General features: G+C 44.1%; 3 protein-coding genes across 3 annotated transcripts; 2 read left to right on the forward strand and 1 right to left on the reverse strand.

Moving 5' to 3' along the window:
- The first annotated feature begins 3,985 nt into the window (after positions 1-3,985).
- On the forward strand, positions 3,986-32,566 carry RMND5A (required for meiotic nuclear division 5 homolog A). Its single transcript, XM_069856527.1, has 9 exons — positions 3,986-4,206; positions 8,831-8,973; positions 17,438-17,572; positions 17,743-17,843; positions 23,191-23,357; positions 24,075-24,240; positions 27,050-27,152; positions 29,354-29,508; positions 30,847-32,566. The coding sequence occupies exons 1-9, from the start codon at positions 4,065-4,067 to the stop codon at positions 30,908-30,910; spliced, it is 1,176 nt and encodes a 391-aa protein (XP_069712628.1). The 5' UTR covers positions 3,986-4,064; the 3' UTR covers positions 30,911-32,566.
- A 7,768-nt stretch (positions 32,567-40,334) lies between these two features.
- Positions 40,335-47,507, reverse strand: CD8A (CD8 subunit alpha). The gene is made up of 6 exons (XM_069856545.1): positions 47,401-47,507; positions 46,460-46,828; positions 45,815-45,889; positions 45,155-45,271; positions 43,566-43,596; positions 40,335-41,161 (listed from the first exon to the last, which is right to left on the reverse strand). Exons 1-6 carry the CDS (start codon positions 47,444-47,446, stop codon positions 41,107-41,109), a joined length of 693 nt encoding a protein of 230 aa, XP_069712646.1. The 5' UTR covers positions 47,447-47,507; the 3' UTR covers positions 40,335-41,106.
- Positions 47,508-47,949: 442 nt separating this feature from the next.
- On the forward strand, positions 47,950-51,186 carry LOC138720402 (T-cell surface glycoprotein CD8 alpha chain-like). The gene is made up of 5 exons (XM_069856583.1): positions 47,950-48,006; positions 48,685-48,814; positions 49,357-49,722; positions 50,318-50,392; positions 51,017-51,186. Exons 1-5 carry the CDS (start codon positions 47,950-47,952, stop codon positions 51,184-51,186), a joined length of 798 nt encoding a protein of 265 aa, XP_069712684.1.
- The last annotated feature ends 7,156 nt before the right edge of the window (positions 51,187-58,342 follow it).

Consider the following 58,342-nt stretch of genomic DNA (forward strand, 5'->3'; position numbering starts at 1 on the left):
GTGCTGGGGTTGTGGCACAGGTTGTCCAGAAAAGTCATAGATGCCCCATCCTTAGAGGTGTTCAAGGCCAGGTTGGATGAGGCTTTCAGCCACCTGATCCCGTGGGAGATGTTCCTGTCTATGTTAGTGGGGTTGGAACTGGACGATCTTTAAGGTCCCTTCCAACCCAAACCATTCCATGATTCCATGATACTAACTGACCCTACTAGAAAATATTGTATTTTCTAGATGCAGATGTCATTTCTCAGTCGCAACTCAGGCATCTTTGACATCTCACCTGCAAACAATTTTCCAGGGAGTCTTAATTATCTGGAATATCCAAATAACTCAACAGTGAATTAGAATTAATTTGGGCTGAAGACAAAGATGACACATGCTGACACTTCTAAAGGCCACAGGGTTAACTCTACCTAATTAACACCACTAAACAGTCATTAGTCAGTCCCGTGCTCACAGAGCAAACATTACAAAGATGAATTTCACCTTTGAACAAAAACTGGAAGCAGGGATCTGCTTTTCAACAATTTAGGCAGAAAAAATATTTTACTGTGTTTTACAAGGAAATGAGACCAAATCCCATGAATGGGGACACCCATATTTCCTTGTCAGCCAAACCTGAAGCCTCTGCTGAACAGTGGTAGATGGCCAGGACTCTTTCTCCTCCCTCATCCTCTCTCAAAAGCAGTTGCTGATGGCACAGCCTGGGAAAACGGATGATAATCTGCTTCTATGGGGAACGCTAAGGTATTGTCCTTTTGAAGTCAGTAAAACCAAAGATTGAAAATCTTAATTCAATCCCTTACCATGTTAAAATATTATCATACCCTTTAAAAATATTTATTTTATAACATTGTGTATTTATAGTTTTAATATTGCCATACAGCAAAATAAATTTCAGCAAATATTTAAACTACCTGGAACTTCAATTTCCCAAGTTAGCCGCCTCTGTAAATGCAGTTGCTGGGACCTCACTGACAGTGTCTCCTCAGGCACTTTTTAAGCAACGTGGGTGCTTCTCAGCACATTCTTAAGCATTATATAAAACCATGAGGACTCGTCATTATCTTATATTTTTTAAATAAACCAACAAGCCCCTATGAGAGTCTCAAAGCAAGGGGACAGCAGCCCAGACACTACTTTGTTGTATGTGGAGGAATTTTAAATCAGATGTTTCCTACTGCCTAGAAATGGCCAAACAGAAGTAGATTTAACATTTAGGTGTTATTCTGCAACACTACGTGCAGCGTTTGACACCTCAGCCAAAGCCCCTTTGGGTGCGGCAGATGGGATCCAGTAGTGATTCACACAGTAACTCAGGTTGGACTGGATTTCAGGATGTTAGGAAGCCCGACCTCCTGCTCCAAGCAGGGTCAGCTGTGGCACCAGAGCAGATTTACAGGGCTTTATGCAGTCTACAGGTTTATCTGATTGTTGCTCCTTCCTTTCCTGTGGCAGTTTTCCTTGGCTACAAACGTCTAACAGTTGTGTAGATGTGGTTCTTTGGGACATGGTTTAGTAGGCACAGTGGTTTTGTGCTGATGGTTGGACTGCATGATCTTAGAGGTCTTTTCCAACCTTAATGATGCTACGATTCTGTGAAATGTGTACCCATCAAAGCCAAACCAGCTTACAAGAGCAAAATATGTTAGTTAAAGCTTGAAACACAAGACACTATTTTTCCTAGGCAGTTGGTGGTTTGGGTTTTTTTAGGTTTTTTTTTTTTTGTAGCACTGAAAAAAAAATTTGTTGCCCCTTGGAGAATATGGAATTTCTTTAATGACCATAAAGAAAAACATTTAAAAAAAATCAGGAGATCCTGCTTGAATATGTGAAGAGATAGCAGAGGAGACCATAGTGGTAAAGAACATAAATTAAACCAGTGTGCTAACAACCTAAGAAATGAAATTAAACCAGTGTGCTAATGACGTAAGAAATGAGGAGATATTTTCATGTTTTTAAATATCATCTGCAATCTGATAAAGAGCAGGAACACAAACAAAACCAGCAGTTTCGGCCTAAGTTTGACAGAATGACAGTGACTTGAGAGCACCTACACGTTGTGAGAACAGTGATTTCTGGATTTTCTTGTCCCATTCCAGCCGTGCAGGCACGAAGGAAGCAAAACCGTCCCAGACTCAGACCAAATGCTGGTTTGGCAGTCAACTTTGTCCAAGTTTATTAGGCACTTAAGTCGTTCTGTGCTACAGAAAACAGAGTCATATCTGGTTTGTGCGGCTCCTTCCAAATATTGGAGTTGGAATGGGTGTGTTAAGCAAAGGATATTCAAGCAGAGACATTTATTTCAAGCAGGCTTTTAGAAGACATTTGCCAGTCAGATGCAAGTGGCTTTTTAGTACTTTGAGGGCTTATAAAAAGATGGGGGAAAAACTTTTTAGCAGGGCTTGTAGCGATCGGGCAAGGGGTAATGATTTTAAACTAATTGAAGTTTAGACTAGATATTAGGAAGAAATTTTTCACGCTGAGGGTGGTGAAACCCTGGAACAGGTTGCACAGAGAGGTGGTAGACGCCTCATCCCTACAAACATTCAAGGTCAGGTTGGATGGGGCTCTGAGCAACCTGATCTGGTTGAAGATGTCCCTGCTCACTGCAGGTGGTCTGGACTAGAGGACCTGTAAAGGTCACTTCCAACCCAAACCATTCTATGATTCTATGCATGGCTTCAGCCTGTAAGTGAACGTAAAACTCTGGAGGAAGTTTAATGACAAGTTAACACCCTGATGACAGGCTACATGCTCTGCTCCCAGCATGCCAGGCTTCTTAGTGCAGCCCTGACTCAGTTTAAAGCTGTTCTTTGGTAAAATTTCTTCTCTAAAAGGGTTATCGGGCACTGCCTGGGGAGGTGGTTAAGCCACCATCCCCGGAGGTGTTTAAAGGACAGGCAGATGAAGTGCTTAGAGATATGGTGATTCTGCCCCTCTATTCAGAGCTCATCTGGAGTACCGTGTCCAGTTCTGGAATCCTTGACATCAGAAGGAGATGGAGCTGTTGGAATGGGTCCAGAGGAGGCTACAAGGATGATCAGAGGGCTGGAGCACTTCCCATAGGAGGACAGGCTGAGAGAGTTGGGGTTGTTCAGCCTGGAGAAGGCTCTGAGAACTTATAGCGACCTTCCAGTACCTGAAGGGGCTACAAGAAAGCTAAGGAGGGACTTTATAAAAGGGAATATAGCGATAAGGCGAGGGGGAATGGCTTTAAATTATAAGGAGGAACATTTAGATTAGATATTAGGAAGAAATTCTTCATGATGAGGGTGGTGAGGCACTGGCAGAGGTTGCCCGGTTAAGTCCTGACTGCCCCATCCCTGGAGGTGCTCAAGGCCAGGTTGGATGGGGCTCTGAGCCCCTGGTCCAGGGGGAGGTGTCCCTGCCCACGGAAGGAGGTGGAACCGGATGATCTTTAAGGTCCCTTCCAACCCAAACTATTCTGTGATTCTGTGTTGTGGGGGACCGCGTCAAAGGCTTTACAGACAGATGACATCCATTGCTTTCCCCGTGTCCCCTTTCTACCCTCTCATGGAAACCCGCTGGGCTGCTCAGGCTCCTGCCCAACCTCCTGCCCTGACCAATCATGGCCGCCCCGCCCTCTATTAAATACGGGGAAGGTCCCGGGCCAAGGTGCTCGCGGCACTGCCTAAACCCAGCGCCGCCGAGGTCCCCGCCTGCCCTCGGCGCCGCCTGACCAATAATGGCCGCCCCGCCCTTCATCTCCTACAGGGAGGTCCCCGGCTCAGGTCCCCGCCTGTCCGCAGCGCTGCCTGCCCAATCATGGCTGCCCCGCCCTCCACGGGGAGGCCCCCGGCTAAGGTGTCCGCGGCGCTGCCTGCTCCAATAGCCGCCGAGGCCCCCGGCTGCCCTCGGCGCTGCCTGCGTAGAACTGCGGCAACCGGAGGGGCCGGGGAAGTTGGGAGGCGGCGGCGGCGCCGGGCCGGGCCGGGCTGGCGGAGGGCGGCGAGGGGGGCCCGGCGGGTGAGGAGGGCCCGGTGGCTGCGGCGGAGGACGGGGGGGAAGAAGAGGAGGAGGAGCGCGGCCCGGTGCCGGCCGTTATGGACCAGTGCGTGACGGTGGAGCGGGAGCTGGAGAAGGTGCTGCAGAAGTTCTCGGGCTACGGGCAGCTCTGCGAGCGCAGCCTGGAAGAGCTCATCCAGTACGCGGGCGGGCTGCGGCGGGAGATCCTCCAGACCGAGAGTAGGTGGAGACCCCCCCGTCCCTTCCTCTGGGGTCTCCTTTCTCCCCCACTTGATTTCCTTTCCCTCCCCTCTCCTGGGGGTTCTCCTTTCCCCCCCCCCTCCTCGGGGCGGTCTCCCTCTTCCCCCTCTCTTAGGAGGCGTCTGCTTTTCTCCCCTCTCCTGGGGTTTGTGTGTGTGTGTCTTTTCTTCGTGAAGAATTTCTTCCTAATGTCTAATCTAAGGCTTCCCCCTTCTAGTTTCAAACCATTCCAGGCCCCCTCCCAGGGGTCTCTTCCCTTTTCCCCTTCCCCCTCCCGGGATCTTTGCCCCCGCCCCTTCCCGGATCTCTTTTCTCCCCTCCCCCTCGGGGGGCTCCTTGCCCCGAGGTTTAAACGCCCCGAAGTTTGGGCCTTTGCAGGCTGGGGGCTCCTCCTGGCAGACCCCCCCCGGCCCCTAGGGGCTGCTGCCCCGAGGGAGGCGGCTCTGCTACGAGGACTGAGCTGAAGCAGCCCGGCGCTCGGACCTTTATCCGAGTCTCTGGTAGGGAATAGTTGGTGGGAGGAAGGGGTGTTGCTTCTCTTGGGGCTCTCCTGCCTTCTGTGCGTGTCTGGGGAGCGGTTGTTTGCTCCCGGGCAGCAGGCACAGCCTGACCCTGGCCACCCCTCTGTGCCATCTCTGCCTTTGTGTTGTGTTACAGTGAGGTTTGTCACCCCCAGGAGAAATAAACAGCAGAGTGGCTCTGCTTTCTGCCCCCTCCTCCTACTCATTTTCTTTTTCCTTTTTTTTTTTATCCTCCTAACTCACTAATTTGTTTTCTCTTGTTGTGGCTCGCTTTGGAAGTGTTTAGGGTAAAGCCACGCTTTAGCAGAGCGTCAACGTGAAGTCTTGGCTGTGTTTTACAGCAGATGTGGAGCCCTTGCGCAGGCAGGTGCAGTGGCCAAAACGCCCTGTAAACAGGAGGCATTTAAACCTTGCGAAATCCCCGAGATGAAGGTGATGCAGTGTTTATAGATGGAGTGGGAGGGGATGGTGAGACAGCTGAAGTGGTTTACCCAAGGCCAGCGGGAAGTGAGAGATGGCTCGGGGATTAAAAATGGGAACTTGGAGGCTCCCGAGCCCAAACTTGAGAACAAACTGTGCTGTTTCACTGTTCTGCGGAATCTACTTTTGTTTGGTTCAGAGAAAAATGTTTGCTGTATTCCTGGACAAATAACAGGTGCAAAGCTCACTTGGGAGTGTGCGCAATTCCAGGAACATAAACACGGGTGTGTTAGAGCTGCTGTGTGTACACAGCAATTTCCATAGAAAGTAAATATGGAATTCTGTTTCCAAGGTATTTATTTGTCGTGAAATAATGTTAGGTCTTTTCAGCGTTATTTGAGCTGTGTTTCAATAAATGTTTTGTGCTGTTCAAAACAGTTTAGGCTTGTGCATTCAGGACAGGTGATGAAACGTGCAAACTGAGGTGCTTCATGGTGTGACCCTTGTGCTCATATTGATCTTCGTAGGACTCTGGGGGGCTGTGAAGATTTGTCTGTGAGGATCCTGTTGCAGGTCCAGACCTTTTATTCTCTTTGTAATAAAATTAAAGTGTTCCAGCACACGTTTCCTTTGGGGTCCTCGTTGGGTTTTCCACCCAGAGTTAGAATAAGAATTTTGGAACTGCCCTGTGAAGGGCCTGGGCATGTTCTCCGCACTTACCAAATAAGAGGTGATGCCATCCCAGCAGAGCGCATCCCAAATTGAGTTTTGTTTCAGTGAGTACTCTAGAATGAAGCCAGTGCATTATTAGTGCACTCTCAAACATCTGTGTTCAATTTTGGCATCCAAGGGTCGACTGGCTTAGTAAGTGGCAAAACTAATTTTTTTTTCTTAAGCTTTTTATTTACAACTTTCTAATAAGAACAGATTTTTGCAGCTTTTATGTACTGTATCCTGAGTGTTTTTGAAAATTGGTGGAAGTGGAAGCAGCCCGACTTCCTGGTGTGGAGCTTTATAATTCAGGGATCTGAACTGCAGAAATATTCTTATATGTATAAATGGAAAAGGAAAAAAAGGAAAAGAGAAGTAAGCTGTAACTGATGAAAGTGAAATCAATGCTGTAGGACGAGATTTGAGAGCAAAGATGTATGAAAAGATCTTAAATAGGCAGTGGATATAAAAAGGAAGTGGGTGGAGGAGAAGAAACTGTTAGAAGCTGCTTTGACCTCGAAACTGGTTTTCTTTTCCCCACTCATACAGTTTCTTAACATTTCTTGAGCTTTTTTCCTGTTAAAGCCCAAGTACGGAACAGTCCCGTGCTGAGACCTGTGAACAGGAAGACAAAGTTTGGTTTTCTTCTCTCTTCCCTTAAAATCTCTCTCCTTCTGGAGGAACCAGGGCAGGGCTATGTGTTCTGTGATGCTGTAAATGTATCTGGATGAGAATGCTTGGCTTGGGACTCCCCTCTGTGCCTGGTGCCTGCTCACTAACACATTTTGTTAAAGCTGTGGCTGTACATAGGCAGTACAGAGAGAAGCCGTCGGTCTGTAGAGTTCTGTGAACGCTGAGTTACTGCTACGGTTCTGCTGATTTATCAGTAGTTTTTTGTTTAATTAAAGGTGAAAGAGATGGGCACAGGAGGGAATTCTTTCCTCTATGGCTCTGATGACTTTTCCTGTGTAGGTATTTTCATGGCTTTGCTGTAGTTCATTTCTGCTGCAGTAAGTGTTGGGGGACAGTAATTCACTTATTTGCTTGGGGTGAAACCAGCTACCCATGTAAGTTGTTTGGGTTTTAGCTTAGTGGCTTTTCTTGCAAAAAATGGCTATTTAGAGAGTGTGTTTTAACTTCCATTTATTTGGGAGTGAGTATTTCCATTTTGCTTGTTGCTTGTAGTCTCTCACTGATCATTTTATCTTGGCAGGATTTGTGGGCAAGTTATTTAAGAGCCTTCATGTGATTTCATGTCTATCATAAAAATGAAATAGCAACCAAGAAATAATGATTATTCTTGAAATAACTTTGGGAAGTGAAATTTATGTAAGAGTTGAGTGAAATTTTTGCTTTTGATTTAGAGTCAGGTTAGTGAATGGGCACTGAAGTGACTGTTTCAATCCTGTTACTCCTCACACATTCACTAGGAAATTCACAGAGCCCTAAAAGCCGTTTGCCCAGCAAGTGAGCGTTGGCTGTGTGGGGCTGCAGGGAGAGGAGAGTTTAAGCTATTTTGTTTCCTTAAAAGCTGTGGCAGAAATGCTGTTGAAGCTTCCTGAGCTGAGGCTGATGAGGATGAGCAGGAGTTGTTCACTTTTCTAGAGAGGAGCTAGTTTTGGTGTGTAACAACAAAAGATTGGTTTTGCTGTTAAGATGCATAAAGGAGGTGTCTGGAATGAGTGGTTGGTCAATTATTACCTACCCGCTATGGTCAGTGCTGTTTTCTGGATTCCCTTCGCTCTCCCTGAGAAGTATTGTTAAGGGAACACACTAAGATTTCCAGTCTCTTTCTATTGTTCTTGCAGGAGCTGTTCAATGTGCCTGCATTTTGCTTTCCATGGAATATCAGAAACTGAACTCTGATGTGCTGCTGAAACCAAAGACGTGTTGGAATACGAAATGAGAAAAGGAACAGACTTGATGGAAAACACAACTGCTTTTAAAATCTTTCTTCTAAAGAGGTGTTTTTAGGGTTTTAGTTTTTCACAGGAAGGGTTTGGGTCTGGAATGTTAGGGAAGCATTTCTGGGCTATGTTCCCACTTAAATTAGCCTTCCCATGCAGTGGAAGGCTGCTGGGTCTATGTCCCTAAGGGGAATATTCTTCATGTAGAATGAACTTTAAGGAAGGAGAGAGCTTCAGAGGTAAGACTGGAAAAGAGATTCTCCTTGTATTTTGAAATCAAATATTGGAAGAAAGGACTGGAGTAAAGCCCCCCTCAAGTTGTTTTATTCTGACTAAAGCTGCTGAGTGGTGTTTGAGTGGAGGCATGAAGGGTGTGAACTCTTAAGTGCCAGCTTGTAAACCTTTCGTATTTAATATTTTGTCCACAAAATGGGTTGTACAGCATTGTACCGGTTGATTGGACATCAGTGTAAAATATCACAGTTTCTAGAGAATAAATCTTACGACAAAAAGGAGTGGATCTGATGTTTGCAGTCTGGTCCTCTCATAGCTGCTGAGGAGGAGACTGATTGGCCGGACCATTAAAGCTATTTCCACAAGTCAGGAAGCTAAAGTTCCATGCAGCTCAAAGGCAAATAGAACCTGATATAACTGGATACCTGGTGCGATGGGTGAATATCTTCAGGAAGCTGTCTGAAGAAAACTGGTCCTGCAGTGGATTCAGGAACTTCCTATTACAACCTGTGAGAGATGTGGATTGGGGTGCTGCTTTGAGATGTGTTTATTAATCTGCTGTGAGTGAGACATATGAGAACTGTACATTAATTTTTTAAACTGTTGCACTTGCTCGATGTCATTGTACCTGACTGGGCTTCTAATTCCACAGGTGAACTGTGGCCTGTCCATCTTCCTTCATTTAAACTGATCTTGCTTTGCAAATACTCTCTAGATTGCATTTCGTGTCTTTGTATGGTATTGCATATTAAGAGATTTAATGTTATCATTTCTTTATAACAAAGATAGTAATTTTCCTCTCTTATCTAGATCAAGATGGAGACTTGTCGGGAACGATTTCACTTGTTATGACACAGTGCTGCAAAAGAATAAAAGACACAGTTCAAAAGCTGGCCTCAGATCATAAAGACATTCACAGCAGTGTATCGCGAGTTGGAAAAGCCATTGATAAGGTATTTACATTGTGGTTGGGTTGTATTATCACGTATATCCTGTGATGTGTACTCTGCTTTGTAAAATTTGGATTTATACTACAGTTAATCTTAATTAAATCTTCCTGTCAAGTATGGATGCAGAGGCTTAGGGCAGAGGGAACACTTTGGGGTGTGTAGTAATTGCTTTCAGAACTTGTTATGTATGGTATTCCTTCTGGGGCAGCTCAGATCTCTTGATTTACAACAGAATGTGTCTTGTAGATATTTCTAGACTTAGAAATATTATATCAGTTTAGCAAAATGTTTGCTTCAATATCTGTGTCAATAAGAAATACTGTTTGTTTGTTTTTTAATTATTTTATATATATATCAGCCTAGAGAAGAGAAGGCTTGTGGGAGACCTTATAGCAGCCCTCCAGTACTTAAATGGCGCCTACAGGAAAGCTGAGGAGGGATTTGTTTATCAGGGAGTGCAGGGATGGGACCAGGGGTAACGGTTTTATGGTGAAAGAGGGGATATTTAGGTGATATATTAGGAAGATTTTTTTTCCTGTGACGGTGATGAGGGACTGGCATAGGTTACCCAGAGAAGTCATGGATGCTCCATCCCTTGAGGTGTTCACGGCCAGGTTGGATGAGGCTTTGGGCATCCTGTTCCAGTGGGAGGTGTTCCTGTCTATGTTAGGGGGCTTGGAACTGGAGTATCTTTAAGGTCCCTTCCAACCCAAACCATTCCATGATTCTATGATATTGCATTTCTAGTTAATTGTCAGTAGTAAATAGTCAGTAGTAAATAACTCAAAGGTGGCAGCCTGTTCTGGAATACAGCTTAAAAACAGAGAGAATTTTTTAAGACAGACATTTTCTTCGTGTTTCAGGTGTGTTGTTGGTTCTTAGGGCTTAATTTTATAACACACAGTTGTTAATGTGGGTAGAGTAGATTCAACTTCTTTTAAGATCTGTGTATATGCCATAGTGAATAGTAAGGCTGCTCAGCTTGTTTTTGAAGCTTTGCATGAGACGTTCTTATATGAATTCCATGTTCAAGAAAAACTGCGATCTGAATATGTTTTTGTGGGTAGTTATTAACCATTCTTTGAAATGATACTGAAACACTTTTGAGTGTTTAGTGGCACTATTTATGTACTTTCAGGTCATGCTTCTCTCTGACTGCGTTCTTTCATATAAAGTAGTTCTGTATGTGAGGAGTCCTGTACTTGGGTTTTTTTGACATTCTTATGTTGATAGACTAAACGTTTGGTTTGAGGTGCACCTTATTGTCTTACTAAGGAAGACACCAGTAAATGACTCCTTTGTCCTTTGGGAATCTCATTTAATCTTTGTTCATAACAATAATCTATCAGAGCGTAATTTAACAGTGGTGTGTTGAAGAGACAAAAATAATTGTGCATTATGAGGCAGAATGTTTGTGAAACTGTTTGATTTTTGCTTATGTCTGTGGTTGACCATCATGGAGAGCCCAAACTTTGTACTGACGCGTTAATCCAAGCGTCACTGTTACCCAAAGCTTAAGGACACATCTGTCTCTAATCCTTATTGCTGTATCTAAACCAATTAACTAGAGTAAAACTCCATTCTTATTACTGGCTTGAAGCCTGAAATAAATCTACGTAATCTTGTCCTAAGTCTGAAACTTTCCTGTTCCACATTAGCAAGCAAAGTTTGTACAAACAAGCTTTCAGGTTTGGATGTACAAATTTTATTTAAATGCTCTGAGATAGAGCAGCCCTAGTCATTTATGCAAGGTATGAGTATTAAATGTAAATTGGTGTTAGTGTTTCTTATAAGCCAGAGAACACAACAGTGGCAAGCTTAATAAAGTTTAGACTTGAGTCAAATCTCCACTCTGCTGTTTCAGTTGTTGTGTGCGTAGTTGTCCAGTGTTGGTTTTGTCCCGGAGTTTTAAGTTTATCTGCTATTTTCATTTTTGAAAGGATAGCTGTAAATAAAAGCATTTTTAAAATATCAGAACTGTGCGGTTTTATGAAGTAGTAGAAAGGAGTGTGTCCAGAGGAGGGCCACAAATCTGGTGAATGGTCTGGAGCTCATGTGTTACGAGGAGCAGCTGAGGGAACTGGGGTTGTTTAGCCTGGAGAAGAGGAGGCTGGGGGGAGATGTTATTGCTCTCTACAACTACCTGAAAGGAAGTTGTATCAAAGTGGGTATTGGTTTCTTCTCCCCAGTAACAAGCGATAGGATGAGAGGAAATGGCCTCAAGTTGCATTAGGGGAGGATTGGATTGGACATTAGGAAAAATTTACTTACTGAAAGAGTGATCGAGCACTGGCAGAGGCTGCCCAGGGCAGTGGTGGAGTTGCCGTCCCTGGACGCTTTAAAAAAGCATGTAGACATGGCACCTTGGGACATAGTTTAGTTGGCGCGGTGGTGTTAGGCTGATGGTTGGACTTGATGATCTTAGAGGTCCTTCCCAACCTTAGTGATTCTTTGATCTATGAAAGTATATTGATAATCTGCTCTGTGCCTGTTGAGTGTCAGAAGGGCTGTTTCAGTGGGACATTCAAAGGTGAGCTCAGCTGGCTGTGTCCAATGTGCTCATTCCTCTGGATTTTCAATCCTGCTTAGCAGTAGAAGCAGTGGGAACTGCAGGAGTTCCCCAGTCCTGCTTGTAATGATGGATCTGTTTTTGTGAAGTTCAGAACATCAGTTAGGATTGTGGTCTTAAATAAGAACTTTCTGTTAGGCTTTTTTTTTAAAGCAAGTAGTTTGGATTTTATTAGTTTTCCCTGACTGTAGTCTCCTACGGGAACTACTTTAAAATGCACCCTGAAGTATTGGCCTGGGTGTTAGGTGAGTATGTGTAATGTTTAAATCCAGGTGGAATTTAATGCTTCCCTGGACAGTGACATCTGAAGGAAATCTTCCATATGTACTTAATGTGATCTCCCTGTGCTGCTGGAAAATGTGCCTGAAACCTGCCAGCAAAGTCTTTGTTGGCATCGCATCCTGTAACCTATTGAAATTGCCCTCCCCCCATTCCTTCCCCATGATCTACTTCAGCTTAAGCCGACGGAAGTGATTAAGTGCAATTGATGTAGGGAACTGATTCTAGACACATTCTGGGCAAAATACTTCTTCCTTAATAAAATGCTTGTTAGAATTTAAAGCAGCACAACCCTTGCCTTGATTCATGGGGTTTGAGTTTTGTTTCTTTCATGTGTAAATCTCCCTCTCCAGCATTTTTCCTCATTTATTTTATAGCTGGATTAATGTCTCTGGAACACGGCTTATGGCCTTCCTAGCCGCGTAGCTATTTATCTCAGGCACAGATAAATATAACTCATTATTTTATTGCCTTATTTGAGATTAGGAAACATGTTAATATCAGTGCCAGCCTTCTGTGATGCATCCAAACGATGGCTGTTGTTACATGTGGAACCAACAGACTTTCTACTTAACAAGCTTGGATTTTGAAAGAACTTGTTGAATTATCTGCTCGTGGCAAATTTCAGGCTGAACTCCTTTTTTCGGTGTTGAGGCAGGGCTATACCTATATGTAAAGTTCGGGCTGGTTGGTTTTTAAGTTAGTGTAAGCGTGTTCACTCAGAACGGAAGCTCCTAAGGATTTCAAAAATGAAGTTCAAATTCTGCATCAAATATGAATCACATTGAAGTCTGAAATGCTGAGACTTTGTGTGTTGCTTTTAGTTAGAAGCTCCTGGAAAGCTTATCTAATAAGCTAGACCTCTTTTTGTAGTAGTTCTGCATGGATAATGGGCTGCTGATCCATGAAGTGTTACCTTTTCTTCCAAAGAGCATTTTCTCCTTTGAAAGGAAATGTTTGCATCCCGCTTTTTCCATATTATACTGGCATTTGCTCTGTTTCCAGAACTCATCGTTGTTGTTCAGCAGCTCACTCATCAGTCTCCCTGTAAATCAATCACTCTTCTGGAATGATTTGAATTCATCTCAGAGCATGTTTGATGGGCCTAGTAAATGTTTTCCCTCTAGCAGCAATCTGTCTGAGTAGTGGTTAAACGTTTTCATTCAGGAGAGCAAGTGGAGTGAGTAAATACTAATTCCTCCCATTTTTCCCCTGAATTTTAAGCTTGTTTTTAAAGGGCAAATATTTTATTCCAGTATTTGTTTTGGGAAAGCAGACTTTTGTTCAAACTAGTATTTGTTTCATAAAAAACTTGTATTCAAACAAACTAAAAGCCTTCACTGAACATCTTTTAATTATGTTCCTGTGAAGAAAATGGCTGGATAAAGAGAGTCTTTGCATGTCAAGCTTGAGCTTAGGAACCAACAAACTGAACAAGCAGTGTAAGCAAATGTATTTTACTTGTATTTTGGGTTAGAAGAAGTGAGGAACGCACAAAGTAATCTCAACTGAAGAATGAAACTGTCTTTAGACATCATCATCTTAATATCATGTCATCACTAATAACGAGGAAGGGCGTATGTTGGTTAAAATGGTCCATCTTTTGCATTTGCATCTTGCAGTCCTTCTTGCCTTTCAGCAATTGGCAGCAACGTACTTTACACTGTATCGTTGGTAAATTCATTATATAATAGTCTGAATTGTAATCCAGGGCTCACTGGTTAGACTTGTAATGAAGAGCTTGTTCTCATGAACATTGACTGCCACTCTTCTAAGCTTAAAACTTGAAAAGCGCAAAATAACCTTTCTGGAGTTTGTAATTTACGGAATTGATTTCAACTTTTGAAATCTAATTAAACCCCATATGCTATCAGTTAGCATGCTGTTAGCATTTAGAAAACAACGCTGAGATGTATAGTCACCAACTTGTCATGCGTGCCTGATGGTTATGAAATATGTAAACTAAAAGCAAGCAGTCGTTTGTTCTGACACCTAACAATCACGTGCTGTAGTATGTGCTGTCAGTTCTTGAAGCTTCTCAGGACCCAGAGGAGGCAAAGCTTTAGAATCCCACATATAATAAAGACCTCGGAAACTGTGTTTTTTTTTTTTTTTTTTTAAAGTTATTTAAATGAGAACCTGGTCAGGACTGGGTTGGTTGAAGACTGAGTGGGGAGCAGAAGAAAATTGAGGTCCTCAGGTTGTATGATGTGACTTGGACCTACAGCACATCTGGGTTGATGTGACTAATTGTTACCACCTTGAATTAAGTTCAGCAAGGCCAAGTGCAAGGTCCTGCACCTGCATCAGGGCAATCCCAAGCACTATTACAGGCTGAATGGAGAATAGATTGAGAGCAGACCTGAAGAGAAGGACTCGGATGTACTGGTGGATGAGAAGCTAAACATGAGCCGGCAATGTGCTTTTGGAGCCCAGAAGGCCAGCTGTATCCTGGGCTGCATCAGAAGTGTGACCAGCAGGTCGAGTGGGGGGATTCTGCTCTGCTAGTGAGACCTCCCCTGGAGTTCTATGTTTGGTTCTGGAGTCCTCAGCACAGGAAGGACGTGGATCTGTTAGAGCAAGTCCAGAGATGATGATCAGAAGGCTGCAGCACCTCCCATACGAGGACAGGCTAAGAGAGTTGGGGTTGTTCAGCCTGGAGAAGGCTCTGGGGAGACCTTTCAGTGATCTTCCAGTACCTGAAGGGGGCTACAGGAGAGATGGGGCTCTTTATCAGAGCGTAGGGATGGGACCAAGGATGATGGTTTTAAGATGAAAGAGGGGAGACTGAGATTAGAGATTAGGAAGAAATTCTGTGGTGTGATGGTGGTGAGGCCCTGGCACAGGTTGCCCAGGGAAGTTGTGACTGCCCCATCCCTTGAGGTGTTGAAAGCTAGGTTGAATGGGCCTTGAGCAGCCTGATGTAGTGGGAGGTGTCCCTGCCCATGGTAGGGGTGTTAGAACTGGATTATCTTTAAGATGCTTTCCAACCCAAACCATTCTCTGATCTATTATGGGGTTTAAAACATCTAATTTACGACAGGGTTTTGAAAAGATTCTCAAGGCTTATCCACAGGTTTGTTGTTTTAGAAGGAAATATGGATTTTGTGAAGGGACTGAGGTTGGTGGCTCTGCCACCTCTGCCTCCAGGCAATGAGAAGGATGTGATGATCTTTAAGGCATAGTAGGTTCATCTCCAGTGGTTGGTAGCTACCCAGAAGAATGCAGTTTCCTCTTATGGGAATATACATTCACTTGAAATTACATGAAAAATAATTTAGCAGATTATTTTTAGGTTGCTGATGATTCCCTCCCACCCCTGAAACCTGAGTAACAAAAGCTTATGTGTTCTTGCTACTGCCTCTGGTATTTCTCTAATGCATTGTTGATGGATTTATGTTACCTGCTAGTGGTTGGACAGTGATACCAGAATCTGCCGTGGTGGTGAACCTTAAAGGCTTCAAAGGTTGGCACTTTAATAATACCATAAGAATGGTATTATTTAATCTTCAAGATGCTTAAGTTTTTTCAGGATACAGCTTAAAGATGAGCAGCACAACAAGGAGTTTAGAGGTTAAGACACCGAAGTGAAAATGTTAAATGTGAGACTTGAACCCATGGCAATAATTTAAACGCTCATCTTGCTCCACTATCTCTGGAAGTGGGAGAGGTGATTTGCTAGCCCAGGGTTAATTGTTCGCTGATGATTTGCTAAGAGACCTGCAGGGAGTGGTGGTTTTGAAGACAGGGATGAGTAGGCTGGCCATGCTCACCATTGGTTAGGCTGCTTCTGAAGTGCTGGTCCCCTCTGTAAGGGAGATGCAGCCACGCATCTATCTTTACTGGAGCTGATCACCGCATGCCTCTCTGGTCCTCCCTAGCCAGCCTAGGAGGCGACAGTTTAAGTCCTTGTGGCAGAGGAGTGGCCTGTGGTCAGGTATTTGACACCTCGTAAGGAAAAATGAATGAGACATAATCTCTGCAATAGACTGAAAAGTGTGTGCGCAAGTGACCCCTCGGTCTGAAAGTTTGAAGCTGCCCTTCTCTATTTTTATTTATTTATTTATTTATTTTAATATAAGAATCTGCTTCCACCTTGATTTTACTTAGTAGCTGGGTGCTGAATGCTTTTGGTGCCATCGCTCTGCAAACCTCTGCCTGGTGTGTGTTTTGACAAAACAGCATATGGCCCTCTGGGCTCCTTCCGCAGGTCGGCAATGTCATGTTTCTGGGGTACAAAGCCCCAATCTAATGGAAATCAGCATCACCTACTTGGATTTGTTCCGGAGCTGGTTATACAGCTTGTGCTGGCAGACCTTCTAGCAGTCTGGGTATAAGCTAACCTTGCTTAGGGATATGATTTAGTAGTGGACAGATATGGTTGAGCTTGGTGGTCTCAAGTGTCTTTTCCAACCTAGTGGTTCTGTGGTGTTTCTATGATTCTAACCTGCTGCTCCGGCACTCTGCTGGATGATTGGGAACTGGCAATATTACATGGTTGCCAGATACAGCTTGTACCAGCTTTGTGTTGTTTGCTCTGCCTGCTTTGACAGGAGGGTATGTTTTGTGCTAGGTAGGTGTTCCCATATTGGGTGTGACTGTCGAGTCACAGAGCTGCACCTGAAGCACCGCTATTTTCACCAAACTTAGGATTTCTGGGATTCCTTCCTGGAAAAGAGCTATAGTTACCGGGTCATCAAGTCAGGCAGCAAGCAATGCACTGACTTCTAGACAATGTTTCTTTTGCAAGACGTTTGTTTTAGGCAATGGTTGAGGATTTTTATTCAAATTAAACTGCCTGCCCTGATCATAAAACATGTCAGTAGTTAAAATCCTGGTTTGTGTCTTGGGGTAGAGTAAGTGTTGCTCTCCTGCCGCCAAGAGGCGCAGTGCCAAGCAGTGCCAAATGTTACTAAAGAGCCACCGTGACAATATTTTTGCTTATTCCTGGAATATGTCTGTAGGGCACTGGCCTAAAAACACACAGTAGTAGGATCACTGGGGTTAGATCTGTAAAAGATTTCTTAGATCTTCAAAGCTCACCCTGTTGCTGGGATATTGAGGTCTTTAGAGATTTGATTTTAATTGTTGTTTGCTGGTGGGGAGAAGTGACATTTTCAGTATTGCCTACCCCCCCCAGCTATGCCAAAAGTCCTCTAGCTACAGTTTTCACTTCTAATCTGGTGTGCTGTAGTGACAGTGATGCATCTATAATGCTATTTTAATTCTAGCGTAGGCGATTGTTTTCTGTTCTCTATGCGTTTTCAGTTTTCATATACGCAAAAATCTTTTTCTGCAGATGCTTCCTTCAAAACCACATTATGGTCTGGAAACCCCTATATTAGCTGACTGGATTTGCTAGCCAGAGTTGTAATTTGTCAGTGTAATACCTTATAGTGCCTCATAGTCAGACTTGAAATGAGCAAACCAAAGGATTTCTTCTTCTGTACACAGGAGATAATGAAGCAGCTGACAGATATTTCCCTTTGAAGATGAGGTAACTGAGGGCCGGCTGAGTAATCGGCAGATGGCATCAGGGTGGAGACCTGGATGTCCTGTATAGTTACAGAAAAATGGCCATTTGTTCCAGCCTATTAACTGTTAATTTGTACGTTTCAGAATTTTGACTCCGACATCAGCAGCGTGGGGATAGATGGGTGCTGGCAGGCTGACAGCCAGCGAATCCTCAACGAGGTGATGGTGGAGCACTTCTTCCGGCAGGGGATGTTGGATGTAGCCGAGGAACTTTGTCAGGTAACAATAAGTACGGATGTTGAATGTTATTGACCATGGAAAGTTATGCGTTGTGTTAGCATCCTTATTTAAATGTTCCAGGTGAATGTTTAAGCTGTCAGAAAAACAGCAGTTTAATTCCATTAGTTTTTGTGCTTCCACTAAAAACTGCCTTTGTGTTTTTTTTTCAGGAATCTGGTCTATCGATAGATCAAAGTCAAAAAGAACCATTTGTGGAGCTCAATCGAATATTGGAAGCATTAAAAGTTAGAGTTTTGAGACCTGCACTAGAGTGAGTCTGCTCAGGTTTTTTTTCTCCCTTTTTTGAATGCTTTTAACAAATCCTTCATTTTCCACTTTAAGTATTGTATATTTTGATGCGCCTCTCTTGTCCTTTGAGAGGTCTGGTTACTGAGTGAATCCCTTCCTCCTCTTGTCCCTTCTGTGTCCCTTCCTATGGGCAGTGCTTAACTAAGGGTCTCTCTCTTAGATTAAAGATCAGTTGAATCATTTTTAATGCTTATTTAAGGTTTTAGGAACTGCATAAGCAGTTCTCTGCCATGACTATACTTAGCCTTATAGTGAATCACTAGTGAACCTTAGTTTAAAAGATATCTAGTTGTGAAGGATACCAGGACTTACTAAAGGTGTTGGGTACCACCAAGTCTTTTTGGCTTCACCAAGCCTTTGGGTTGAGCAGAACTTGACTTGGGGTCAAAGTTTATTCTTTTCCTCAAGTCGCTTTGCCCTTCCAGGTAAGGGACCACAGGGTGGGAAGAGGGAGGGAAAGGACACGTGTGTGTTTTGCAGGCTGCTGCTGCTGCCAGGTAGGTGCTGCTAATTCAGGATGAGTGGTGAGCTACTGCTGGGAGCCTGGACTGACGGTGAGATCTGTTAAGTTTTATTCTTCTGAATAAAACAATTCAGTTAATGTGAGTCACTGGATAATGCTGAACACCCAGATGAAAACCATATCTTGGAGTATCTATCAGCTGACCTTAGACCAGGATGTTTTCTTGACCTTAATAGACTTTGCAACCATCAAACATGTAAGCTCATGCTAAAAATGACAGTGAGGAGGAAAAGCTCTTATGTCTATTCTTTTATGATTTACAGTAATGGTTACATAGCTGCATAGTACTATTTCAGAATAGCCTTTATTTTAAAAATAAGAAAACCCCCAACAAATCCTCAGCCTATTTTATGTTCCAAGAGCTTTGATAAGGTTAGATTGGTCTCAGAAATACAAAAAAAACCTTCAGCACCCCATAAAACCCAAACCAAGTTGACCTTTTAAAAACATAAATAATGAAGCGAAATCAAATCCAAAAGTTCTGGTTCATTACAGAGCATAATTCATGTACTTAAGGTACCTTTTTTGCATTATTCAGTTAAGTACATTTTCATATTAGCCAACGCTTCCTTTTCCCTTTAATATGAACCAACACAGGCATGTCAATTCAGAGCTTATTAGCATCTGAACTAAATGCAGGGATACTCTGATATTCAAACCATTCATAAACTAAATCCTGGATTATGCCTCTGGGTCATGCAAAGTTTGACCTAAATAGTTGGTCTTTGAATATAGTTGCACCAGGGGAAATTAAGGTGGTTTCTTGCTATTGAATTGGCTGCTTGATGGGAAGCAAAGCTGAAACGCCCAGTGTTATAACTGAAACAGGATTTACTGTTGGCTACACCACGTATTTCTTGGAGTTCAAATAGTAACATAGTGGTTGTGAGGGATGCTCTCTGGGGAAGAGTAACTTGCTGTTATGTCCATTGATTTGAGGTTGCTAAATTCATTTTAGGTTTAGATTGCTGGAGCTGACGCCTTACTTTCTGCTACTTAGTCCTATCTTGTAGTGTCTGCAATGTGTTAAATATTTTTCAGACAAAGGAGAAAGCATGGTCCTGCTTCAAAGCAGCTCTTATTCTGAAGACAGCTGAATGGGGAAAGAATAGGGTGAATTGTCAGCATAGTTTGTATGCTGGTTCCCCTCCCCCACCCTGTCTCATTTCTGTTTATAACATTTATTCTCTTTAAAGTCTTAGTGAAAAGCTATTGCCTTCTCTTTGTCTGCTTCTGGGAACTGAGGGTCCTTATTTATAGTGATGCTTATGTAAAAAGCAGGATGATCAAAATGTGACAAAACTATACAGTTTAGGAGATAACTAATGTCTTAAATGCCCCATTATTCTGCAGAACTGGTGATTCTGGTGAAAGTATTTCCCATATTATTTCCCAGCAGATGGGAGTGTTCAGAAGGAGGGATAGAAGCTGCTCCTGGAGGGACAACCTCGGTGTGAAAGGAGCTTGGAGGGCTGACATTGTGCTCTTTGGGCAAAGAGCTAATAAATGGCTAAAATTGGCATCAGAAAATACAGCTTCAGGGGTGCAGAAAAGCAGTCTCAAACTGGCCCAGTCTAGGATTTTGCTGCTGGCAGTGGTGTTAAAGCAGCAAGCGGGTGTTACACCAGGGTAGATAATGACAGTGTCTTGAACCAGGAAGTGCAGCAGGGTTTGCCAATGCAAAAACTGCGGAAGGTTGGGGTGAAACCAAGAACCAGTCTCTCTGGCTCTACCAGTGCTCTGCAGCTGGTGCTCTGCTTAACCCAGTGCTGGAAACAAAGCAGGCACGGGTGGTTCCTGGTCACTGCTGTTGAAAGGGGGCTGTCGGATTAATGGCTTTTTGAGAAGATTTTCAAACCCTGCTTTGGTGATAGAAGTTAGTATTCGTATCTGAGTTAATAAAAGAAAAAGACCCTAACTGTAGTTTTTCTAGATTTCCTTACTGATAGAAATTCCAGGCTTTACAGATACTGCACTTCAGAATTAAATTTAGTATTTATATTCAGTGTTTTTCTCTTTCTGTGGGATGTGCCACTTCACTTTGTAGATGTACAGACTGGCCCTGTGCCCTAAGCTGTGTAATCTCTGTATCTCTGCAGGATCCCATTAATTTTCAGAGACTTTTCTCATTTTAATCTGGTGATGGAGGAGGGAAATCCATAGGCTCTTTCTGGGGAGATTCTGAGCCCAGACGGGTCTCCCAGTGAAGGTCTGGTGGGAATGGCCTCAAAGTTTTTGAGGAGGAAATATTGTGTGCCCAGATGGACAAGAAGGCCAATAGCATCTCGGTCTGTATCAGAAACAGCATGGCCAGCAGGAACAGAGAAGTGATTGTGTCCCTGTACTCAGCACTGGTGACACTGCACCTCAAATCCTGTGCTCAGTTTTGGGCCCCTCGCTCCAAGAAGGACGTTGAGGAGCTGGAGCAAGTCCAGAGAAGGGAAACAGAGCTGGTGAAGGGGCTGGAGAACAAGCGCTGTGAGGAGCAGCTGAAGGAACTGGGGTTGTTTAACCTATAGAAAAAGAGGCTGAGGGGAGACCTTATCACTGTCTACAACTATCTGAAAGGAGATTGTAGAGGGGAAGTGTTGGTCTCTTCCCCCAAGTGATAGGTGATAGGATGAGAGGGGATGGCTTCAAGTTGTGCCGGGGTAGGTTCAGATTGGACATTAGGAAAAATTTCTTCACAGAAAGGGTTTTTGGGTGCTGGCAGAGGCTGCAAATGGAGGTGTTTAAAAGACAGGCAGATGAAGTGCTTAGGGAGATGATTTTATGAACAGGTATGGTTGGGCTTGATGATCTCATAGGTCTTTTCCAACCTAGTAATTCTATGATGATTCTTCTTCTCTTGTGTGTAAAGCAGCAACATGAACAAGTCCTGATATATGCTGGGAATTTTGGGGTATGGTTTAAACTTAATTTAATCTTTGCTAGTCTTTGTGAAGTTCAATTTAACTAAATTCCATGTGGGAGCTAGAGGAGTGTTCTACCTGTGTTTGAATAGTATATTGTAACTATAAAAAAACCAGATGGATTTGAGTCTTGGAGGTGAAAACGTTTTGGAAGTATCGTTTAGAGAGGAGGTAGGAAAGCAGGTGGTGGGATTCCTGATGATTTTGGGCGATAACAGATTACGTGGACTGAATGTTTAAACCTCACTTGTTGGGTTTTTTGTCTTTCCATTAGAAATAGGAACAACACATCCTAGGCGAAACACCTCAAGCCTGGCTTCTGTGGCTGCTTTCTTCCGATACGAATCTGTGCTGCCACTCAATGAGCTAAAAATGGAAAGCCTGCTTAAAAGCTAATTTGGAAAAATAGACTCAGCAAAATCAAGCACTGTCACATGGTTGTGAATATTGGCAAGGAGAGGATGGAGGCTCTCTTGATGCCTTCCTTTTGATGCAGTACAGTTTAATGTCTCATTAATGGGCTTGTGGACTGGTCTTGTTTATTGATAACAGCCAACCTGAGGCTGCTCATCTGAAACTGCTTGAAATTAGGGACAGCAGAGCTTGTTCTCTGTTCAAAGGCTACTTTTTTCACTGTTCCCTGCTGAAAGGTTACTGTTGTCATTACAAAGACTTGCCAGTAAAGTCGGACTCCTGACACTTTCACCATGACAAACTGAAAGTGTGTGCTGGCTCATTAGTGCTGCTTCTTAGTGCAGAAGGCTAACCTGCATTGAAAGTTGTACCAGCACTATAAGAGGGCTTAATTTTCTTATTTTAGTATTGGTTGAAAAGGACAGAAGCCTCGCGTGCCCCTTCTTTGTAAGGAACAGAGACTGCCTCACTTTCTTGCTGGAAAGTGAAAAGCTCTTTGCTTAATGGGGCCCCCACAGTGAAAATAGTATAACTAATTAACACTAATGAGAAACAGATGTACTGAAGAACATTGAAACTTGCAAGTTCTTAAGAGAAAGATTGGATTGATCAAGGTCTGACTGAATTAAGGAAAAAAACCAAAACCCAAACCACAAAAAACTCAAGGCAGGAATAGATAAAATCTAAATAATAAAATAACTTCTTATGAAATGCTTTGAAAATCCCAGTTCATGTTACTTAGTGCCTGTTTAAGAATTCTTCCATGTTATTTGGGAGCCAAACATTATTGTTGTCATGGTGAATGAGACCCGGAAAGTGAGAAATATTTTTATTGCCCAAGTTCAAAATAGTAAAGAAAACAAAGTTTTTAAAGCATGGTAAATTTTGATATTTTAACTAGTATCCCTTTCCCCTACCCTTTTCATAAGCTCTTGATAATATCCATCTTCGAGGCCCCCATGGATGCGCTTTCCCTCTCCAGGGCAACATACACTTGCATGTAAACAAAGTGGCTTAGAGGAAATGTTTGGTGAATGGGGAAGTTGGAAAATATGTTCTTTAAAGGCTTAGTCAAACTAATTCAACGTGCAGCTGAAGACTGTCTCTAACTGTTAAGATTCAGAGTGGCAATAATGCAAACTCAGTAGTTTCTAGCCATTTCTACCTTATATTGTGCCTAATTTGGTCTTGCCTTCCAGCCAGCATGTGTTGAATTTAGCAGAAATGAACCTATACAGCAGCACCAGAAGTACCATTGTTCACGTGTTGTGCTCTGTGTAGCTCTGTTACTTGTAAAACGTCTTGCCATTTTCTGTGCTCTGTATAAACTCGTGGAAGTTCAGGAACAGTCATGTTCTTCTTGAAATAGATGCTTGATAATTTTAATAACTTCATATGGTGTAGGCTGACACTTAAGGACTCCTGTGTCATGTCCTATTGTACCTTCTCGTTTCTTCTAGGTGGGCGGTATCCAACAGAGAAATGCTTATGGCACAGAATAGTTCGTTGGAATTTAAACTGCACAGGTTATATTTCATTAGTTTATTGATGGGTGGAACAGCAAATCAAAGAGAAGCACTTCAGTATGCGAAAAACTTCCAGCCGTTTGCCCTAAATCATCAGAAAGGTAAGTTGTCGCATTAAGAGGATTGAAAGCACTTGGATGTGGCACCTCATAGTAAAAATATATATGATATTCCAAACATGGTTTACTCTGTTATTTTCACTTACTTTTTGCTTTTAACATGTATAACTTGAATCTTTAAAATTTGAATTGACTCCCTTTTTTTATTTTTAAGAGGGCACAAATTTGTATTTTTGTCTACCCATTTGCTTAAATTTAAGGTTTTTGACTCTTCATACAATGCATAGATAATATCTAGAATAGGCCTGCTGCCAAGGAGAAGTGTTAAAAATGCACAGAAATGTTCTTGGAATAGTCACCTGCTATTTTCTGCTGCGTGGGGTAATACAAAGAGAAATGTAACACTTGCAAAATGGGAAATATGGGAGTTAAGTGAACCATCTCAAACTGAATCCAGTAAAGCCCGATTTTTTAGGGTACTGTGCGTTTCAGAAAGCTTGCAAAGAAGTAAACCTGTTTGAAGCAAATTATTAGGCATCATGCTGTGCCTGCAGAGGGGCAGATGGCCCTCTAGTCTGTCCACAGTGAACTGGAGCTCTTGTAGCTGTAGACGTCTGTTCTGTGCTGGCTCTAATTGTATTTCGTAGATGTGTATTATTGACTTGGTATGTCTGCCTGTTTTCCCTGTAAAAGCGAAAACTGTAGACTCTACCTTTTATTTGTAGTATAAAATAACGAACTGTTCCTGGTCCCTCACAGATATTCAGGTTTTGATGGGCAGCCTGGTGTATCTGCGGCAAGGTATAGAGAACTCTCCGTACGTTCATCTATTAGATGCAAACCAGTGGGCGGACATCTGTGATATCTTTACAAGAGATGCCTGTGCTCTTCTGGGTCTCTCAGTTGAATCACCTCTCAGTGTTAGGTATGCTGGTTTTCACTTGCTTTTAAGACCACATACATGGTGTTTTGGTTTGTATTTCTTGTTGAGAACAGAAGAAACTGCTTTTGAGAAGTGGTCTCATCTTACTTGTATTAAATAAAGAATATAGTTACAATTGGCTCTAAGAAGATTTGCAAAGATTAGAAGTCAGAGGTTTCCATGTGCTGTGCTTTTGCCTGTACCTTTGCAGCTCAAGGAGAAGCATTCGTGGATGGAATTTGGCATCTGTAGTTTAGACATCAGTGCAAAAGAGGGTAATGACAATGGGCCACACATTAGAAACATAGAATCATGGAATGGTTTGGGCCGGAAAGGACCATCCAGTTCCAACCCCCTGCCATGGGCAGGGACGCCTCCCTCTGGATCAGGTTGCTCAAAACCCCTTCCGAACTGGCCTTGAACACCTCTGAGGATGGGGCATCCATGACTTCCCTAGGCAACCTGTTTCAGTGCCTCACCACCCTCACAGTAAAAAATGTCTTCCCAATCTCTAATCTGAATCTCTTCTCTTTTATCTTAAAAACCTTTCCCCTCATCCTGTCCCTGCACTCCCTGATAAGGTGCCCCTCCCCAGCTTTCCTGTAGCCCCCTCTCAGTTCTGGAGGCTGCTCTAAGGTCTCCTTGGAGCCTTCTCTAGGCTGAACAACCCAAACTCTCTCAGCCTGTCTTCTCCTTAGAAGAATGCTGAAGAGCTGTGTTGTGATTTCAGCTGCTAAAATTTCCTAAGTGTTTGCTGGACCTTGTTTGTAAAGGAGGAATCACTTTCAAATTCCGTAGCTAATCTGACAAAACACAAATGTATCGGAGGCTGTTGGAAATGTGAAGAAAAACCAATCTAATCTCCTTGTAGCTTCTCTGAAGTTAAACCAGATTAGCCACCATTTAGCCTTTGGATGTCGGTCCCCCTGGTGTACTTGTCTAGTCTCATTTTCATTTCAGACATGAAATAGAAAGTAAGTTGTATGTATCCTTCTGGGCTACATTTGGTACTTAGCAGAAACCTAACTACATCTTTGTGTGGGGTTTTTTTGTTTGTTTTGGCTTTTTCTTACTGTTTGCATGTTACTATTTTGAGACTTCTGTGCTCAGTTTAGAGCTCTTAAAATTGTCGAGCCTTCTGCTTCTCCTGTTTGCTCCTCTTCCACAAAATACAACAGAAGCAATAAAGGGAGCTTCTTTCAGGTTAATTGTCTTTCAGCAATAAACATTACGAGTTTCACTCTGATGGTTTCATAGATACCTAAACCTTATACTTTGTTTTTTGGTTTTCATCTTTTTCCTGTTTCAGCCAAATTAACAGCAGTCCTTTATATTTTAATCGCTCATGGATTGATGCTGTAATGCGGTTTTCAGTGCAAATGGCAAAGAGATTTTTGGTGAAGTGGAAGATCCCTGTTATTGATGTTTGGATTGGTTGGACCCTGGCTTTGCGCCTGGTGTGACATCGATTGCACTGAAATGTATTTACTGTATAGGTGGTATCAATACTCTTGTCATAAACAAGACTGTTGTAAACTGGTGTGACCTTTGAGTGCTGCAAATCCTTTAGAAATTAAACCAGCTTGAAGTTAAATCCCTGCTATGTAATTGATTGCTTTCTGGAACATGAGTAGCAGTCGCTTTTTTTTTAAGGCTGTTCGGTTTCTCCAATATTTATCTAATCCTGTATAGGCCTTGTGGTCTGAGTTACTGCATGGAGTCGTGGGAAAACTCTTGTACTGAGGGGTCATGATTCAGGGTCTTGAAGGACTACAGGACGCTGTTTGAATTTGCTGTTTACTTGTTATGATCCTAAAGAGCTGTTCCTGAGCTTCCTGAGATGTTTTCATACGGAACCATTAAAGCAGTAATGCTTTTACTTCTACAAATACTGTTTGTCTAAGCTTTCCACAGGGTTAACACAAGTTACAGTTAGGGCTGAAATAACCAAAAAACAAAGTTCAAGTATTAAAATGTCTGGTTGGAGGTGAGGGATATGTTTTTTATATATATTTAATTATATATATATATATATATAAAATATATACTTTATATATATATATTATGCAAGAGGTATATCTACCAAAGAAACAGAGCGGGCTGATACCTGTTTCTGTTGCTGCGTATTTCCAAGCCTATAGTATTGTCATTAAATTGAAATCCATCAAAACAGCTGTTAATTTGTGGAAACTCAATGTCATGCTTTCTTTTGTAAGGCATCGAATGTTTCATAATTATGTGGTGAGTTCTGGTAATGGGTAATTCCCAGAGCAGGCTGAACTGTTGGGACACTGACTGTTCAGTTGTATACTACCATTTTTATGACAGGCTGTGGTTTCTCTCCTGCACGTGATTTTTCTACATTTGTTTTCTTGATTTGAGGTGAAGTTGGAAAGGCGTGTCTCTTTATGTGGTGATTACAAATAATTAAAGGATTATGAGTTATGTGTACGTGCAGGTCCTGTGAAAACTCTTAGGCTGCATGTGTTCCTCCACAGTTAAGAGAGCAACTACCTGTATAAGCTAACATATCTTCCTCCTGCGCAGCTCAAAATCAAAGTATAGAAAAATCAATTCATTTTAAGACTCAGAGCAGGGATTAAGTGTTGTTTCAGTCCAGAATGTAGTACTTGAGAGCCCTAGCCTAAGGTGCGGGGTAGATGATAAAACTCTTGCTCATTACATGTGAAGGGAGTTTAGAAGTAGAGAACTGCATGAAGTAGTACAGCACTCTTGTGTCTCAATTAACCTTTAAAGTAAAAGTGCTGGTTTCCCAACTGGCACCTTATATTAACATCTCCTTTTTCTGCAGTTTTTCAGCAGGTTGTGTAGCATTACCAGCTCTAATTAATATCAAGGCAGTTATTGAACAAAGGCAGTGCACAGGTGTCTGGAACCAGAAAGATGAACTACCGGTGAGTTGATGCCGAGCTGTCCCAGGGCAGATTTCAAATGGTGAATGCTCTCTTCAGGTTTCTTTTGTGCTGAATATCAAGGGATTTTACACGTGGTCACCACCTCCAACAGCTCCTGGGTGGCTTGGGGCTTCCTAATGTACAGAGAGCCTGGGGTCTCGTCCCAGGCTGGAGGTCGTGGCTGCTGGTTTCTCATTTGTAGGTTTGAGAAGTAGCGAAGCTGAGCGTGAATCACAGGCACCCACCCACGCACACACACAAAGGACACTGATATGACCGGCTGCACAGGCTGCCACAGACAAGACGCTGCCTTCAGCAGCACCCACGTACAGGACTTGCATAAAACATAAGTACAGACAGCCAAATCCCTTCCTCCGCTTTGGCTGACAAAGATTGAAATTCACTGGATAAAGCACACATGCTTTAGAATGCTCTAGATTCACCAAAAAAAAAATGCGTGTTCATGGATCCTCAAATACTGGCATGGACCCTCTGGCCCCTTTATAATGCCCCTTTCTGGTTGTTCTTTCCCAACCCCTTCCCCATACAGCTTCTTCCTGTGGTTTGTGTAGTTCTACTTACCCCCTCTCCTCCAAGACCCTCAGGTTTGTGTTCTTATCTGTTCTGAAGTCCAGGTTTGGTTGCAGTTACGTGATGACTTATTAATTAGTGTGACTGACAGTTACTGTCTCTGTTATATTTGTATGTCAGATTTGTATCTGTGTTTTGTTTGTTGCTTTCCCCTTTCACTTGTTACCCTTGTTTATATTGAAAAGGTCTTTGATCAAACAATCTTCACAAAACAGAAGCTCTCACTTTCCACTTAGCTGTATGCTGAATGTGTGAGATATTTCTGTATAACTGGGAAGGAAACGCATCCCACTGAGAAACATTAACTTCCTCTTGTTAGGCTTGGGCTCTGTCCACGAGTTGGTTTGCACTGACTCTTTACCAGGCAGATGAAAGGCAGGAGATGAAAGGATTAGTGCTACATCTGGGGACATGGAAACTGAATTAGGACCCAGTGTATTATGCTTCCAGCACAACTCATCTCTATCAGTTGAAATGAAGTTCAGTTCTTATGAAACCCAGTTTCCCTTTATAGCTCTTACCAGGTGTGTGCAGCTCTCCAGTGGCCTGCTCTTGATTTGGAAAGAAAACCTATTTAGTGGAAATGAACTGAGTTACCCTCTTGGATTGTAGCTGCAAAGGGTTGATTTGTACTGTAAAGTGTGTTGTTTCTTGCAACTGTGTTTTCTGTACCACTCAGAGCGTAACCTCCACGTGTGACAGGTCCCTGTCCTGCCATCCAGACAGGAACGGTTACCTAGGGAGCATTTGGAAAAAGATTGCTGTCAGCTGCAGATCGGTTTTAGTATTTAATGCCTCCTTGCACATTCTAAATTTAAGGTTCTCTAGTGTGTATTGCTAAGGCAGTAAGTGGATGGGAAGCCTTATTTCCATCGCGCAGAGACAAAAGATGAAGCAGTGTGAAAAGGTTACACTGTCAGATTTTGTTGAAGGTGAAGCCTGTCAGAATTGAGGACTGGTCAGAGTCAGGAACTTCAGGTACAGGAGCTCCTATTTTTGCAGTTCTCAGTTGATTTCTGAAGTCACAGACTAGTTCTTCCCTGTGAGATGTCCTGTTCTGAAGTCATTTGGTCCTGATGGCAAGACTTGTGCTGTACCAGCGTTGTCAGTGTTGGTACTGAAAATTCTGATATGCCTCATTATTGACATGTAGATGTTGGGAGAGTCTTTCAAGAAGCTGTGGAATGTTGACATAGTCAGTCCAAGGGTTCTTCTTTTTTCTTTTTCTCCCCTTAAATGAGATCTGTCATCTAAACCACTTTGGAAATCACTGGCTAGGAAATAGATGAAGTCTTGTTGAGTGATCAGCTCAGTTTTCCTGAGACAGAAGAAGCATATCAGCGCTAAAATATATATATCTGCACTAAAATATGCACTTGTCCCCTGGCAGAATATTCTGCTTTGTTAAGAATGAGGGGAAGCAAATTAAATCATCATTTTAAGATCACAACTAAGTATTTTTGTCTGGAAAACTGTCAGGCATCCACACAATGGATTTTGCTGCTTTCACAGCTGAATTGTGAAATCGGTTAAGCAAGGGTCATGACCTAAAGGGGTAATTATCTGGAAATGTAATTTCTGATGATAAATTGTGTTAATTTCTTTCACAGATTGAAGTGGACCTTGGTAAAAAGTGCTGGTATCATTCAATATTTGCCTGTCCCATTCTTCGTCAGCAAACAACAGATAATAATCCACCTATGAAATTAGTCTGTGGCCATATTATATCAAGAGATGCTTTGAATAAAATGTTTAATGGCAGCAAGTAAGTACCATTATTTATTTCAAGCAACATACAGACAAGAATAAATTTTAAGCCTTGAATACTGTGTTTGGGAAAGCTTGAGTCCATAATTACATAATTAGTGGAAGCTTCTTAATCTTAGAGAACGACTTAGAAGCCAGATAAGCTGTGTTGATGCACTGTAGAAAAGCGTAATAAATCCTCTGATGTGGTAGAAAGTGAGATTACCTGAAGGGAAGCAAAGTGGAGAGTTATTTTAAAGTTGTCTTAAATTCAAACAGAGGCTTTTACATACGGATATATACTTTTTTTTTCTTTTGGGAGCAAGGTTAGTAATGCATGAAACATCCCTTAAAAGTAAAATTAAGCCTCTAGGGAAATACGGCTTAGGGATAGAGCAGGTAGTTGAATTATCACTGGGTAAATACTAGTCCGTGGATATCTGTAGGGTGCTTGCAGGCTTTTGGGAAAGAGGAATTGGGAGGGGGGAGCTATGCAGATTTCCTTGAGGAAGAACCCAGTGGTAATTTGAATATATGCAGCTTCCGTGGAGGCTGCCAGCTTAATTTAGAGCTGTAAGTTGTTTTGCTAAGTCTGGTGGAAAATAAGTGATGCTGTGAATGAAACTGTCAAGTGATGTTTGCATTCTTTGCCCTGCTGGAAAGGCCTAAAGGTTTGTGTTCATGGGTGACTTCAGCCATTTTAAGCCAGTGAACTTACTGCTGTGCTGGTCCTGTCCCCCATCACTCATTCTTGATGTTTTCATTGATTGGCTTTAGTGACAGTGCAGCTCTCACAACATTAACTTGGGGAGGTGAAAAGCCCAAGCTTAGAGATTGAGAAAAATGGATCAGTGGCAGAAGAAATGTTGTAAGCAGGTGGAATTACTTGGGTGAAGGCTGAGCTCTTTAGCCATAGCCTGCTAGAGCTGACCTAAGTGGGTTGTAAAATTGGAGCATTTTGGGAACCAGAGAGTAAAAAGCATTAGATGCTGGAAAAGTCAGGGGGGAAAGCTACCAGCCTGTTTAAAATGACTGAAATGCAACAAACTAATCCAGGAGCAGAAATAATGTATTGATCATGGAGAGTAATTTCATGGAGAGTAATAATTCAAGTGTGTATGGATGAAAGGTGGGCAAGAACTTAATTAGGAGAAAACTCGTGATAGGGTCTCTATCACCTAAGGGTGACTTAATGGAGCCCAATAAAACATGGCTTAAAGTACATTTGTTTCGTGCTGCAGGGGATAAAATAGGAAGGACTATCCCTGCAAACTCGCTACCTTTGTAATGGGTCAAAAAGCTTAATGCTTGGTTGTCACACATTGCCGCAATTCTAATGTGTTGTCTTTGTCCCCAGATTAAAATGCCCCTATTGTCCGATGGAACAGAGCCCTGGAGATGCCAAACAGATATTTTTCTGAAGAGAAGTTTCGTTATGCAGTTTGTAAGCGACAGTCTGGATTTCAGGTGCATTTCAGGAGAATTAAAACACACTTGTTCCATTTTATGCAGCAGACTGAGGACTCCTATGTTTGTATAAGCTAATGCTACGGAAACTTTGCCAACATTTAGTATATACATACCAAGTGGAAATGCTACAGAAATATTATTACCATAGGGCTTTACTATACTCTTGGTCTCCATACCTGATCAAGTTACTACACCAGCAGTTGTCATTCAATGCAGGTTTTTGTACTTAATTATACGGTGACTTTTTACTTTTTAAAAGCAGAAATTGATCACCCCCATTTGTTTAATATTCTTCCTGCTACGATTCTCTCATTCTATTGATAACTGTCACCTTAGAGAATGTTTGTGGAAAAAGTTTTATTTCCTGTAACGTGTACATAATTAAAGGTAAATACTTCAGAAAAAGAAAAACTTTGATAAATTGAATAGTGGTTATAAAACTAATTTGTATTTTTTTTGCTGAAAAGCTGTGATATATTCTGAGTTTTTCTTTCAAGCATTTTTTCAACTTTTACATAGAGTTCAGAGTAAATGTGCATATATATAAAGTATATAAAATATATAGCCCCAAGGGGCTACCTGTTAAAATCCATCACTAATTTATAAGGGTGATGTGTAGCTAAATTACTGCTGGAGCAGAAAGGGAATAGGAAATCCTGTTCCTTTGGTTTCGCTATCGAGAAGTGTTTGTGTAAGAAAACATTCAATAAATTCTGAAGTGGAAATGCTTTTAGTCGATGACATTTGCTCTCTGGCCTTTGTAGTCATGTTCTTTGAACTTCGTATTCAGGATTAGGCTATAAATGTCATGTTGCTGTATAGTTTAATAGTCATTATAGTGTGCTATTTATAAACAGTTATCAAAACCAAATAAATTGTAGAAGTATTCATTGTTAAATGGGGGAAAAGCATGTTCTGATGCAATCTACTGATCACAACACTGCACTTGGCAGAACTGGGCCCTACATCATATATTAGGAGATAGCAAGTTTTCTGTAGCTTGAGAACACTTTGCTTCTAGCCTTGTTTTTGTAGTAGAATATTAACTGCCATTGTCACTTTTTTCTGCTAAATTTCTCATATTGTTGACTAGGTAAATTTGTACTCATAATCGAGATGTAGATCATGGCAGTTAAATCTTTTCTAGTGTGCATATATTTGTATTTATTGCACTGTCCTATAGTAGGGCAAGCAGCCATAAGGCATGCGAAGCTACATGTAAAATTATATTTCTGTATTGTGTAGTTAAAAGAAATACCCCAAGCTTATATGGTTCAATACTGACACTGGTTGAATGCACTAGCACAATGCACTACAGAGAAGACCGTCTTTGAGAAATCTCCACCACTTGAATTTGTATGTCACCTGACTGGAGAGACTGAGTTGGACTCTTATCGGATCAGTGACAATGGACATCCCTAAAGAGACGTTAAGAGGAGCAAGTCAAGGCACACAGATTTTAAACTTACAATGTGTTTGATACATGTGAAAAAGAGGTGTGTGATTTTTCTGCAGAACTTACATTGTATTCACACTGAGTTCAAAACAACCGCGTTACCAAGTGGTAAAATCAACAATAAACGGGTGAGGATATTATTTTCCATGTAGGTTTCCTAGTCTGGCTGAAATTGCTTTCAATCTTTTGAGTGGAATTGTTTAATGCTTTGGATTTATATGAAATGGCATATGAAGCATTTTAAAAAGCAATAAGAGTAACAAGACCCCAGAAATCCATCTCAAGTGTTAGGGCAGCATCTCTTTCTCTGTCAACACAGCTGGTATTCTGGCATTAACACCAGTTAATATTGATAGTACCTATATTGCAGTTGCTTTGAGAACACGGATGGCACCGTTATTAAATGGCAATAGGATGCAAATTCAACTTACGTATTAAAAAGTTTTTGATACGAACTGGTCCCATTTTCCCTTTTAAATAGTGCGTATTATGGATCCACAGGCTAATTCAAAACTTCAGATGTTTTTGCCAGATAATTGCAGTTCTTTTCCTAGCTGTCTGCATGTTTACTTAAAAATAATTGCTTGCAGTTTTGAAGCTCCACCAGCAGATGATGCTAGCAGTTTAATGTAAAGTGCTTATGTGGTTACAGGAATGGGATCTTGTTAGGGGTTTGTGAAACATTTCTGCATTTTAGCTGTTGCAACTATCCAGTTTGCCCTACGAGGTGATGCAGGTTGTCTCCTACTGCTGCCTGATAGGCTTCTGGTAACTAGAGCAAGTGCTTGCGTGGGGAAAAGTGAATAATACCAGGTTTGCATACCTAAAATATAGTGAGCAACTAGTATGTGTATATTTTCTCTAGAAGGATTTGAGATATAGGGCCACAAAAATGATCCAAGGGCTGGAGCACGTCCTATATGAAGACAGGCTGAGAGTTGGGGTTGTTCCTCCTAGAGAAGAGAAGGCTCTGGGGAGACCTTATAGTGACCTTCCAGTACTTAAAGGGGACCAATAGAAAAGATGAGGACAGACTTTTTAGCAAGACCTGTTGTAACAGAAGAAACAATAATGGTTTTAAGCTAAGGGAAAGCAGATACAGAGTGACGGAAAGGAAGAAATTTTTTACTGTGAGGGTGGTGAAACACTGGTACAGATTGCCCAGGGAGGTGGCAGAGGCCCATCCCTGGAAACGTTCCAGATCAGGTTGGATGGGGCTCTGAGCAAACTGATCTGGTTGAAGATGTCCCTGCTGCTGTGTGGGTTTTGCACTGGATGACCTGTAAAGGCCCCTTCTAGCCTCAAGCATTCTATGATTCTATATCCGTAGTACAAAAAATATTTGATTTTAAAGCTACAGTGGTAGCTGAGGTCTGTCTCTATTAGGACTGGATTGTGAAGCCTTTAACTAGTGTCTTTGTGCAGCAAGTGCCTTTTAATGAGACTGCTGTGTATGAGTAAAGAGACATTTCTATCTGTATCTCTGTCACTCCTGTGTGCTGTGCTGGGCTTGCAGCTGGTGTCTCCCCCCTCCTTTGCAGTAATGCTCTAGTCAGTAATGTCGATGGGCCTTAAGCCAAGCAGTTTTTGACTGTGCTTATATAAAAGCTTATATAAAACCCTTGGGCAGCCTCTTCCAGTAGTTCACCACTCTTTTGGTAAAGAAATTTTTTCTAATATCCAACTTAAACCTCCCCTATTAAAACTTGAGGCCAATGAATGTTTATGAACATGATTTCCATAGCAGCAGCCTGTCAGTAGTGTTAGTTCTGTGTCTGTTAATAAACTGGTTTTAATTTTTGAAAATATCTTGAACGTCTCACAACAGATATCCTATTTTGCAGTTTCTCCTATTTTAGCTTGATGTGTGGTATAAAACAAAGTTTCAAAATGGGTAGTAGGAAATGAAAATCTTACATGGGTTTTTTGATCTCAAAAGGTATTGATCATTTGGAAGTGTTCAAGGCCAGGTAGAACGAGGCTTTGAGAAACCTGATCCAGTGGGAGATTCCCCTTCCCATGGCAGGGGGATTGGGACCAGATGGTTTTTAAGGTCCTTCTTAATACAAGCCATTCTATGATTTTTGTAGTTCTATAACTGCCATTAACAGAGAGCTCCTGTCCTCGCCTCCTGTTTGTGCTCTCGATGATCGGCTGCTCTATGAGGTATTTTTGAATTAAAGTCTTTTCCTGCAGTGGCCAGCACTTCACATTACAAGTTGACATGGAGGGAAGACTGGTTGCTCAGCCTAAAACAGCGTTTCTCTGCTGAAATACTACAGTGATTTCAGTCTTTGAAGTCTGCTTAATTAACGTATGTAGGATCATAGAATCGATAGGTTGGAGAAGACCTTTGAGATCATCAACTCCAACCGTACCTGTCCACTACTAAATCGTATCCCTAAGCACCTCATCTACCTGCCTTCTAAATACCTCCAGGGACTCCACCACCTCCCTGGGCAGCCTCTGCCAGTGCTCAATCGCCCTTTCTGTGAAGAAATTTTTCCTGTTGTCCAATCTAAACTTCCCATGATGCAGCTTAAGGCCATTCCCTCTTGCCCTGTCACCTATCACTTGGGAGAAGAGATCAATACCCACAACTCTACACCCTCCTTTTATGTAGGCTGAGGGGAGACCTGGTCCCTCTCTACTACTACTTAAAAGGAGGTTGTAGTGGGGGAAAAGGTCTCCCCTCAGCCTCCTTTTCTCCAGGCTAAACAACCCCAGTTCCCTCAGCTGTTCCCTCGTAAGAAGCTGCAGGGAAATCTCTGTGTTCCAAGTAATGAGTTAGAGCTTCTGATGCTTATTAACTTAGACCTGTCACCATCCTGGTGCCTTCATTCTAAAATTTTAGCAGCAGTGTTCCTGTAAAATGTTTAAGTTGAAGTTAGTTATGACTACTCAGAACCAACTTGCCAGGTTTAACACAGTAGGTTTGGCTTAGATTTTCCTTGCAAAGTTTGTTTGCCTGCTTTTATTCAGCCCAGCTCAGGAGGAGAATCCAGATGGATAAGTCATGCTGACTGTGCATGTCAAAGAGATTTGATTTTGGATAAATCAAAAGGAAGAATCCCAGTTACAGGAAAGTCATATTTCACTGTTTCTTTACTGTTCTTCCAGTGATTTCTGTAATTCTTTGCTTGCCTTATTCTGCTTTTCTGTCTTGACTGCTGCAGAAGCAGTAGCAAGGATGTGGGTTCTGTGGGGTGGCTTTCAAGTGCTTGCAGAACGTGCACAGCATTAGTCTGGGGAGCCTGCTTTGAGCTTAGGTGCTTGGACAGGCAAAGTGACTAACTGACCAGTCCAGTTCCTGGGTCTTCTGGGGTCATCTTGGCTGTATTATTTACCTGGAACTTATTTATCTCATCAAAATCCCTTATCACTCAGAAAATTTTTCTGAGTAATTAAATCACTGGATGTGGGAGAAGCAGGTTAACTAAGGCAACAAATTCTGGATGCTCTGCTATGGGGGCATCTGCTGCCTTCCTCAGCTTCATAGAGCTTTCAGTGACCATCTTGTACCCTTTTGTCTTTATTGGTTGAGGTTACGCTTAAATTGTAATCAGCTCTTACCCTTTCCACCACTGAAGAAGGGGCTGTGGAGAACAGGCCTTATGAGGAGCAGCTGAGAGAGCTGGGGGTGTTTAGGCTGGAGAAGAGGAGGCTGAGGGGAGACCTCATTGCTCTCTATAACAACCTGAAAGGAGGTTGTGGAGAGGAAGGAGCTGGCCTCCTCTCCCAAGTGACAGGGGACAGGACAAGGGGGATTGGCTTCAAGCTCCGCCAGGGGAGGTTTAGGCTGAATATTAGGAAAAAAATTTTCACAGAAAGGATCATTGGGCACTGGCAGAGGCTGCCCAGGGAGGTGGTTGAGTCACCTTCCCTGGAGGTGTTTAAGGGATGGGTGGACGAGGTGCTGAGGGGCATGGTTTAGTGATTGATAGGAATGGTTGGACTCAATGATCCCGTGGGTCTCTTCCAACCTGGTGATTCTATGATTCTATTCTATGATTCTGTATCTCAGACTCGTGTTTGCCTTATGTTAACTCGTAACTGCATCAAGCCTTTGCCTCTGCACCCAGTGCTGTCGCCTCACTGTGAAACCAGAACTTCCTCCACATTAGCAAAAGGCTGCCAGGTCTGTTGAACCAGTCCAACAATGTTTTCCTGTGTGAAGAATCAAGCACCCTTGAGCTGCTTTTCTGGACCCAGCCAGTCCTTCTCTTTTCATCTGTGCAAGACAGAGTCTTGCCTGGTCATTGTGACTGAAACACAGACTCGGCCAGATTGCTCTGAAACTTGCTTGATTTGCTGCAGATATTGCCTTCTTGTGTGATGCTGTGTTAGTCTTTCACCTCTGCAGCAGGGCTCGAGTTGCTCTTGGCTCCTTCCTTTCTCACCGCTGCACTGATGTTTGCATCTGGTTATTATGGTTTTGGTGCAAAAGATGTAGTTTTGCTTTTGCCTTCTATCAGTAGGGGTGCCGAAGTAAATAAACATTGTCTTGTGAAGAAAATCCAGATCTTTTAAAGCTAATTATAAACAATATTGTTCCTCAGCTCTATGTGTAAATGGAAAACTTAACAAGCCTTCTAGAGTTATAGGTTTCAATCTAAGATGTGGTGCTGGTTACTGCTGCCCTGAACTGGAAGATGACTCCATGGATTGCGTGGAATGAATAGTCGGCAAAGGAAACTTGGTCTGTGCTGTGTCATCACCTCTGCTGGAGGATTCCTTGTTGAAGTCCATCTGGTGCTTTGAAGCAAACTTCTCATAGATGTGTCTGTCCGTGAGGTGTTTCTCATTTTGGGGGTGTTCAACATGAAACTCAAAGCAGTGACTAAAGAAGAGTTAAGGGCTTATTCTGGTGTGTGCCTCAAGCTGCCTTTTCTGGTTCCCTCAGCCTCTGAATTTCTGCAGAGGTGATTTTGCTGGTTGTGTAGCAGATGCTGAATCACAGCAGTTCAGTCCAGTGTATTTGGGGTGTTTAAATTGCACTGGTTCATAAACAGAAAAGCTCATGTAAGAAGAGATGAATGAACAAGTTTTAGCCGTCAGTATCCTGAGATGGACAACACATTAACATGTACATGTAGCATCTCACAGAGAGTCCACAGACAGTTCCTACTGATACCTTATACACAGTTTGCAGCCAAACCATATGCAGTTTGGGTGATACTTCCCTTTGTTCATCTATAGATCTAAGCACCAAAATCAGAGACCACCAGGATCTGTGATTTAAAGAGATGCAAAGACACAGATGAAGATGAAGAATTGAAGATGATACCTGGCTGATAGTTAGAGCAAGTTAGAAGCTGCAAGCTGCTCATAGAGTTCAGTGAATAGTGATGTATTTTTATATTGATTATATTGAGTATATTGATTATACCCAGTAAAAAGCCGTGCCCAGAAGGTGGCAGGCAGGAGAACTTGGAATGTATTCCTTAACTGGGCTTTCTTTGTATGTGGAACATACCCTCTGAAGAGGGACCGTGCTCTATAGGCAGTACTGTTGTGATGAAAGACCTTTCTTTGCAGTGCTGAAACTTCTGAAAGCCTGCTAGGTTCCTGAATTTATGAATGAAGGCTTCAGTTATCTTCAAAGATGAGGTTTTGAGTCTGATTTCTTTCAAGGCATCTGGCTGTGCAACCAGAGCAGAATTCGAGGAGCGGTCTCACCAGTGCCGAGTACAGAGGGAGAATAACCTCCCTGGACCTGCTGGTCACGCCGTGTCTGATACAAGCCAAGATGCAATTGGCCTTCTTGGCCACCAATGGTCACAAATGGCCAGAGGCCTGGAACACCTCCCTCGTGAAGAAAGGCTGAGAGAGTTGGGCTTGTTCAGCTTGCAGAAGGGAAGACTCTGAGGAGACCTTATTGTGGCCTTTCAATACTTAGAGGGAGCTTATAAGAAAGATGGGGAAAAACTTTTTAGCAGGTCCTCTAGCAACAGGAGAAGGGGGAATGGTTTTAAACCAAAAGAAGAGATTAGAATTAGATATTAGAAAGGAATTTTTTGCGCTGAGGGTGGTGAAACGCTGAAATAGGTTGCCCAGAAAGGTGGTAGATGTCCCATCCCTGGAAACATTCAAGGGGAAGTTGGATGGGGCTCTGAGTAATTTGATCTGGTTGAAGATGTCCCTGCTCACTGCAGGGAGGGCTGGACTAGATGACCTTCATGGTCCCTTCCAATCCAAACCATTCTATTATTATTTTGTTCTGTTTATCCTGCATTAGGATTCCACACGGTTTCTGCAGTGAAGAATTTGTTGTGTGTATTCATCTTATTGAAATGCTTTTTGATTTTAAATACCCATATCCTTTCTTTTTCACTACAGGGTTGATCTCTGTAGGCTGTCAGAGCAGTAGAACAAGCAATAAATATTTAACCTGTGGAGCATGAAATAATAGTTTCATTTGAAAGAACAGCATTGCTTACAGAGAGTAAAATACAGAAAAATGCTTCTGCTAGGTTTTCTGTTCAGTGTTCAAAGCTATAAATTTAATTTTGGTGGGTGTCACGCGGCGCATCCAACTGCTGTGCTAGAGAAAAGGCAGTTTTGAGGAAATGCTTCCCATGCATGTGGGGAAACAGCAACAGATGTATGCGGTCAGATTGTTTCATCTTCTTTCTACAAAGCCATTTCAAGCAGCTGGAATGGGAAGGGAAGGTCTCTGCTGAAGTGTGGAGGCAACATGTTGAAAGTGGTTTTAGGTTTGGGGCTTGGTACCAGGTCAGGAGGAGCATTGCCTGATGGCCTGGATTGCAGCAACATGGCATGATGTAGACCAAAGCTCTAGTATAATGTGAAAACCCAGGATAAAATGATGGAGAACAGCAAGGAAAAAGCTGTAGAGAATGCTGCCAGTGAGGTAGTGATGTTCCTACCTCTTGTGAACTGTTTTGCAGAAACACTTTATAAGTTAAGTCTTTATAAGTCAAAACCTTTAGCTCAAACTAAGTTAACAACAGACTCTGGAACAACTTAATAATAAAACTGATGCTCAGAAAAGAGAGAAAATGTATGAGCTTTTCATCTGCATGGTTAGAGCTGACTGTAGGGTGAGATCAGACAGATTTAGGTAACTATAATATATTAAAATGGGGCCAAAGGTTGGACCTAGTCTGCCTAGAAACAAGTTGGTGAGTGCATCTGTTTCATATTGTTGTGCAAATGCAGCTGCACATTGGTGATGGGGCTGATGCTGGCACTGCAGGTGCAGTGAAACCCTTGCTTCTCCCCGGCTCAGCACCTGGAGTTTGAATGAGGCCACCCTGAATCATTTGAGTGTGTCTTAGTGCTTCTTAAAGTCTCTGAAACTACAGAGATTTCAGTGTTAAGGCTTTTCGGTTATTTTTTTCTTTATAGTATGTGTAGATACGTGTAGTTGTTATTCAGTATGTGCCTGCTATTGTTTCAATACACTTATCTAGTCCCTTATTATTTATTTTATTAAGTATCAGAAAAAACTAATCTTGGAAGAATTTTGTTTCTCTGAATTTCTCTTCTTCCCAGCTTGTTTGCAGAGGAGGAGACTAGCAAAGGCTTTCTTTCATGCTTTTTTTCCCAGGTTTTTATCAGCCCCTTGGCAAAAAAACCCGAATGCTTCCAGAGTCTTTATCTCATCCACCTTCACAGCACCCCCTGGACGGAGAGTGTTACAGGGCCCATCTTGCAAGTCCCTGGGAAAATAATTTTAGATCATTTTAGGCAGTAATAGGCTAGTTGAACTTTGGCACCCTAAAGCTCAGGCTGGTGTGTAAAACACTGCCCTCTCCCTTACCCAAGACTTCTTAAAACCCGTATTTATTATCTTCATGAAGGATTTTAGCTTTTTTGAGGCTAGGAACCAAAGAAATTAAACGTGATAGAATCTGATTAGAAACATTTGTTTAATTATTATTTCTTTTTCCTCCATTCTTCATTTGCAAGTGTAGTGAGGAAGTATTTACACAAAATACAGAGCTGAAATAACAGAATTCATAGTCAATCAGTGTGTCTGAGGTGGATGTGCTGAAAGTCCTGCTTAACAAAGCAAGCGACAAAGACTTATTTTACCACTCAACCATTTCTTCCAGAAAGAAAGAAAATCCCACTTTCCTCGCTCAGGTGCAATCCTGCCCAAATTGATGGAAATGAGGCTAGCAGCAGAACAAGGATAGCAAGAGGGAAACAGCAAACCTTAGCCCCCAGGACTCAAAAAAACTAAAAAGCAAAGCCTTTTAATTCGTATTTACCTTCTCAGATGAGTGGCACCAGGAAAAGAGGCTGTGTGAAGTGAGGGCTTTGATTTTAAAGTCATTTCATAGCAAACTCAACTTTTGTTTGCATTGTAGCAAAAAATACCACACACCTTGAGCAAAGGTCCAGTTAATGTCCTTGTTTCTCATCAACTTGTCACTGATAGGCGTCAGCGTTGCTATTGAGCTGTTTCTTTTGCCTGAGCCACAAAGCTCTGTCATTGGGAATAGAGATGGTGTTTGGCCTTGGGAATAAGGTAAGAATCTCAGGTTCTGGAATCGTGCAGTTCACAGAAGCGGCTGCTCACTGTCTGTGGTCTGCTCCGTCTTATCTCTTCAAATTTGTCAAGGTAGAGTGCATGAAAAGTAGTAGCATTGTAGATGATGTAGGTGATGGGCTTACTGACAGGTCCCAAAAGATGATTCAGAAGCCATAAGGTGCAGATCCTTATATGTGTCGGCTTGGCATGGTGGGTTTCGTGTAGGGTTTCCCATGCACAGGTCTAGAGAGATAAAAGGTTTTGTTTTACTGTGATGTGAAAGGAACAAGATGACCATTAATGTATGGCTGCTGAACAGCTCGTTTAACCTTGTTTTACAGCCAGGAACCTCCAAGAGCAGGCTGCAACATGTTCATAAATCCTCTTCATGCTAGTGAATGATCTACTCATGTTTTAACTTGTGACAGCTGCTAGAAGGACCTTCTTCTGCTAATTAATTGTTGCGCTAATTAAAAAAAGGGCTTTTTAAATTTACCTCTGACGTCTGCACACTCCTGCCCTCTTATCAAGCCTTTCTCCTCATTCAGAAATGAATGAAGGGAGAAAAGCTTAGGGCTTTTTTTTTTTGGAGCTGGGGAAGTTGTTAGCAAATCGTAAGGACTTTTTCTTGTTGCAAACCACTTTTGTGCAGAGTTTACAGGGAGATTTTCTAGGCAACCAGTGTGCTCCCAGAAGGATAGAAATTACTGCTCTCCAGCAACTGATAGTTTTGTGCCGAGTTAATGAGTTGGAGATTTGGCACCCGTTTTCACTGAAGATTAATTTGTGGTGGAAAATGAATCCTTCAGCTGCCAGCCAGAATCCCAGGCCAGATCCTGAGGCGCTCTTTAATTGAGTGAACTGCACTATTAACTTCCAAAGAACTTCATTTCAATAAGCGGGAACTGCTCAGAGCAGCAGGAATTTCTTCTCTAAATAAAAGCTTAAATATGCTACAAGTGCTTAAACTGGGACTCTGTCATGTTAGTGCTTTTGAAGGAAAGCTGCCCTTGGTGAGATGATTTCCTGAGGCTCTTGTAACCCAACTGCTCCATCTCTGCAGAATCGAAGAGCTCTGCAGTGTGTTTTTCCCCTTGGGGACAGAACATCCTTGCGCAGGGCTGGTAACAGGGACTGAGATAAGTGAAGAATGCAAGCATTGTCCTAAACAAGGCTGCAAGAGCAGCTCTCCCATATCATTTAGCCCTCGGAAAGCCAGGAGAAGATTAGAAGAGCGCTGGATAGAAAAAATATCCATCATAAAAAAAACAGGCTGTTCCCTTTTCCAGACAAGTTAAAGAAAATTCAGGTCTGTGGGTGCAGCTGTACTTTGATATAGGAAGATTGCACCCACAGGGCAGAAGGCACCCGATGCTTCTTCCCTTAAAAACTATTATTATTCAGGCAATGTCTTCTGATGCGTTCTGCCTTTAAAAAAATAATTGTAAGGATCCTTTTTCTGTTAATGGAGGGGGAGGGAGGCGTTTCACAGTCATTATTTCTTTCTGAGTGATTGCATTAATTTGGACAACTAAAAATCTATCAACGTTTTTACTATAAAACCCATGGAATACGAATATGAATTTATCTGAATTTAAAGAGTCTTGATTTGCAAAGAATAAGGCTCCAGAGGTGTGACAACACTGCTGCAAACTTTCTTGCAACCCAGTTTTTCCAGGTGCTAGCCCAGCTCTGGGTGCCTGGAGCAATATCAGGGATTTCAGTGCTGGGACACTCTCTTGCCACAAACCCTGGGGTGCACTCTGAGCACAAGGCTTGCAAAACTGCCAGAGTGGGTTTCTGCAGAGCCGCCGAGGTGAAACCAGCTGCAGGGAGGTCAATTTGCAGAAGCAAAATGGGTATTTCTTGCGAGCAAGAGGATTTCTTGTTCCAAATTGGAAAATTGCAGTTCTTGTTCAGATAGTGCTTTTCCTGGTGACTCAGGATGATGGGTGGGCTGGGGAGGCAGGGGAGAAAGCATAAAAAAAGGATCCCTGTCTGTCCTAGAAAGCAGGTTAACTCTAAAGCCATGCATATCTGCATTGCTGCTTCTCAGGAAAGTCATTGAGGGCTGCAGCAGCTTCTCTGCTACCATCACTTGGTGCTTGCTGGGGGAAACAGAAATATAAAGCCCTGGTGGTGTTGGTCCAAAACTGCAGAGAGGGGTTTGGGGTACAGTAACTTGCATCTAATCCATGGGCACAGCTTGCAGGTCCAGTGATGAAATCAAATAAACAGTTTGGGGGGCGGGGGGAGAAGGGATGAAATCTGTCAGCCCCAGGCTCAAGTTGGAGCGGTGCACTGGGAACGCTGAAATATGGTGTCAGTTGTAAATGCTGGGTGATGCACAAAGTTTTTAGGTTGCCACAAACACCTCTTGTCTTTCTGTTTAGTATCTACTGCAGTGTCAGTGCTCAGTGATTTGAATTGCTTAACATTAAAAAAAACTCAAACCACGAAAACAAAGGAGAAGAGAATCTTATCTCTCTTTCCCTCCCCCCTTAATTCATTACACAGTTCTCTACCATTCACTGTATATTGGGTGAAGAATTTTTAGGTTGTTTTTTGGCACCTGCCTGCTTTATCGCTTGAGGGTGAGACGCTGCCACGCTCAAGAGAACAAAGTCAACACCTGTCATTTACTAACCTTTTACATCTGCATCTTCGTCTTCTGGTTTCTGAAACAAAAAGAAAACGCTTTAGTTCAAAGATACCAAGTCAGCTCAGTAAAGAAACACTACAGCAAGGGAGGGCTGGCATCCCCTAGCAGCTTGCGGTCTTTAACACTAACAACGGATAAACAAAGTTTATTTTTGACCAAAGCCGTGCAAGGGAACAGTGCTGCAGCCCAGTTTTCCCAGCAGTCTGCTTAAGTATTTTCATTAACTAAATTTTCATGTGAGTAACGATAGCAAGGTCAGCCTGGGAACACTGATGCTGAATTTTTTTTTTTTTTTGCTGTCTCCAGCGAATTTGGCAGGTTGCTGAAAATCCACCAGCCGCAATTAATTTCTGCAACAGGCGAGTGGTAATGATACCACACAGTGTGGAACCGAGGTGAAGGAGATTCTTCTCCATTTTAGCATCTTTGTCATTACTTTGGGATGTATTTGGCAAAACACAATGTCCAGCCACTCATTTTAGCACAAGGTAAAAACCTGTCCTGGAGGGCTCGGGCTGCAGAAATTAATTGCGACTAATTGCACTGATAATTGACATCAGCATTAAAAGGCAGAAATAAGTCATTGAGTGATGTTTGTAGGTTAATGATGCTGCAGGTCACTGGGCAATCCTAGTGCATAGGGAGGGCTCTTGGCTCCTGTGACTTCAGAGGGAATTTGGACCAGCTCCGAGTGCTCTGCTGCATCATCGGCTATTTCCCTCAAGAAGAATGATTTTTGGCTGTGCCTCATTAGTTTTGTTTAATGTATTCCTTCCTATCTCTGCATACAATAGAGATTAGTGTTTTTCAGAGATGAAGGATGCTGAAAATTTGAACTTTTTTAAGCTGAGTCAGCTGGCAAATTCATCTCACATCAGCTGGGGGGTCAGTGAGGATCTAGTTAGGTTAATTCAGCAGCAAAACACTTCGGTATTCCAGGCAAATGAGCTGAGCTGGTTTAGTGAAATTGGTGTAATTTCTGGGAGTATCAGAAAGTTAAACTGATTTCAGTGAGCATTAAATTAATTTAAATATATTGGGACTCACTAATTGCTCAGAGGAATTGGAAGATATTTCAAACATGAAATTTCACCAAAGGACTTTTACGTACCTAGAGATTTTGCTTGATTGCTTTAACCATAACAGACTCTGAACCTGTGTAATTAACTTGCTTGGCTGGTTACAGCACAAACTGGAATGGGATTCTCAGCATTTGAATTTGCAAGCCCTGTGCTGCAGCCAGTTTACCTTATTTTGTGAAAGTGTTTCAGCTTCTGGTTCTTCTACCCTCTGATACATCAATTTAGGCATGTCAGAGCCAGTAAGTTTTCTCTATTTATAACCTATTTTCCTTCCTTTTTGGTGTAGGAGCTGGTAATTATTTCCCAGCCAAGGCCTACTGATGAGGAGAACATAGATGATGGTTTAAACAGTGGTCCTTCTCTTGCATTGAGCGTGTCCTGATTATTTCATGTCCACATAAAGGGAATAGCTAGAAAATCCATTTGCCTGAAGGACAGGGCTACAGTTTCAAGCTACAGGAATATCTGCAGGGGGTTCTGAGTTAGTCTTACGTTGACACAGCGCGATGGTGAGCACCAGCGCGATGAGGAGCAGGAGGCAGAGGCCTGCCAAGGGAACCCAGATGAAGATGTCACAGAAGAAAGTCAGCTCTTTCTGGCTGATGGTGTCTGCAGGAATAAAGAAGAGGAAAGGTCCATGAGGTGCTGCTGGCTGGTGTTACGGCCAACTCTGGTGGAGCAGAGGGATCTACCAAGGGACCTGACCTGGTGAAGGTCAGCTAGCAATGCTGGTGGTGATGCACAGGGCTTCTCCTGGCCCTCCGTGGATGTCTGCAAGTGCCTTTATTAGTCCTGCTGTTCTTAGTGTTTTCCTGGGGACTTGAGGAAGGACACGCAGCCAAAAGTTTTGTCATGTCCCCTGCCAAGGCTAAAACCACACCCTGCCCCCCAGCCTCTGCTCTCCCTCCACTTCTCCCTGCTGTGCCGAGGCATAAAACATGCTGGTGCTTTTTAAATCATGCTCTGCCTTTCCCGAGTGCGATGAAACATTGGAGTTTAACCCTTCCAGCTGCACACAGCAAGATATCCAACTCTGATGAAGCTTTCAGCATTTTCCCTCTCCTCCCCCATCCCAATATCCCTGCAGGGCCCCCTTGGTATCAGTGGAGCAGAGCGCAGCACCTCCCCCCTCCCTCCCTGCAGCTGGGCTACCTGGCTCTGGGGTCGTCACGCAGTTGGTGTTTTCGGTGATGCCACGCGGTGTGGTGGGGGCTGCTGTGGTGATGACTATAAATGAAAACAGAGGAATACAGGATATGGTAAGGTAATATAAAACTGCACTCTCCTGCCCTTCTTGTCTCCCACCCCTGCTAGGGCACGGCTGCTTCAGTGGCCAGCGTAGGGCTCAACTCCACTGGAACATCACAGAGTATGTTTTGGCTGGTGAGTTCCCCAGGGAAGTTCTGCCAAGGCACAATAAGGAGTTACAGACTCCTTAGTTTTGCTTTCTGCCACCAAAAGTTCTGGTAGGACTTTGGGGACCTGTGTAAGCTCAGGGAGGAGCGGAGGGAGGTGGACATTACTTTGGTCTTATCCCCTCAGAGCCATGAATGGTGTGGAAAAGAGGGATAGGGAGGTGATGTTGGGTCTGCCTGTTCATCTTTGCCTTTGGGCAGGGCTGATACCATGGGAAGAAACAGCAAGCAGGCAGCTTCTGGCAGGAGAATGTGGTTTGCCTTGAACAAGCAGTCATGGAAATGGGTTATGTGGAAGAGGTGGCTGATTAAAAAGGGCATGGGCAGGGGGTGCTGGACATTTTGGCAGAGCTAAGCAAGGTTGGGTGGAGAAGTTTCTGACCTGGAAAGAAGGCAGGCTGGCCAGGGCTGAAGAACAGCATCTGGTTGCTGTTCATGAGGCAGAAATAGTAGCCCTCATCCTGTGACGTGAAGGACTTCACTGCCAGCTGGTAGAATCTCCCATTTTTTGTTGCCTCATAGCGTGAGGACGTCTGTACATTTCCCTGGAAGGTGACCCGGGGCAGGTAGGAAATGTAGACAATGAAGTGAAGGGTCTGACTCTTGTCCAGATGGACCCAGAATGCGCCGCTGTCCTCCTTGCTGGACTCACACTCAAGCTCCAGTCGCTGTCCCAGCTGGGGATGCGTGATGGTTCTGTCACGAAACCTGATTCTCATGCTGTAGCTCTGGCCCCGGATCCCAGGACAACCTGCAGGAGACAAATCCTCATGGGAACCATCGGGGGAGACATGTGTCCCCTCTGGAAAACCTTGTTCCTTGTCCATGGGTTGTGAGGTCAAATTCCAAGGGAGGACCATGGTGTCCGGCTGACTTGAACTTGGAGTTGTTGCTGGGATCGTGCACAGAGAGCGCTCAGCCCTCCACCACCTGGGCTTTAATGATGGGTGCTGCCCTTCAGAAAAGATTTTCAGCTGCCTCCTCAAAGATGTTACCCCTTCCCAGCCTATCTGAAGTGACTCCCTGAAAACAATGACTAGTAAAGCACCATTTTCCCCTTTCCCCAACCCCACCATAACCACCTCTCCATCTGGGCTCCCTTCCCAGTGTGCACGATGCTGCCGCCACCCCTCCGGCTGCCCTACGCTTGCTGAGACGCTGCCGCCTTTCCCTCTAGAATTACTCAACCAACCTCAAAGGCAGCCTTTTGGCTTTGTTCTTTTATTTTCCCTGTAACCATTTAGCCCAATTTCTTGGATGCAGTGGAAGGGGTTTTCTTGCCCTCCCGGTTTCAATGATGCACAACCCTGTGTCCATACTCACAGAGCCCCAGAGCCAGCAGAAGGAGCAGCACTGGAGACCCGACCATCTTCTCCCGGGGGTGGCCGTCCTTGGGGACGATGTGGCGGAGCAAAGACGATCTTTGTTGCTTGACTTGGCGGGCTGTGTCGCTCTTTGGAGAGGATGTGATGTCATCAGGACCCTCTTGGGTAAAGAGAAGGTGTTTGGTATCTGGGGCAAAATGAAAATAAAGGATTTGTGAGGAAATTCAGTTCCAGTGAAGGGTTTGGAGTAATTTCTTATGTTTCTTAATGGTTCTTCAAGGATTTTGCCTCAATGCCTTGCCTGGAGATTCAGACTGATGATGGTTGATCCTGAGGTAGGATCAGATACCACAGCCTGCTGTCTCCAAGCCATCTGGGGAGCTGCAGCAGCCCCAGCTCCACTGAAGTCATGGACAAGCCCTTTGCTTTGGCTGCAGGTTGCATTTGTTGGCCGGGATTCTGCTGCCGTCACTTGCACACACTCAAGGGGTCTCTTGTGGATGGCAGAACACACCGTATTTTAATAAGAAGCTGCAAGAGGTGTTTCATGGAATCTATCCATGCGTATTTGTTATCTTCGGGTGTGTACATTGCTGACGTGCAGGTGAGTTCTTCAGGTGTTTGATTGTTCTCTTTGCAATTCTGCTGTGCAATTGCTCTGCAAAAACTGCTTTGTGTGAGGCAGCTGGTCCATGATCTGAAACCCACTGAGAAAGTCCCAGACTACAGGGCTACGCATTTTTTATTTGTTTCAACATCTTGTGCTTTTCTTCTGTAACCACAGGAGCTTCCGCCCAGCCCCAAGAGCCCTTGTGTGCCTCACCAGAGAGGGTCCTTGCTGCTGCCTCCAGGTGACCACTGGCACATGGGTCTGGATGGTGCTTCCTGGAGCTTCGCACACACAATAGCAACAGCTTCACCAGACAGCGAGGCACTGGGCTGCTCTATTGTTTATTTCTTTGGTTTGCACTTCTTGGCTTTCCTGCTGCTTGTTTTTCTGTGGGAGGTGTTTCTCCATCACTCCATTGCCAAGAAAGCTCCCTTTTCCGGGGTGTCAGAAACCAAGTGCTGCTGACTTTGATGACGTTGCTATTGTGGCTGCTGCCCAGGCCTGCTGTGATGTGTGAAATCCATATTTTCATGAGGCTGTGAGGCCGACGATGTCTACCTGAAATAGAGCAGATTTTGTCAAAATAAAGAGTAACTAGGGTATATTAATTATGATTAATTAAAGAACAATCGAACACCTGAAGAAGTCAGCTGCATCACATCCTCTCCAAAGAGCGACACAGCCCGCCAAGTCAAGCAACAAAGATTGTTTCTGCTCTGCCACATCGTCCCCAAGGACGGCCACCCCCAGGAGAAGATGGTCGGGTCTCCTGTGCTGCTCCTTCTGCTGGCTCTGGGGCTCTGTGAGTATGGACACAGGCTTGTGCATCATTGACACCGGGAGGGCAAGAAAACCCCTTCCACTGCATCCAAGAAATTGGGCTAAATGGTTACAGGGAAAATAAAAGAACAAAGCCAAAAGGCTGCCTTTGAGGTTGGTTGAGTAATTCTAGAGGGAAAGGCGGCAGCGTCTCAGCAAGCGTAGGGCAGCTGGAGGGGTGGCTGCAGCATCGTGCACACCGGGAAGGGAGCCCAGATGGAGAGGTGGTTCTGGTGGGGTTGGGGAAAGGTAAAAGAGAGTTGAGTAGTCATTGTTTTCAGGAAGGCAATTCAGATAATCTGGGAGGGGGTGACATTGCTGAGGAGGCAGCTGAAAAGCTTTTCTAAAGCCCAGGTGTTGGACGGCTGAGCTCTCTCCATGCATGATCCCAGCAATGAGTCCAATTTCACGTCACCATTGTCCTCCCTTGGAATTTGATGTCACTGCTCATGGATAGGGAATGAGGTTTTCTGGAGGGGACACAGGTCTCCCCCGATGGTTCCCATGAGGATTTGTTTCCTGCAGGTTGTCCTGGGATCTGGGGCCAGAGCTACAGCATGAGAATCAGGTTTCGTGACAGAACCATCACGCATCCCCAGCTGGGACAGCGACTGGAGCTCGAGTGTGAGTCCAGCAAGGACAGCGGCGCATTCTGGGCCCACCAGGACAAGAGTCAGACACTTCACTTCATTGTCTACATTTCCTACCTGGCCCGGGTCACCTTCCAGGGATATAAACAGACATCCTCACGGTATGAGGCAACAAAAAATGGGAGATTCTACCGGCTGGCAGTGAAGTCTTTCATGTCACAGGATGAGGGCTACTATTTCTGCCTCATGAACAGCAACCAGATGCTGTTCTTCAGCCCTGGCCAGCCTGCCTTCTTTCCAGGTCAGAAACCTCTCCACCCAACCTTGCTTAGCTCTGCCAAAATGTCCAGCACCCCCTGCCCATGCCCTTTTTTATCCATTTCCATGCTTGCTTGCCCAAGGCAAACCACATTCTCCTGCCAGAAGCTGCCTGCTTGCTGTTTCTTCCCATGGTATCAGCCCTGCCCAAAGGCAAAGATGAGTGGGCAGACCCGACATCACCTCCCCATCCCCACTTCTCCATCTCATTCATGGCTCTGAAGGGATAAGATCAAAGCCACATCCACCTCCTCCCTCACCTTACACAAGTCCCAAAGGTCCTACCACCCTCAGGGTACTTGAGCTTTCTGAGAGTGGCAGCAGGAAGCAAGAACTAAGGAGCCTGTAACTCCTTATTGTGTCTTGGCAGAGCTTCCCTTGGGAACTCACCAGCCAAAATATACTCTGTGATGTTCCAGTGGAGTTGAGCCCTATACTGGCCACTGGAGGAGCAGTGCCCTAGCAAGGGTGGGAGAGAAAAGGGCAGGAGAGTGCTGTTTTATCTTACCTTCCCATATGATATATTCCTCCATTTCCCTTTATAGTCATCACCACAACAGCACCCACCATGGCAGCAGCCCCCACCACAGCAGCCCCCACCACACCGCGTGGCGTCACCGAAAACAACACCTGCGTGAAGACCCTGGAGCAAGGTAGCCCAGCTGCAGGGAGGGAGAGGGGAGGTGCTGGGCTCTGTTCCCCTGATGCCAAGGGGGCCCTGCAGGGATTTTGGGATGGGGGAAGGAGGAAAAATTCTTACAGCTTCATCAGAGTTGGATATCTTGCTGTGTACAGCTGGAAGGGTTAAACTCCAATGTTTCATCCCACTTAGGAAAGGCTAAGCGTGATTTAAAAAGCATCAGCATGTCTTATACCTGGGTGTGTGCCCCTGGAAGGGTTGAACTCCAGTGTTTCACACCACTTAGGAAAGGCTAAGCATGACTTAAAAAGCATCAGCATGTTTTATGCCTTAGTACAGCAGGGAGTTCAGAGGCTTGGGGCAGGGGCTGTTTTTATCCTGGGCAAGGGACACGACAAAACTTTTGGCTATGTGTCCTTCCTCAAGGTTCCAGGAAAACACTGAGAACAGCAGGACTAATAAAGGCTTGTGTTGCACTTGCAGACATCCCTGGTCCGCCAGGAGAAGCCCTGTGCTTCACAGCCAACCTCACTGAATGCCAGGCATGTCCCTTGGTAGATCCCTCTGCTCCATCAAAGCTGGTAGCAACACTAGTCGTGAGCACCTGGTGGACATTCGTTTTTCTTTATTCCTGCAGACAACGGCAAGAACAAAGAGCGGGTTCATGCCTGCGACATCATCTGGGTTCCCTTGGCAGGCTCCTGCCTCCTGCTCCTCAGTGCGATCATGGTCACTGCCAAGCTCTGTCGACAAAAGACTCACCCAAGCTGTGCACTAGCACTACCCAGTGACCTGCAATGTTGTTAACCTACAAAGGCCACTCAATGATCTTTTTCTGCCTTTTAGAGCTGATGTCAATTATTAGTGCAAAGCCATGAGCTGCAATTAGTTTCTGCAGCCCGAGCCCTCCAGGACAGGTTTTTACCTTGTGCTGAAATGAATGACTGGGCATTGTCTTTTACCAAATACACCCAAAGTAATGACAAAGATGCTAAAATGCAGAAGAGTCTCCTTCTCCTCAGTTCCACACTGTGTGGTATCATTACCACTCACCTCTTGCAGAAATTAATTGCTGCCAGGGCATTTCCAGCAACCTGGCAACGTCATTGCAGACAGCAAATAAAATAATTCACCATCAGCCTGCACTGCAAGAAAGATATTGCTTTCCTACAACGGCTTGAACATCTTTCCTTGACAGAACTGCTGGCAACTGGACCAGTCTGGATCCTGCAGTACCCTGAGATGTTCTCCAAGCACCCTGAGATGTTCTCAAAGAACCCTGAGAAGGGTGAACGCTGTGACTGGCTCTGCGCTGGGGGCACCGGGACGGGTGTACCAAGGGGATTCACACGGGCTGGAAAGGTGCTCTGAGGGCTTCTTGGCTTTCCTCTCTGACTGCCCTACAGTCATTGCAAAGATGCTTTTAGTTTGCTCCTGCTCAAGCTGGCTGGTAAGACTTGCTAACAAACACTCTGAGAGCAACCAGCAACCAGCAGGAGCAGGTCACTGCACAGCTGTAAAGGCCGTGAACATTCATTAGAAACAGTGAATAATATATCATTCAACTGTTGTGCTCTGCAGGCTGATGTCTTGTGGCCGTGCTCTGTGTAGGACACGGCTCTGGGACATGCAAGGACCCACAGTCTCTGCCCAAGAAACACTGAAAGCAGAAGAACCACTGCAGGGGGAGTACGGCTGGGAGAGATTCTTCTCCCCCAGGAGAATGCAAACAGCCAGGAGTGGGAGAGCAAAGCCAGGGAAAGCGATGGACCCAAGGCCAAACACCTGGCACAGCCTGAAGGCAAACATCACCTCTGAGAGCAAACAGAGGAGACCAGGGGCTGGCCCTGAGCCCAGGGCACCACACAGCCGGCAAACACTGCCCTGAGCAATCCCGGAGTGCGCTGAGCCCCGAGCGTGCTGCGCTCCAAGCAGTGTCTGTCCGTGTTGAGCTTTAAGCGAGGCTCACCTGTGCGGAAACCCAAGCAATGTCTGTGTGTGCTGAGCCCCAGGTGATGCCAGGAGCAGGATGGGCCTCCCCAGGGATTCTCACAAGGCTCAGCCCCTGCCCAGAGGATGCACACAGGGTGTCCTGTTGAGGACACTGGTCTTGCTGGGTGCTCGCCCTCGGATGCATCCCCAGTGCCACGTCTCTGCTGAGCCTGTACCAGGGCACTGAGGGCAAGGGAAAGGTTGCTTTGCTAACAAACACTGAGAGCAACCAGCAACCATCAGGAGCAGGTCACTGCACAGCTCTAAAGGCCGTGAACAGGCATGTTAATTAGAAACAGTGAATGCATCACTCAACACAGATGCAGGAGGAGCATGTGCGAGTGTACAGCAAGGCAGTGGCACAGCATCATCCCTCTGGCCATCTCTTTCCCCATCCCAGGCAGAGGGAGCTGTCACTCCCCACTTTAACTTAGTTTTTTCCATAGAAGCTAGTCTCAGCCCAGGCCACAGTTGCTCCTTGTAATGGGTATTTCCCCTAAATGACTCAGTAATAAAGCTGGTACTGGACCACACCGAGATGGCTTTCCCAGGCTGTGATGCTCAGCCAGGCTCTCAGGCCACCCAGCTGGTGGCTGCAGGGATCTCCGACCCCAGAGCTCATCCCACCAGGGATGCTGTGGGGAAGGGTCCCTGAGCATCTCTGCTTCCAACACATCATACCAGCAGCTTATTTTAGCTTCTGTGAAAGCTCCAGTGAACTAAAACCACCATTTTTCTACCCTGCAAGCACACGGCACACAGAGCTTCACCCCAGGAGCGGATGGGTGTCATGAGATGTATGTTTTAGAGACCAGCTATAAGGAAACCCCTTTGAAACTTCCCATGGGCAAAGGTTTATTCTTTCTAAAACAGAAAGTTTTCCCCTCTGCCTGCAGCTGCCTTTGAGATCCCAGATTCATTTCCCATGCTCGAGACATCCTGACCTTAGTGTCTATCCCTGCACGACCTCTCCCACCCCTCGCCCAGCACAGGAGATGCCTCCCAGGGCCAGAGAGCTGGGGCTGCAGCTGGGCAGCAGAAGGCAGACTGCAACAGCCCAATCCTTCTCTCCCATGGGAAGGTAAGTGGCTGCAGGGATCACCTTGCCCGTTCTGCTCCTCCTTCCTGCATCCCCGTGCTCAGGCCACCCCAAAAGTCCCCAGATCTTGCTGAAACCACAGAGGATGACAACATCTTGCCTTCAGCCATCAGATTTACCCAACTCCAATAGTTCCCATTCAAAGAACGGGGATTCACCCCTTGGATCTCTGTTCCTTTGTAAACTGGAAAAATCCACACACACACACACCCCGCCCCACCAAAAAAAAAACAGAAGAGAAGGAGGACAGCAACAGTTAAAGATGCTGCGTGTTCTGTTGGAACATAGGTTTAGGCAGTTTAACAATGGAAATGTTGAAGAAGTTGCAGCAGTAATTCTTATGATCATCATCAGGGTGATTAAATCAGTAAATTTCAGAGAGAGTTAAGCTGCAGGTTTCATAACTTTGAAAGCCAATGGAGAATATTTCCTCTCCTTTCACTAACTTTTTTCCCAGAACATATGTAAAGGAGCAAGTCAAGACTCAATCATTTCCCAGCATAAGCATGAGGCAAACTCTCCACTGAAGCATCAACAAGCATGAGATCCTGGAGATTTTTTGACCCACTAGTCAGGTGAAACGTCCATACTATGAAGAGAGCAGAGTGCAGGACTGTTTGTGGTTTCTATACTGTATTTTAAGGTATGTGATGCTTACACTAAGAGTAGGCAGAAGGGGGTGCAGTATTGGCCGCTGAATTGGAAACATGCAGCTACAGTGGAAAGAAGGTGTGAGATTAGCTGGTGCATGAGAACTGTACTTGATGTTCTCCAAACCCCTTCAATGTTGCAGCTTTACAAAGAAAAGGGGGGCAGCAATGGCTCATAAACCACAGCTTCATTTCACACTGGAAAATATAATATGGTAGAGTCTCAACCCTTCTTTTTCCATCTGTTTGAAACAGAAGTTTGTGATTTGTGACTAAACTCTGAAATCTTCATTAAGAGTTTCCATGCCTCCTTACAAACGAGATCTTTTGAAGGTTAACAGTAGGCAGTGCTGCAGCAATCACAATCCCATGTCACACCCTGCGTTATCACTAACTGGTCCCTTGCAGGCACCAAGCAGCAATCGCTCAGCAGCAGCCACGCAGCATCATTGCTTGGCAATGGGAAGTTCTCATGCAGCACGATGAGGAGGTACCATGGGCAACAGAAACATTGTCCCTGAGACAACACCACCATTCTGATGCTGCTTTTGTGTCTACCACCCATCAGAGCATAACTCCCATGTCCTGAGATGTGCTCCTGCAGCCAGTCCCACAGTACTGCGAGACATCCATGCCATGTCTGATATTACTGATATGGAGAAACTGAAGAGTTTCTTTCCGCTATGCAAAAGTCACTGATCCTTGCACAAAATGACTGCAGAATCAATCATATCTGACACTCAGCACCTCCTCCAGCTCTTATGCCCCAAGCGCCCTCTCACGCAGTCATAGAATCATTGAGGTTGGAAAATACCTCTAAGACCATCCAGTCCAGCCGTCAGCTCTACACCACTGTGCCTACTAAACCATGTCCCAAAATGCTATCTACACAGTTTTTTAATACTTCCAGGGATGGGGACACCCCACTTCCCTGGGAATCCTGTGCCAGTGCTTCACCACTCTTTCTATAAATAAATGTTTCCTAATATCCAATCTAAACCTTCAATGGCACCAGTTGATCTTGTCCAAGGTCAAGGACACATCTACATCCAGGAGAGGAACTTCTGGCCTCCAGTTTGACACCTGGGACTGGTTTATATTAAAACTTACTGTTATTCAGAGAGAAGAGAGAAGTCAGGTGATCCCACTACTAAAGTCAATAGCCCATCATGGATGATCCTTTAATTGTATCAGTTCTCCCAGCACATCCATCCCCACATCACTCTTTCTGCCCTCTCCTCTTTTCATTGCATGCAGCTGATGGGTTGGGGTTTTTTCAGGGGGTTTGGGAAGTTTTCTTTCCAATTTACAAAGAACAAAATCATACCTGGGAATTCAGGATGTGAGCAAATTCTTTGCTGCCCATTACAGTTATTCACTGACAGGGGGTGAACCAAGGGGTAAATCTCTATTGTTTAAATGGGAAATATTCGAGTCAAGTTAATCTAGTGTTTGAAGTTTCTCAAGGTAAGGTGTTTCCATCTTGTGTGGTTTCAGCAAGGGTGGACAGTGTTGGGATGGCCTGAGCATGGGGATGTAGGAAGGAGGAGCAGAACGGGCAAGGTGATCCCTGCAGCCACTTACCTTGCCATGGGAGAGAAGGATTGGGCTGTTGCAGTCTGCCTTCTGCTGCCCAGCTGCAGCCCCAGCTCTCTGGCCCTGGGAGGCATCTCCTGTGCTGGGCGAGGGGTGGGAGAGGTCGTGCAGGGATAGACAGTAAGGTCAGGATGTCTCGAGCATCTCAAAAGCAGCCGCAGGCAGAGGGGAAAACACTGTTTAAGAAAGAATAGCTGTCAGCTCTACACCACTGTGCCTACTAAACCATGTCCTGAAATCCCATCTACAGAGTTTTTTAATACCCCAACTTCCCTGGGCATCCTGTGCCAGTGCTTCACCACTCTTACTGTAAATAAATGTTTCCTAATATCCAATCTAAACCTCCAATGGCACCAGTTGATCTTGTCCAAGGTCAAGGACACATCTACATCCAGGAGAGGAACTTCTGGCCTCCAGTTTGACACCTGGGACTGATTTATATTAAAACTTACTGTTATTCAGAGACAAGAGAGAAGTCAGATGATCCCACTACTAAAGTCAATAGCCCATCATGGATGATCCTTTACTTGTATCAGTTCTCCCAGTACATCCATCCCCACATCTCTGAGGACACATGCTATGAGATGTGTTTTCATTGCATGCAGTTGATGTTGAGGTTGGGTGTTCTTCGGGGAGTTTGGGGAGCTTTCTTTCAATTTACAAAGGAAGAACAAAATCAAACCTGGGAATTCAGGATGTGATCAAATTCTTTGCTAACTGTCACAGTTATTCACTGACAGGGGGAGAATCAAAGGGTAAATCTCCATTGTTTGAATAAGAACTATTTGTGTCAAGTTAATCTGGTGGTTGAAGTCTCTCAAGGCAAGATGTTTCCTTTTTGTGTGGTTTCAGCAAGGGTGAACAATTTTGGGATGGCCTGAGCATGGGGATGCAGGAAGGAGGAGCGGAACAGGCAAGGTGATCCCTCCTTGACTGAGGAGGCTGTGTCGCTCTTTGGAAAGGATGTGATGTTATCAGGACCCTCTTGGGTAAAGAGAAGGTGTTTGGTATCTGGGGCAAAACGAAAATAAAGGATTTGTGAGGAAATTCAGTTCCAGTGAAGGGTTTGGAGTCATTTGTTATGGTTTCTTAATGGTGCTTCAAGGATTTTGCCTCCATGACTTGCCTGGAGATTCAGACTGATGATGATTGATCCTGAGGTAGGATCAGATACCACCGCCTGCTGTCTCCAAGATATCTGGGGAGTTGCAGCAGCTCCACCTCCACAGAAGCCATGGACAAGCCCTTTGCTTTGGCTGCAGGTTGCATTTGTTGGCCGGGATTCTGCTGCCGTCACTTGCATACACTCAAGGGGTCTCTTGTGGATGGCAGAACACAACGTATTTTATTAAACAATATGGTAATATTTACACGTATATTTGTTATCCTTGAGCGTGTGCATTACTGACGTGCAGGTGAGTTCTTCAGGTGTTCAATTGTTCTCTTTGCAATTCTTCTGTGCAATTGCTCTGCAAAAGCCACATGTAAGGCAGGTGGTCCATGATCTGAAACCCACTGAGAAAGTCCCAGACTACAGGGCTACGCATTTTTTATTTGTTTCAACATCTTGTGCTTTTCTTCTGTAACCACAGGAGCTTCCGCCCAGCCCCAAGAGCCCTTGTGTGCCTCACCAGAGAGGGTCCTTGCTGCTGCCTCCAGGTGACCAGTTGCACGTGGGTCTGGGTGGTGCTTCCTGGAGCTTCGCACACACAATAGCAACAGCTTCACCAGACAGCGAGGCACTGGGCTGCTCTATTGTTTATTTCTTTGGTTTGCACTTCTTGGCTTTCCTGCTGCTTGTTTTTCTGTGGGAGGTGTTTCTCCATCACTCCTTTGCCAAGAAAGCTCCTTTTTCCGGGGTGTCAGAAACCAAGGGCTGCTGACTTTGACGATGTTGCTATTGTGGCTGCTGCCCAGGCCTGCTGTGATGTGTGTAATTCATATTTTCATGAGGCTGTGAGGCCGACGATGTCTACCTGAAATAGAGCAGATTTTGTCAAAATAAAGAGGAACTAGGGTATATTAATTATGATTAATTAGAGAACAATCGAACACCTGAAGAAGTCAGCTGCATCACATCCTCTCCAAAGAGCGACACAGGCCGCCAAGTCAAGCAACAAAGATCATTTCTGCTCTGCCACATCATCCCCAAGGACGGCCACCCCCGGGAGAAGATGGTCGGGTCTCCTGTGCTGCTCCTTCTGCTGGCTCTGGGGCTCTGTGAGTATGGACACAGGGTTGTGCATCATCGACCCCGGGAGGGCAAGAAAACCCCTTCCACTGCATCCAAGAAATTGGGCTAAATGGTTAGAGGGAAAATAAAAGAACAAAGCCAAAAGGCTGCCTTTGAGGTTGGTTGAGTAATTCTAGAGGGAAAGGCGGCAGCGTCTCAGCAAGCGTAGGGCAGCCGGAGGGGTGGCTCAGCATCGTGCACACCGGGAAGGGAGCCCAGATGGAGAGGTGGTTCTGATGGGGAGGGGAAAAGGGAAAATGGTGCTTTACTAGTCATTGTTTCTAGGGAGTCACTTCAAATAGGCTGGGAAGGGGTAACATCTTTGAGGAGGCTGCTTTTCTGAAGGGCAGCACCCATCATTAAAGCCCAGGTGGCGGAGGGCTGAGCTCTCTC

Source organism: Phaenicophaeus curvirostris, chromosome 4 (assembly GCF_032191515.1).
Source record: "Phaenicophaeus curvirostris isolate KB17595 chromosome 4, BPBGC_Pcur_1.0, whole genome shotgun sequence".
Lineage (NCBI taxonomy): Eukaryota > Metazoa > Chordata > Aves > Cuculiformes > Cuculidae > Phaenicophaeus > Phaenicophaeus curvirostris.

Excerpts from the sequence above, each read along its gene's own strand:
- RMND5A (XM_069856527.1), top strand. The coding sequence starts at position 4,065 with ATGGACCAGTGCGTGACGGTGGAGCGGGAGCTGGAGAAGGTGCTGCAG. Across the intron at positions 8,974-17,437 it reads TTGGAAAAGCCATTGATAAG|AATTTTGACTCCGACATCAG; the intron begins GTATTTACATTG and ends TGTACGTTTCAG. Across the intron at positions 27,153-29,353 it reads ACCAGAAAGATGAACTACCG|ATTGAAGTGGACCTTGGTAA; the intron begins GTGAGTTGATGC and ends TTTCTTTCACAG.
- CD8A (XM_069856545.1), bottom strand. The coding sequence starts at position 47,446 with ATGGTCGGGTCTCCAGTGCTGCTCCTTCTGCTGGCTCTGGGGCTCT. Across the intron at positions 46,829-47,400 it reads TCTGCTGGCTCTGGGGCTCT|GTTGTCCTGGGATCCGGGGC; the intron begins GTGAGTATGGAC and ends TGTCTCCTGCAG. Across the intron at positions 45,890-46,459 it reads CCAGCCTGCCTTCTTTCCAG|TCATCACCACAGCAGCCCCC; the intron begins GTCAGAAACTTC and ends TTTCATTTATAG.
- LOC138720402 (XM_069856583.1), top strand. The coding sequence starts at position 47,950 with ATGGAATCTATCCATGCGTATTTGTTATCTTCGGGTGTGTACATTGCT. Across the intron at positions 48,007-48,684 it reads TGTACATTGCTGACGTGCAG|AGCGACACAGCCCGCCAAGT; the intron begins GTGAGTTCTTCA and ends TCCTCTCCAAAG. Across the intron at positions 48,815-49,356 it reads TCTGCTGGCTCTGGGGCTCT|GTTGTCCTGGGATCTGGGGC; the intron begins GTGAGTATGGAC and ends TGTTTCCTGCAG.